General features: G+C 44.4%; 1 protein-coding gene and 1 long non-coding RNA gene across 2 annotated transcripts; one reads left to right on the top strand and one right to left on the bottom strand.

Moving 5' to 3' along the window:
* Positions 1-14,586: 14,586 nt before the first annotated feature.
* YPEL1 (yippee like 1) lies at positions 14,587-29,052 on the bottom strand. The gene is made up of 5 exons (XM_073675164.1): positions 28,828-29,052; positions 24,070-24,348; positions 22,531-22,574; positions 18,677-18,785; positions 14,587-17,590 (listed from the first exon to the last, which is right to left on the bottom strand). Exons 2-5 carry the CDS (start codon positions 24,184-24,186, stop codon positions 17,501-17,503), a joined length of 360 nt encoding a protein of 119 aa, XP_073531265.1. The 5' UTR covers positions 24,187-24,348; positions 28,828-29,052; the 3' UTR covers positions 14,587-17,500.
* A 306-nt stretch (positions 29,053-29,358) lies between these two features.
* LOC141167124 (uncharacterized) lies at positions 29,359-35,053 on the top strand. The gene is made up of 3 exons (XR_012251399.1): positions 29,359-29,462; positions 31,946-32,035; positions 34,638-35,053. It is a non-coding gene; the product is annotated as an uncharacterized lncRNA (long non-coding RNA).
* Positions 35,054-72,089: the final 37,036 nt, after the last annotated feature.

Genomic DNA, 72,089 nt, shown 5'->3' with positions numbered 1-72,089 from the left:
CCCGAAGCCATATCTGCTGCCAAAATGAAGGCGTCTGGCCAGGCCTGTATTATATTTGAAACTCGGCCGGTGGTGGCAGAGAATAATAATAATTGGGCTATCGTGAAGCTGACAGTGACCGTACAGAGGGCGTTAAACACGGATTCCAGGCTGTGGAACCCAGGGTGTTGCGCCATACGCTCACTGGTCGCTTACCGATACCTACGTAGAGAGTAGTCTGGATAGCGTGCTCGCGACTCCGGACAAAATACGGACAGCGTGACGGCACGGTGAGATATTGCGTGATCTCACCGGTGTCGTCCCTCTGTGTATGTTGGAATTCCTGACATGGTTATTAAACTTTTACTGATTATTAATATTATGCTTAAAGGGAACCTGACAGGTGATACAAGCTGCCCAATCCACGCTGCGGCGTTTCAGCGGAAAACAGTTTTACTGCCAGAGGGCCGCATCGCACTTGAGACTAGTCAGACAAGCGGGTCCTCGGTGGCTTCTCCCCGCCCACTGCCCTTGAGTGAGAAGTTTCTCCATATACACGTGCGCAGGGAGAAACCTATCACTCAAGGGCATGGGGCGGGGAGAAACCAATGGGGACCTGCCTGTCCGACTAGTCTCCAGTGCAGCTCAGTCCAAGGCAGCTATTAAACTATGTTTTTCTCTGAAACGCTGTGGCGCTTCAGAGTTAGGCATATATGGATCGGGCTGCATGTATCATGTTCCCTTTAAATAGGACCTATCACCAGGTCAGCAGTGGCTAGCTTTTTGCTCTTATTTTATTCCCGCTGCTCCCCTGATTAAACAGTGTTTTGTTTTTTTTTGTATTTTAAATACGCCATACGGTTCCAGATATATGGGTCTTTTAATTTACTAATAATGTTGATGGTCTTTACAAGGGGGCGTGTATTCAGGCTGCTCTGCATAATTGCCCTGTTTGTATGGTGGATTAAAAAAAAAAAAAACAGACAAACCCCTATATAATCAGGGGAGCAGCGGGAATAAAATTAAAGTAAAAAACATGTTTAACCTGTTAAAGGATCTGTGAAAAAATGGCAGCAGAGAAACCCCGCAGAATCCCACTGCTGCCACCAATGTGAAGAAATGGCAGCAGAGGGACCCCGCAGAATCCGGCTGTCGCCGTTTCTTCGGGTGGATCCACACCCGGCCTGACGTCACACTATGCCAGACGGAGCATGTGATAAGGATCTACCCTTTGCACCGTGACATTCCGCACCCCATCAAGGACGCATAAGGTCAGATCGGCACAGTTCTACACTGTCACCTCCTGTCCACATGGGTACAGAAAGGCACCAGGGGGTGGGATAAGGTGGTCCACTCAGGCGCTGATGTTGCCCCACACTCTCCCACACTCATGACAGGATGAGAGGCTCTTTCACTACTCCAGTGAAGCAGAGCCTTGTCGGCCTGGATAGAGCTGCCACCAGTTTCTATTTGATATAACAGACTTACATTGGGCTAGAAACCAGCTCGGTAGCGCATCGTTGATCGAACAACAGACGTGAGGTTCGTGGTTCGAGATAAAAGACCAGCCCAAGATTAAATTATATATTTAATTGCCATAAGGGCTCACTAAACAATCTACTATATACACAAGCTTATACTTATACAGTGGTCAGAGTTACAAATACAAAAGCATGGTACATCAAACATAACTGATCTTAAAGTCAATTACTGGTTAGATGGAAAGCATGGCTCGGGGGTTGGGCAATCACATGAGGAAGAATGTGTGCCCTGCTTGGTAGCTGGACTTGTCCCTCACGTTTGTATGTCACGAGCTTCCCTAGATGAAAGAGAATAGGCTTTTTCTACACAGACCTTTCAACTCTCTGGAAACTCCCACTACTTGCCCCCTGCTCAGTCCAAGTCTCCACCCCCTGTTCCTTCCTGACTAAGAGACTCCCAGAACTAATGTTGCCCATACCTCCTTACTGGATGGTCCCAGGGAACCGGTTCTGGTGTCAACGGACTCGGCCGGGCCCCTGCTACGTGTGGGTACCAAACACAGCAGTTGTAGGAGGTTCCAAAAGGCTGGGGCGTGTATATCTTCGTCCCTACATGCTAGAGTGGGCTAGGATGCCGTCTGGGGTTCGCTATCTTCCCCTGAGCTAGAAAATCCATTTTGTGAAGAGCTGGACATATAGTTCTTCCACAGCTCGGTATAGAAATATAGTACCTTACACAACAGAGCACATGTTGAGAACAAAGAGAGGATATCAGCAGGGGGCTTGCCTGTCAGCTCAGCTCACACTGCAGAGGGACACTCACACTAAAGCCCACTCCCTTCTCTCTTACAGCTGGGAGTTGGGTTGCGCTGTGCTTGGAGACCTGACAACCAGGGAACGTGATTATTCTAGAATATCCTTCACAGGGTCCTATTTAAACTGTGAGATAAGGCCAGTTTGACTTGATCCGAGCCCTACCACAGGTCTGATCACCGAAAGTGACAGTATCCTGCAGTTAGTTCGGACAACTTACTGGTACAACTGACTGCAACTGTAATGATTCTAAGAGATAATATTTCATTATTATTGCGCGCCACTTTTTTTTGCAATGATCCATATGGAACCTCCATCATAAGGAGGTGCAGTATGTGATGTGGCACAGTAGATTTAGATGCACTGTAATGGATATGTAATGTTAGGGTATTTTGTTGATGTTTTTATTCTAGATAAGTTAAAGTGTTGGAGGGGGAGAGAATTTCACAAACAGCAGTGTGGAGAACATCCTTATCCTATTCAGATAAAACATAATAACCCATTACAACATCCCAGTGCTTTTTTCCTGCCATGGAGTGACAGTTATTGATGATTGCAGTGCTTGCATGCAGTACTGTGTTTACAAGAACATACGCTCATGTCCTTTTGGGACGTGGGTGGTTCTGGTGCTTACACTTGCATGTGGACAATACAGATATAGATTTTCCCCTATCATGGAAGTAGATTATGTTCCCGCTAGTACCATAACAAGAAAAACAAATAAACTGCTGAACAATCAGATTGTAATTCAATGTCAAATTCCCGTGACGACATCTGCTCCTGGGCAAGGAAAGGGCCGTAAAGAACAGTACAGTTTGTGCATCATTGTCATTGATAAACTATTGACTGTGATTTTTCTGCATCAAGCTAAGCAAGTAGATATTAGATGAATATCAGCTGAACACTCCTTCAGGCTTCATTCACACCTGTGCATCTGCGTTTCCACTAAAGCCCCCATACACTGTAGATAGCTATAGGCCTTATGATGGTTTGTCCAATTGTTTGGCCAGCAGCTATCTCACCCGACTCTGCCACATTCATGAGCATTCGCTGAGTCGAGCACTTGTGTGCCCTCTATGAGGGAGCCACTGACAGACATCCTTGGAAGCGGCTTATCTCAGGGAGAATAAAAGGATGGGCAGTCGAAAATTGGAAGAACAAAAGGATGGGCAGTCCAAAATCGGAAGAGCAAAAGGATGGGCAGCCCAAAATCGGAAGAACAATAGGATGGACAGCCCAAAATCGGAAGAACAAAACGATGGGCAGCCCAAAATTGGAAGAACAAAAGTATGAACAGTACAAAATTGGACTTCTCTCCCCTGAGAATCATCTGTCGGGACTCCCCATACTTTTTAGATAGTTGGACATCGGCGGGTTCGGCTGATGTTATTATAATCTGAATGGACTTAAGAAACTGCATCACAAGTTCCATCATTTTCACCAGAAGAAAAATCGCAGCATACTCTGCTTTTTTTTCAGTAATATTACTGACACCATAACGGAAATCCAACGGACCCGATTATAGTTAACGAGGTTCATCTAGTACAGCTTGTGTCCGTCATGTGATGATTTCATTTCCTGTATGAATTCTGTTATCGTGTTCCTATAAAAAGAACAGAAAAACAATTCCTATTGCTGGTGTGAGCCTAGCCTAATGTATATGTAAGTGCATCCACACCTATAGCAGATGTTTGGAGAAAGAAGGGTCAGGCTTTTGGATGACATGACCTCATCATTTTATTCTCATTGAGAACACATTGCACAGCGCTGTAGAGGTGGCTCGCTGAATAATATAAATGTTTCCCAAGTATATAGACAAAGGGCCTAAAAGATTTCACTGCAGTAATTAAAATTCTAACTAGGAATAATATTTATATAGTATAACCCACATTGTGTTTTTACAGAACTGAAATTTCATGTATTTTCAGGAACCAATACATGATCATTAGCCACAATAAACAGAATTTGACCCTATACCGTATCTTTTGCATTGAAGCATGCAATGAACATTGTGAAGGGAGGGGTAGCAGGGTCACATGGGACATCAGCTATGGTGATTGGTGGATCCTGTGTTATCAGCTGCCTATAGAGGTGGTGTTACCTGTCATGGTACAGTAATCCTGCCTCTGATGATAAGCCTTGCTGAAAACTATTCCTGGAAGTATGAGTCTATGAAAGCCCCAGTGGCCACTGTGAAAACTGCAAGATTCCTAATTTTGTTTCATAATAAAGACCATGATATGGAGAAAAAAAAATACACGTAGTCCAAAAAAAACCCCACATTGAAACAATAGGTTGTTATCTGATGACAGTGTCCCTTTAATACTGAAAAACCCAGCAAGGACTAGGTATTTCACAAGCCGGACAGCAATTTGCAACTTCAGCTATTTGTAGGCAGTCAACCCACCTACAGTACAGACCAAAAGTTTAGACACAACTTCTAATTTAAAGATTTTTCTGTATTTTCATGACTTTGAAAATTGTCCAGTCACACTGCAGGCATCAAAACTATGAATTACCACATGTGGAATTATATACTTAACAAAAAAAGTGTGAAACAACTGAAAATATGTCTTATATTCTAGGTTCTTCAAAGTAGCCACCTTTTGCTTTGATGACTGCTTTGAACACTCTTGGCATTCTCTTGATGAGCTTCAAGAGGTAGTCACCGGAAATGGTTTTATCTATAGATCTATGAGTTTATCCGAGTCACCAGCCTCAGAAATCGCAGGTTAACAGCAGCTCAGATTAGAGACCAGGTCAATACCACACAGAGTTCTAGCAGCAGACACATCTCTACAACAACTGTTAAGAGGAGACTTTGTGCAGCAGGCCTTCATGGTAAAATAGCTGCTAGGAAACCACTGCTAAGGACAGGCAACAAGCAGAAGAGACTTGTTTGGGCTAAAGAACACAAGGAATGGACATTAGACCAGTGGAAATCTGTGCTTTGGTCTGATGAGTCCAAATTTGAGATCTTTGCTTCCAACCACCGTGTATTTGTGCGACGCAGAAAAGGTGAACGGATGGACTCTACATGCCTGGTTCCCACCGTGAAGCATGGAGGAGGAGGTGTGATGGTGTGGGGGTGCTTTGCTGGTGACACTGTTGGGGATTTATTCAAAATTGAAGGCATACTGAACCAGCATGGCTACCACAGCATCTTGCAGCGGCATGCTATTCCATCCGGTTTGCGTTTAGTTGGACCATCATTTATTTTTCAACAGGACAATGACCCCAAACACACCTCCAGGCTGTGTAAGGGCTATTTAACCAAGAAGGAGAGTGATGGGGTGCTACACCAGATGACCTGGCCTCCACAGTCACCAGACCTGAACCCAATCGAGATGGTTTGGGGTGAGCTGGACCGCAGAGTGAAGGCAAAGGGCCAACAAGTGCTAAGCATCTCTGGGAACTCCTTCAAGATTGTTGGAAGACCATTTCCGGTGACTACCTCTAGAAGCTCATCAAGAGAATGCCAAGAGTGTGCAAAGCAGTCATCAAAGCAAAAGGTGGCTACTTTGAAGAACCTAGAATATAAGACATATTTTCAGTTGTTTCACACTTTTTTGTTAAGTATATAATTCCACATGTGTTAATTCATAGTTTTGATGCCTTCAGTGTGAATGTACAATTTTCAAAGTCATAAAAATACAGAAAAATCTTTAAATGAGAAGGTGTGTCTAAACTTTTGGGCTGTACTGTAGTTCACCACCATGGTAGCTCTGCCTTTTTATGAAACAGAATAAATGTATCCTCATAAAACGCTCTCTTTCATAGCAAATAAGTTTAAAGGGATTGATCCCCTTCATAAAACTTTTTACCATCTGCTGAGTTTATGATAAAAAAAAATAATAAATCAAACTGTGCTTTACTTACCCTCCTCAGGTGCAGAGTCTGCCACTGCTTCAGTCTCTGTTTGTCTGCAGCGATGACAACACACAGCCAATCACCGAACTCAGCAGCTTGAGGTTTGTACATCGGTAGAGCCGCTGAGGTCAGTGATTGGCTGCAGTGGTGCTGACATGACATCACTGTTGCAGCCAAACAGAAACTGGGACAGAGGTAGAGACTGAGCTCTGGACCCGGGGAGGGCAAGTAAAGCTCAGTTTGTTAGCATTTTTATGAAGAACAGAGTTTTCTAAATGGAAACAACACCTCAAGTTCTGCGAAACACCTGTGTTCTCTATGGGAAGGACTCAATTAAAGCCTTAGGCTATGTTCACACAACAGGTTTTGCTGCAGAAAACGGATGCCAAAAAAACATGATCTTCAAGGACATTTTAGTCGGGATTTTTCTTGCAGTTTTGGTGCTTTTTCTGATGCGTTTTTTTTTTTCACTGTCCTTTTGTCTCTTTTTATGCATGTACATAAAGTTATGAGAAAAAAGAACCCCATCAAAAATTTTGGCATCAAAAACTCTGAAAAAAACACTGATACAAATTTAGAGGCTTTTTTTCAGTGTTTTTTTTTCACCACCCATTACTTCCTATGGGTGAAAAACACTGAAAGAAGTGACATACTCTATTCTCCAAAAAAACATGCAAGGCACAAAATCCTGAACAAAAAAAAACATGATGTGTGACCAGAGAATTCTGGTTTCTCATAGACTTTGCTGGTACTGCAAAAAGCAGCTGAAAATTAGTATAAAAAACTGCATCAAAAAACGATGAAAATACCATGATGTGTGAACATAGCCTTAGAGTGGCAGATATTTTTGCAGAGAATAAGAGGATTGGAATTTCGACAAAAAAAATTAAATATACACTGCTCAAAAAAATAAACGGAACACTCAAATAACACATCCTAGATCTGAATGAATGAAATATTCTCATTGAATACTTTGTTCTGTACAAAGTTGAATGTGATGACAACAAAATCACACAAAAATCATCAATGGAAATCAAATTTATTAACCAATGGAGGGCTGGATTTGGAGTCACCCCCCAAATTAAAGTGGAAAAACACACTACAGGCTGATCCAACTTTGATGTAATGTCCTTAAAACAAGTCAAAATGAGGCTCAGTATTGTGTGTGGCCTCCACGTGCCTGTATGACCTCCCTACAACGCCTGGGCATGCTCCTGATGAGGTTGCGGATGGTCTCCTGTGGGATCTCCTCCCAGACCTGGACTAAAGCATCCGCCAACTCCTGGACAGTCTGTGGTGCAACGTGACGTTGGTGGATGGAGCGAGACATGATGTCCCAGATGGGCTCAATCGGATTCAGGTCTGGGGAACGGGCGGGCCAGTCCATAGCTTCAATGCCTTCATCTTGCAGGAACTGCTGACACACTCCAGCCACACGAGGTCTGGCATTGTCCTGCATTAGGAGGAACCCAGAGCCAACCGCACCAGCATATGGTCTCACAAGGGGTCTGAGGATCTCATCTCGGTACCTAATGGCAGTCAGGCTACCTCTGGCGAGCACATGGAGGGCTGTGCGGCCCTCCAAAGAAATGCCACCCCACACCATTACTGACCCACCGCCAAACCGGTCAAGCTGAAGGATGGTGCAGGCAGCAGATCGCTCTCCACGGCATCTCCGTCTGTCACGTGCTCAGTGTGAACCTGCTTTCATCTGTGAAGAGCACAGGGCGCCAGTGGCGACTTTGCCAATCCTGGTGTTCTGTGTAAAATGCCAAGCGTCCTGCACGATGTTGGGCTGTGAGCACAACCCCCATCTGTGGACGTCGGGGCCTCAGACCACCCTCATGGAGTCAGTTTGTAACAGTTTGTGCAGACACATGCACATTTGTGGCCTGCTGGAGGTCATTTTGCAGGGCTTTGGCAGTGCTCCTCCTGTTCCTCCTTGCACAAAGGAGGAGGTAGCGGTCCTGCTGCTGTGTTGTTGCCCTCCTATGGCTCCCTCCACATCTCCTGGTATCTGCTCCATGCTCTGGACACTGTCCTGACAGACACAGTTACCCTTCTTGCCACAGTTTGCACTGATGTGCCATCCTGGATGAACTGCACTACCTGAGCAACTTCTGTGGGCTGTACTGGCAGTGCTCCTCCTGTTCCTCCTTGCACAAAGGCGGAGGTAGCAGTCCTGCTGCTGGGTTGTTGCCCTCCTACGGCACCCTCCGCGTCTCCTGGTAGCGCCTCCAGCCTCTGGACACTATGCTGACAGACACAGCACACCTTCTTGCCACAGCTCGCATTGATGTGCCATCCTGGAAGAGCTGCACTACCTGAGCAACTTCTGTGGGTTGTAGAGTCCATCTCATGCTACTACGAGTGTGAAAGCACAACCAACATTCAAAAGGTGACCAAAACATCAGCCAGAGAGCATTGGTACCGAGTTGTGGTCTGTGGTCCCCACCTGCAGAACCACTCCTTTATTGAGTGTGTCTTGATAATTGCCAATAATTTCCATCTATTGTCTATTCCATTTGCACAACAGCATGTGAAATTGATTGTCAGTCAGTGTTGCTTCCTAAGTGGACAGTTTGATTTCAAAGAAGTTTGATTTACTTGGGAGTTATATTCTGTTGTTTAAGTGTTCCCTTTATTTTTTGAGCAGTGTATATAACACCGCTATGTACGTGAATATTGTAAATCAATACTACGCATAGCGCACCAGTGTGAGGATGGTCTGTCAGCAATAAAACAGGATTTGTTTTTTTTTAGCACACCCTGTATAATGTTAGGACCCCAACTAAATATTGTTTTTGATCAATATATTCCTGCATCCATTTTTTTGTGTTGCCATTATGTGGATCTAAATCACTATTCACATCAATGTAATGAGATGTATTTAACTTAAAGGGGTTTTCCGGTTAGAGCTTTCTGTACAAGGTGGGCCTAAAATAATCAGAAAAGCTGTTACCCCCATCAGTCTTTGCTTACTGAAGTCATAACAACAGTGCATATCAGTCAGTCACCGACCTCATCTTCTGATGATTGGCTGCAGCAGTTTTGTTCATTGTAGTCATGATCTTACTACTGCCTTCAGTAAGCAAAGACCAGATAGGCAGCACCAGACCTGGGGAGTGTAATCACACATTTGATTATTTTAATCCAGAGTAGGCTCATGGAGTACAGAAAGTTATAATAAAAAAAAAAAACTTTTATTCCGGTTCTAACTTTTTGTACTCTATGAGTCTACTCTAGGTTAAAATGAGCAAAAGACCCGTTACCCTCCCCGGGTCCACTGCTGCCTCTCTAGTCTTTTCCTAGTGGCAGTAGAGGTAACTCATTTAAATCATGGCCAAAGCTTAGGAAAGAAGTTTTTGTCATCGAACTTTGTCGATATAGGCTATTGTAAAACCATTTTTTCTTTAATTATTCCTATGCCAATTGTCCTTATACAAAAATACAGGTGGTTCTGCCTTTAAATTAGACAAATAGCAAAACTGAAAAAACCTTCACCCATCTGATTGGTGGGCACTGCGTCAGTCCCCTTGCCAATAGGGTAATGTTCCTTCGCAAATCGATGTTGGCGCTGTGCTAATAGACAAAGTTGTCACTTTATTCATGCTTTTTCAGGAAGAGCAACTGAGGATCAGTACAGAGCTAAATAGAGGATCCAAGATTGTTTTTTTTTTAAATATAAGAGCTGACGGGCAATAAAGAATGTACAGTGGTGCGAAAAAAGTGTTTGCCCCCTTCCTGATTTCTTATTCTTTTGCATGTTTGTCACATTTAAATGTTTCAGATCACAAAACAAATGTAAATATTAGACAAAGGTAACACAAGTAAACACAAAATGCAATTTCTAAATGAAGGCCTTTATTATTAAGGGAAAAATAAATCCAAACCTACAGGGCCTTGTATGAAAAAATTATTGCCCACCTCCCCTTTAAAACATAAACCACAGTTAATTTATCACATCTTTGGGAAGCAGAGTTCAATTTCCCTAGCCACACACAGGCCTGATTACTGCCACATCTATTCTCAATCAAGAAATCACTTGAATAGGACCTGCCTGACAAAGTGAAGTAGACCAAAAGATCCTCAAAAGCTGGACATCAGACTGCAGTCCAAAGAAATTCAGGAACAAATGAGAAACAAAGTAATTGAGATCTATCAGTCTGGAAAATGTTATAAAGCTTTGGGATTCCAGCGAACCACAGTGAGGGCCATAATCCACAAATGGCGAAAACATGGAACAGTGGTGAACCTTCCCAGGAGTGGCCGGCCAACCAAACTTACCCCAAGAGCGCAGCGACGACTCATCCAAGAGGTCATAAAAAGACCCCACAACAACATCCAATGAACTACAGGCCTCACTTGCAACAGTTAAGGTCAGTATGACTCCGCCATAACAAAGACTGGGCAAAAATGGCCTGCATGGCAGCGTTCGGAGACGAAAAACACTGCTGAGCAAAAAGGCTCTTCTTCGTTTTGCCAGAAAACATCTTGATGCTTGCAAAGACTTTTGGGAGAATACTCTGTGGACTGACGAGACAAAAGTTGAACTTTTTGGATGCTGCATGTCCCATTGCATCTGGCGTAGAAGTAACACAGCATTTCAGAAAAGGAACATCATACCAACAGTAAAATATGGTGGTGGTAGTGTGATGGTCTGGGGCTGTTTCGCTGCTTCAGGACCTGGAAGACTTGCTGTGGTAAATGGAACCATGAGTTCTGCTGTCTACCAAAAAAATCCTGAAGGAGAATGTCCAGCCGTCTGAAGCACACTTGGGTTGTGCAGCAGGACAATGATCCAAAACACACCAGCAAGTCCTCCTATGAATGGCTTAAGAGCTGAGGCATGACCTTATAAAAGGTGGTTCATGCTCGTAAACCCTCCAAAGTGGCAGCATTACAACAATTTTGCAAAGATGAGTGGGTCAAAATTCCTCCAAAGCGTTGTAAAAGACTCATTGCCAGTTATTGAAAACACTTGATTGCAGTTGTTGCTGCTAAGGGTGGCCCAACCAGTTATTAGGTTTAGGGGTCCGTCACTTTTTCACACAGGGCCTTGTAGGTTTGGATTTCTTTTTCCCTTAATAAAGACCTTCATTTAAAAACTGCATATTGTGTTTACTTGTGTTATCTTTGTTTAATATTTACATTTGTTTTGTGATCCGAAACATTTGTGTGTGACAGACATGGAAAAGAATAAGAAATCAGGAAGGGGGAAACACTTTTTCACACCACTGTGTATGGCAATTATGTATATGAAAACAAACAGACTCTGATGCCGATTAAAGCCTTTTATTGTGATACCTCAAATTGTATACAACAACGTGAAACAAATCACACAAGTGTTGTACAATATAGCTAGGACAAAAACAGCAAAGCAATGACATCTCAAAAAAAAAAAAATCTGTGTAAATGGTGTAAAAAAATAGTGAGTGAGGTGTCGGCACTAGGCATCACATTGTGTGGCAGCAGCATGTCCCATTCATAACAGTGGCTCTGTCTGTAAATCCTATCAGACTAGAAGGTCTTCAGGGATGAACATCTAGAAGCTCTGCTCAGCAGACTTCCAACACTGAAGTGGTCCAGGCTAATAATATACACAGTGAATAAAGCTTAGGTCTGTTAAAACCATTATCATACACTGGGGTGACTCACTTGTCACTGGGATGAGAACTTCACAGTTTGACAATTAATTTCTAAATCCTTGCCATAAGACAGCTAGATTGTAAAAGGTAATAAATAAAAAATAATAATTGAAGGACTGTGAGAAGCATAGACCAAGAAAATTTGTCAGTAAGTTCAACTACTATCAACTGCATAGCGTGGCATGCAGGTCTTTGAACTGTAAATCAATTGACACCTTTACATCTTCTATCTGTTGCTGCAGTCCTGAAAAATCGGCGATTCAATCCATATAATATATTTTTGCTCATTACTAGCCTCTTTAGATTGATTCCTCACTGTGGGTGTGAAGTCAGTTGCAAGCAAAGAAATCAGACCGAGTCATCAATCAAACTAAAGAGGCTGGGGCCTGGCAGGGAAAGAACCTAGGGAAGGCCTGGGAAGTGCACTTAACACCTCCTTTGCATATGAATTAAAATGCTAATATCTCAAAAATGTAGTAACAGATAGAAGATATAAAGGTGTAAATGGATTTACATTTCAGTCCATTACTGCATTCTTGAGAAATTAGCGTTTTAGTCCATATGCAAATTAGGTGTTAAGTGTTAGAGGTATAAGAAAAGCTCTGTTACACCTACATCTCCAGAGGTTGTTTTCTACCCAGCACCAGCCTCTTTAATGATGGCTCACTGTCTGACTTTCTTGCTTTGTGTGTGACTTTACAAACACAATGAGGAATCAATCAATTTAAAGCAGCTGGTGCTGGGCTGAGAAACAATGGCTAAAGTGCTCTGTCATACACAGAGCACTTAGCTATTTAATTCTCATGCAAATGAGGCGATGATTTCTCAGGAAGGCAGCAATAGAATATATAAAAGGTGTCAATTGATTTAAGACCTGCATGCAGTTTGGAGGGGATTGATCTCATTGATAGATTTTCCTTTTAAGTCACAGCTGCCATAAGCATTACTTTTTATCCCAAGTGAAAGAGTTAAATGCAGAAATATAACTCTCTAGGCTAGGGGCACATGACATACTTGCAAAACTGTCAAATATGAAATAAATGTGAAAGATTCAGCAAAAACTTTCCAAGCATTCCTTCCTCTACTACTTACCTCCATAAACAGAAGTCAAATAAGTGCACTTTACAATGAACTATGCACCTAGTGGTGAAAACGTCAAGTGGTCATTCTATTACTCGACAGGTAACTTCTAGAAACAAGAGGTAGACCATCTCTTCATATGGACAGGCAAGACTTTACATACCCCACACGGATCGTAGATGGCGGCTAGCTGTTTGCCCCTAGTATCTGGCATGAGAATGCTGTAAGGATGACGGGTGAAAACATTCTAGGAGTTTTATCTGGAAACGCTCAAAGGGACCTAAAGAAGTCATAATGAGGTCAACTATTCAGACTCTTAGATACCAATCCGCTCGGAAATTAAGCACAACAATACAAGCGTCCAGGGCCGTAACTACAACCGGGGCACTGCCCCGGGGCCCCAACCACCCAAGGGGCCCCAAACTGATGGTAAAAAATTGTATTTTAATATCTCATAAAATACCCAGCTCCTATATTCCTGTCAGACAATGTCACCCGGAGGACAGGAGAGACTATCATTTCAATAATTTCCAGGAGCTCTGCCAGCCGTCAATGAATGGAAACCTGCACTGGCCTGGAGAGTCTCATAGCACAAGATTTGTAACAATATGTTAGTCTGGAGATCACAGAGAGTTGGCGATGCAGGCACAGTGCACACTGACTGTAACAAACTCTCAGCATCATTGAGAGGAGACAGTCTCAGCAGACACAAATATCTCTGTGACAAACTGTGAGAAGCCCTGCTATTTAATAAACATATACAGTTATTTGAAAATTGTGCAATATTTGGAATTATTCACCTTATTAATTTTCCAAACATATTCACTGAATATTTAACTTCTAAAACTTGCATCATAAACAAAATCTATTAAAGGTCTTGCGGAACGTGGTGAAGCCTGTGAGTTGTATACAACAATGCGTAGCCGGCTTCACCATGTTCCGCACAACCTCTAGTGATTGAAATGTTGAGGGGTCCCACTATGAAGTTTTGCCCCGGGGCCCCGAAGTTTAGAGTTACGGCACTGCAAGCGTCTCTAGTTTCTATCAATATTAGATCCTAAAAGTCACATCAGGCAGGAGTAGAGAGTCTCATCATTGTTGGACACCAAGTGAAACAGCACTGGATCAAGAAAAAGTTCCATCAAGTACTATTAAACGTCTTCACTTTTAAATCGGGACTTGTAGAACAGAGCAGCCGATCAAGTACAAACCCCCTATAGTCACCTTGAACCCAGGGCAGACGTGGCAAAGTCGCTGGCCTACCATCAGAGTTTAAGGACAGTTTTAGTACTGGAACACAGAAATGTCATGAATCCTAATAACTTTCCAAACAGTTTAAAAAGAAAAAAAAAAAAAAAAAATACCATATAAAAACACACATATGCACACACACAAATGTTTTAAGTAGCTATCGGAATCATAAAAAAAGTATTTTTGGAGAAAGGAAACCTTACCATAAACACAAAACTCTTAAATATTATCCATAATATTATATACAAAAAATTGGTTAGATGGAAAAGGTTTTTTTTTTTTTTTTTGTTTTATACATATATTTTTTCAAGTTTTATGCAAACCGCTGTAAAACAAAGACAAATCAGGACCAGTAACCAGACTGTCCTATACATTTATATATAACCATAGCCACAACCTGGGAGCCATTAATAATTGGTGGGTGCTTTGTTCACGAGGCAAGAACAAGCTACTCATGATGGCTGTTAAATTTCTTTTTTTTTTTTTCTTAAAATTACGCTTTAATATAAATTTGGAGGCCAATAAATCATCTCTGAACTGTGCATTACTTCTTATCTGAGCACACGCTCAATGGATACATAGCAAAGTGCATTGCAAAATATATAGGGATTTAATAATTTCTCAAAGTTCAATGGAACTTGGGATTTAGACAATATAGGTTAGGCTGCATCGCTCTATGATCTGGGTACAGACAGCGATTTCCAGAGCAGCTGCAGGTCTCCGGATCCTATTAACAGCTTCCGATATGCCTAGAAGGCTGTTGAGTTTAGGTCAGGAGATTTGCGAATGGTCCAGAAAATCGGGGCTTGTACAAAGACCGTGAAACAAAAACACAGCCATAGAGTATATTCAGATGCAGAGGTAACAGTGTGGTAGATTTCATAAGTAATAATTACTCCTTTTGGCTTTCTGCTGCACCCTTACCTCTAACATATGAATATCCCATAAGCAACTTCTATAAATTAATCCTTTAGCTGGATACATATATAACATGTTCTTTTTAACTTTAGAAGGGGTTGTCCATGCTGGGCAACCCAAGTTTAATCACTTGAGGGCCTCATTTAAAATGAAAGCTGTATACATATATTCACCTCCCGAAATGGCGCCATTCCAGCAATATCGGCGCCACTATTCCTGTGTGTCATGTTACCGCTGCAGTCTATACCATTTCGTCAGAGCAGACGTCTCTCTGATGGAATATTGAGGAGATGAGCTGCTGCAGCCAACGTCTCGTGACCCAACGTCTCGTGTTCCACTGGGAATAGCGGCGTCCATGTCACTGGAATGGCGCCATTGCGGGAGGGGAGTTTAACAGTTTTTATTTTAAAAGAAGGGCTGAAGTGATAAAGCAGAGATTACCCAGTTGTGGAGAACCCCTTTAATGCAGGCACCTGTTTTGAAAACCCCTTTCAGTACCAGAAGATGTCTGAGATTACCAAAATGGTAGATTTCCAACCATATGAAGATCTGATACACACAGAGGTAAGAGTGACTATCTGTATGTAAAGAATACACTGATAAGAAGGTTTTCTAGCTATAGATTGTAGCAGTAATCTAGCTTTTAGAAATCTCATGAAAGCACTAGCTGATATGGACGTGAAGCATAAAGTGCAGGTCAGCCTAGCTCTACATAATGCATTAAGCAGCAGCATTGCGTCAGTTACTACACAGAATTAGCATTACATAGAATATGTCTTCGCAGGCCAGGGGGTCATAGCATTGCTATTGCATGGATTTCCATAGTATCATTCTATTCAAAGTGCCAACAGTAGTGGTATTGTTTTATAGAAAAATAAAATGGTCCTGCAAAACTAAAAACGGTTTTCATTGCTGTAACCCCCTAGCTTGTAGAAGGCTCATGGATACATTACTACCTTTCCAATAGGTTATGTGCAGAAGATAGAATATTAAATTGCATGTATTTAAAAAGGGGAAAAAAACCAAAAACAAATAAGCAATGGTAATGCAAAGCCCACATTAACCACAAAAGCGCAGAGCAAATACATTAAGAGCAGATGTCTATGTCTCATCTCATTGAGGCCTGTAAAAAGGCAGGAAAAAAAAATAATAAAATGTGCGGGTACTTTACAATTGTTATCATAAGAAAAGCAGCCCCTTGGGACCCATACCACACACAGGGCAATGGCGGAAGGTTAGGCTCAGTCTGTTCATAATTTCCTTCTTCCCTCCACAGCAGCTGCACTGTGCAATGTAACATGTAAGGTAACATTTACTTATGTTGCTCAGGTTCATCATTTGATAAAAATGCAAAATATTTTGGGAGAGATTTAACCAGCAAACCACCCACACCCCAAGGCTTAAATACCTTACCTACACAAAATGGGGAATATACTATACAAACAAGAGGGGCCTTTACACCAGAAAGATTCCCTACATTGTGAATGTGCAAAAAAAGCGGGAGCATGCCTAACATCAAATGCCCTCTTTATCCAGTGCATTAAATGAATGGTTTATGGAACCAGCCATAACACGGGTCTGATGTCTGCAGCACCAGCTACAATGACTGACTGCAGACCACCTTGCTCCCACATGAGGTCAACAGCCGATCTTCAATCACTCTTCCGTCATTTTTTTTTCTGCACAGGGTTTCTGAAACGTTAGTCTGGAGCAAATAATCTTTAGGGCAGGAAATATTTTCCTAATATTCGTTGATTTTCTCATTCACCACAAGAACCTTTCCCCATCCCTGGGATTTTCTAAATATGTGTAAACCAAAAAGGAACATCATTGAAGCTGGCACTTCTCTGCACTTTGGAAAAACAGCCCTAACAGCAGCACAAAGTGAAGTCTTGAACATGCGCTGAAGGCTTTGAAAACACCATCTTGTAATTCATGGTGTCTTCAGTCCCAGGACGTAAGTCTTGTAAGGTTGTGGGTTGCTTTTCCTTGTGTATTCTTGTCCGATGCACACTCGTTTCTTCAGCTTTGGAACTGGGATGCCGAGATGTGTGGTGGGGGATAAAACAGAGAATTTAGGCATGCACAAAGACATAACTGCAAGCCAACACGGGTGAGTGAAGTCTCAAGGACATGAATGCTTACAAGTTGGAGGATGGGGAGGATCTATTCCAGTGTGTTGCAGCAGCAACAGATAACAGCTGATCACACAGAAGAATACGTTTACACAGGGGGAGGAGGAGAGTAAAAGGGAGAAGGAACCTTCATGTGGATACTCAAGTCCAGCCACAACGTGTCCATATGCTACTACTCTACCAATCCATGAGGTTACTTATTTTTCATCGAAAAGTTCTATATTTTATCTGTTGCTCTTGATCAAAATCCACAGTTCAGTTCTTACATTGCCTGTAATAAAGGTTTCAGAGTGATGCAACCTGATCAGAGAGCAGTGAACAGGACTCACTCCCAACCATTGTCTTTTATCATGTGAGCCAGTTCAATGATAAACTTTCCTTCCTTGTATTTCTGACTGCTTTCAAAGGCATGTTCCTGTGGGAAACAAGGAAATGTAATTACTATACAAGAAGCCATGATGCACTGTTAACCCAAATTGTATTACCCTTCCTAGCCTCTACATTCCTGAAGTCTTAGTTTTTGGTGAGGGGTACATGGGCAGGAAATTTTAAAGGAAATCTATCTGCATGTCTGAGCTATTTTAATCTGAGAGCAGTATGATGTAGAAGCAGAGATCCCGAATCCAGCGATGCATCACTAACTCATCTGCTTGATGCAGTTTCAATAAAATCAGTGGTTTAAATCAGCAAGAGAATATCACTAAAGGACTAGGTGTCTCGTGCCATGTAGTCCTCATCCTTTGTGTATCCCCGCCCCCCATCACTGATCAGCAGCTTTCTGCCAATTTATGTGTACAAAGAAAACTGCCAATCAGTGGTGTGGGTGGGGTTTTAAAGGGCTCAGCATTCAGAGCACTGCTAAATCTGCAGCAGAGAAAACAAGGATTTTATCACAACTACAACAATCAGCTCAGTAAGTGACACATCGCTGGAATCAGGGTCCCTGTCCCTACATTTTGATGCTTTTAGATTACATAGCAAAAACCTGGTAACAGATTCCCTTTAACAGAAGTGATTAGGAGTGGCACAGGTCTTTCTATGGTTGCACCAGTCTCTCATTTAGCAACATGACTGACTCCTTTTGTGCTTATTTTACTAGAGGTAGGAATTAAAGTGGATAGGAGACTAGATTTCACAATACATTATTAAATAGATCTTAGACCTGTTGAAGCTGGTGTGCTCACTAAAAATGTATACAGGAATAGCTGTATAACCCTGTTAGATTTCCTGCCCGATAGGAAAGTGGGCAATTTACAAGTTCAGCTGGACTTTCGTGACAGGCCCTAGAAAACGATTTCCAGCTAGAAAAACATAGTACTTCAAAAGCTGTGTCAGCAAAAAAGGAATTCTTCCTTGTAATGTCCTTGAGATTTGTTTATTTCTACAACTTACTTTACACTTATACAAGTCGCTATGAAAGATGTTCTTTATGAAAATATTTCCCCTAAACCTGAACAATCAGAAACTGTTGTATGCGCAGAGCTCTGTTTTAATAACTTACATATTTCCAGCCCAGTGTGGTTTTACAGTTCTCACAGTATATATCAGCCACTGCATGCAACCCGGTTAAAAGGACCCGCTCTTCTGCTGGGCCACAGCCAACATTTACCCTGGAAGACAAAAGCAGGTGATTGTCAGTGACAAGATTAAACATCAAAAACCACAAACATTAAATAATTAAGTAATAATCAGCGCCTCCGACCAACATAAGTAGCATGCCACATTTCTCCATGGCACATACTTTCGACAGTGCAGCGGGAAATGTGGCCAGAAATTTAAAAGCGAACTCTACCCGAAATCTGTTAGGACTAACACCAGGCTGCTACTTCCATCATGACAAGTACTCAATATAAGAACATCATTAGGCCATTTTTTTTTATGGTAGACACGTCCAGACACCAAATGGGTATATTCTTTTTAACATGTAATTTTTAGTTATGGTAAATCCGTTGTTTTTCACTGTTTTTCCTCATTTTCTGTATGTAAAAAAATGGTATTCCCAATTGCAGTTACGGAAACGTTTGTCTGAACTCAACTTTAAAAGGAAATAAAAAAACTAAATCCAAAACCCTTGAAGGCATAGAAATAAGAGTCTGATTTATTGCTACTTGAAGTCTTATTTTTCTGGGTTATCTTGATTTCCGATGATGGGTGACAAGCACTAATAGCAGCAGTACTCATAGGGGAGAGTTTTGGATGCTGTGATGAGTAAGCAATGCATTTCCATGGCTGCCTCCAGGAAGAATTGCTTGATCATTCATGTGTTGTATAGAGATACAAGCACAGAGTATGTATGCAAACCGGACCATAGTGGACGAGGGATGGTTAAATTGAAACATAAAGGGGTTAATACTTTCAAGCCACTTCTGTCTACAGAAGGACACAGGGGTAGAGCTTAGTCAGATTCCAAAGCAGCAAATCTTGGCAAGCAGAAGTGAATACTACAAGCATTTCAGATGCTTTCCTAATCTGACTGTGTAAGACACACCGAGCAAGCGGGTGACAAATCCTCTAGAATTTCCTGCTTGTGGAGCCTACAAACACTCAGCAGATGCGGTCCACGCCAGGTGCTCCATGGCAGGACAGACAAGACTCCGATGTCGACCTTTCTTTCTCACGCCCTCTATTTATAGCCGGCAGTTTGGACAGATACTGCAAGATTATAAATAAGGAAATGACCTGACGGAGAACAGCTTTGCACTCCCGACCAAAATAACCCTGGCTAGGTGTGATCCTAATTCAGTTTGTGATGCATGGTGGGAGGCCGTTATATTTACCAAGTGCATATTGGTTAATATGATGATACTGATGTAGGGAGGACACGGATAAATCATTAAACACGTCTCATTCTATGAAAAGAAGAACGTTTTTAAAATTATGTTCTAAAAAGGTGTTTAAAACTCATTATATACAGTAAAGTGTAAAAGTTTTAGGCAGTTGTGGGGAAAAAAGTGTTACGAAGTAAGAATTCTTCCAAATATAGAAGTGTTTAAAATAAAAATAGACCATCATTTAGCAAAATGTAACAATGAGCAAAAGAGAAATCTAAATCACATCAATACTTGGCGAGACCACCCTTTGCCCTCGGGGCATCAAAACATCAGTTTTTTTTAGTTGCACATGCACATAGTTTTTGCAGGAACTCGGCAGGAAGGTTGTTCCAAGCATCTTGGAGAATCACAGATCTTCTGGTTGGTGTAGGTTTGTGCAATTTCTTCCATTTGGCTGTAACAGGGGAGTTTGTTCACCATAGGTCTGGAGAGTGTCTGGAACAGTGAAGCATGGTGGAGGCTCCTTTAAAGTTTGAGGTTTTATTTCAGCAAATTGAGTAGGGGGACTTGGTCCTCAATGGAAATACAATCATACAAAACAATCACGGACGTGTCTGAATGTACTGGTCGAGAAAAAATTTGGAGCCAATGACTTCAAACATACAGGCAATGTTATTAAGAACTATCTGTATTGTAAAGCAGAACAAGGAGGCCCTGAAGTGATGATATGGCCTTCATACAGCCCTGATCTCAATATCATTTGAGTCTGTATGGTATTGCACGAAGAGAAGAAGGATTTGCACATCCTAAATCCACAGAAGATTAAATTTTACAAGATGTTTGGAACAACCTCCCTGCCAAGTTCCTTCAAAAACAGTGTGCAAATGTAGCTAGAAGAATTAGTGCTTTAATGCTATTTGAAAGAAAAAGGGTGGTCACACCAGATATGGATTTGATTTAGGGGACTAAAATATAAAAGAGGAGGGTAAAAAACCCACAACCACCCAAACCACCGCCCCCTTTTTACCAAGTAAAAATAAAGAAATATATATAAAAAAAAAATACCTATTTAGTAATACAGCATTTGTAAGAGTCAGAACATAAAAGTCAAAATAAAAGTATTAAATGAATTACCCCGACTGGTAAGCGCTTTTAAAAGGGGAAAGAAAAAAAATCAAAATACCAGAACAGCAGTTTTTCGGTCACAGCTAGAGCACAAAAGAAAGCAGTAAGAATCGATCAAAAAGTTGTCTCGATCCCAAAATAATATGAATAAAAATACTAGCTCACCACACAAAAAAAAAAAAAAACACAACAACAAAACCTTACATAGCACAATTGATGGCAAAAATAATAAAAGGTACGGGTCTCGGAAATTGCGACACAAACATTTTTTATTTTTTTACAAAGTTCAGAATTTTTTTAAAAATTGTAATAGATGACCTTAAGTTTGGCAGCATAGTAATCATGCTGACCTAGAGAATTGTGTTAATAGGCCACCTTTACTGCACAATTAACGGCATAAAATATAACAAACCAAAATTCCAGTTTTTTCACCATTTTACTGCACTAGGACTTTTTTTTTTTTTTTTTGCAATTTTCCCTTGCTGTATATGGTAAAATGAATGGTGTTAATCAAAACTGCAAATCGTCCCACAATAATCAAGCCCTCACATCTATGTTGGTTAAAAAAAACAGATACGGCTATTAGAAAAAGGAGTGGAAAAACTGAAAATGCAAAAACAAAAATTGCCTGTGTCCTTAAAGGGAACCAGTCACCAGGTTTTCCCCATATAAGGTACGACCAGCATCTAATTAGTATATATATATCCCCAATCTGCTATGCAATGCACAAAAAAAAAGAGCTTTTGTGATACCCACAGATGGTACGGTCCGGTTCGTTGGACGTCTCTGGTCTTTATCCGGCGCCTCCTCTCTGCTTACTATCGCCGTCCTCCTTCGTGTGGATGATGCGTCCTACATTATCCACAGTGTCCCCCATCGCGCTCCTACAGTGCTTTGCTCTGCCTTCGGCAGGGCAGAGAGAAGTGCGCCTGTGCAGGACGGCGATTGGGGTACATTGTGTGGATGAAGCAGGGAAGACAGATGGCGATCGTAAGAGGAGGCGCCGGATCAAGACCAGAGATGCTCATTGGACCGGACCGCGCTGTCTGTGAAAATAATAAAAGGTCTTTTTTGTGCCTTGCATAGGGGATTGTGGGCATACAGACAGCATTGACAGGTTTCTTTTAAGGGGTTAAAATATGGGGTTGTTCAGTAGTGGACAACCCCATTAATAATTGATGCAGATAGAGTTTATTCTTGTGAACGTGATATAGGAATGTTGCTCACAAAAAATTACAGATAAATAGAATAAAAAGGCACGTTTGTCATCAGATTTTTTCTCTCTCTCCCTGAAAATATAAACCATAAGCACAACAAGAGAGAAATCCACAGGCTTCAAGTTAAATACCTGAAATACAGGCACGACTAAACTTGTTCTTCCTGCAATCTATCTATCTGACCAGTAAAGAGTAGGGTGAAAGTTTTTAGAAAGCAAAAACTAAAGCAAGGAAATACTCACACAGAGTTGAAGAGGTAGGCTCGCCCTTGACTTCCCTGAAATGACTGCAGGAAAAAAAATATATACACAAGAGGGTGATTACTCCAGAACAGACACAAATACATCTAGTAATGTGCATTTCTACCAATGATTTGTGCAAAACAAACCTTTACTCAAAATTACACTGCTTTGGAGGGCGGACATTTCCTTATTCTCATTTATGACCATATCCTCGGCTATATGGTAATGCAACGTAGAAGCCGGTTCTAATGGAGCAAAAGATGTCCACCAAGAACAACAAGGGACTCAGCTAGAAAAGTGACAACAAACTTTGTGACCAAGAACCTTAGCAGGAATAGAAAGGGCTTTAACTAACGCTCGGACACTGAATGGAGCAGCAAAGTGCACACAACCACCTTTACCCTCCAACTCCTCCACACTGCTGTCATACAATAAGGAAGAAAAAAGGGCCCTGATCCCCATTTTAGCAGTCAGTCCTCCACCACCCAAGGATCAGACATTTATCACTTACCTATAGAGAGAAAAACCCATTAATGGAGAGAGATGACTTTTCCTTAAAGGGCTTGTTCCCTTTAGCTAATTTTAACCCACAGGCTCAGCAACATATAAAATAACAAAGTGAGCTTTAAGTACCCCAAGTAGGTCAGTGATAGGCTGCAGCACTGTGATATCACCACTGCAACCAGTCAGCAAAGACCAAAAGGGCGGCAAATAAGGGTTGTCCAGGACATTAAAAAAAATAAAACATACATATCTACAAAACGCAAACGATGGAAGAAAAGATGTGTCCAGCACTCCTGACGAGGTTCAATAAAAAATTGCCGTTTATTAGATGTATTAAAAGTTAACGATAGAAAAATAAAAAAAATAAAAAATACACGCGTGTAAGACTGTTATTGGTTTCAAACCCTAGTCCATGGGTTTTTATTCATAATGTTATGATTTTTTATGAATCTAATAAATAGCAATTTTTGATTGAACCTTGGGAGGAGTGCTGGACACATCTTTTCTACATCCTTTGGGGCCGGCTGTCAGCTTCATCCATGCACCACCTGCCTCATTAGACTGTGAATTTTGCCTTAGAACGTGAGCTGAAATTGCATTTTTTTTTTGCTATGAGGCCAGTGATTCCATGCAGCGGTCATGTGCATAATGGACTCATCATTGCAGGACCAATGTGGCAGTGGTGTTGGACCAGCAGGGGACTGAATAGGTAAGTAATGCCCATATTAAACACGTTTTAAATCCCAGAAGAAATATTAACCTGGACTACATGGCCAGGTAGCGGTGATCATTCGCATTGTGTGTTTCTACAGTCAGAGACCAATGAAGAAGGCTAGGACATGCGGCAGCGGACAGTAAGCTGCTTGTCTGTGGCATCCTGCCAGCAGATGACGCATGACAAGAGGTAAGTAAGCACATCACTCATCACTGCCATGTGTCGTTGCGGCCTCCTAACCCTAATTAACATTTGTTCAGATTTGCTTTGCAGCATATGCAGCAATACAGTAAGGTGATAAGAACACAATGATCGCTTACCTTGGATATCAACTCATCATGATTGGCTAAATGTGCTCTACAGTGAATACAACTGTAGGTTCTGTGACAGTTTGGCAGATAAGCCTGGAAAGTTTTGGACTTCGTCATTTTCACCATGTCTGTCTGGGGTTCCTCACTCAGCTCGGGGCTGGCACTGGAAGAATTACAACTTTGCTGCACTTTCTGACAAAAGAAACACTGGAAAATGCAAGCAAAAGCCGTTGTTGGTTTGGGGAGTGTGTGGCACTTCCCACACCGATGCCAAAGGAGAAAGTCAACCTGTGGGGAAAAGAAAAACCATGCCATGTAAGAAGACGGCACCAATATCGCTGAGAACAGATTGTGTCTTTTTTTCAACCTATGGCTACTTGATCTCCCCATATAAACAAGTAATACATAGAATCCAGCAGATGTTAACCCTAGAACGCATGACCATAAAAATCTACACTTTCACATACCTGGGGCCTTTTAGGCCCGTGTGCAAATAATAAATAAATGACCAACTGGAAATGACAAACAACTATATACCTGAGGAATACCTAGAGTTTCAAAATTCTAACTAAAGAAATCTTGCAGAAAATAGAAAACAATTAACAGGGCGGGCCTGCGAGGCCCCAGGTATGCGTTCTAGGGTTAAGGGGACATTCTCAAGTTTGGAAGTTATGTTATCCCCTTCCAGATCGCTGTGACCCCCAATAATCCCATGCAGCAGTGGTCAATCATGTGCACTGTCACACCATTCATTCTTATGGGAGTGTTGAAGACCAGCCATATGATCTGCCACCTCTGGTGATCTCATTAAGAATGAACGGAGTCCGCATAACAGACCACCGCTTCATTCACACGGGTTCAAAGCCCCAGTTCTTGGGAACAGTGGGGGTCCCAACAGTCAGACCCCCAGAGATGAGGAAGTTATCTCCCATCTCATAGATATAGGGCAGCATGGTGGTTCAGTAGTTAGCACTGTTGCTTTGCAGAACTGGACTCCTTTCAAATCCCACCAAGGAAAACATCTGCAAGGAGTCTATCTTCTCCAAGTGTTTACGTGGGTTTCCTCCGGGTTCTCCGGTTTCCTCCCACACTCCAAAGACATCCTGATAGGGAATGTAGATTGTGAGCCCCAATGGTGACAGTGATGATGAAGTCTGTAAAGTGCTGTGGAATTAATGGCACTATATAAGTAAGCAAAAAAATAAAGGACAACTTCCAAATTTGAGAATACCCCCTTTAATTGAGAGCCCACAATGGTCAATGCCATTCTGTGCAGCAGACATACTGCATGTAAATAGGCTTTACTTCTGTCTTCCATAACGTAGTCAGCAAGCAGAAACCTAAACAAACAACTTGCAAACGCAGTAAAGCAAATCCATGTGTGGTGTCTAAGAATAGAAAGGCAAATATAGCCTCCACATTACTGGAGATGCAGAGAGCAGGCTACAGGCCGGCTCCTTCACAGGAGGGCGGCTGGGTACACTGTGCTCCACAAGACACTTTTACCAGCGCTCATGTAAAACACTTTTCTCAATATTATGTAATAAACTCAAAAAAGTACATTGTAATAAGCCTGGGTAATCTACGATTGGCAAAAAAAAAAAAAAAGTCATGAATTTTCTCCTACTCCCGATCTGAATGCTCACATTATACTTTCCTGACAGGGTACGATTGGTGTATAATTCTGTAAAGCTTGTAGTAATCGCATTAAAAGTGGAAATACAAAGCAGCACATGGGACTTAAATGTGCAGCGAAACCGATTCTTAGGGGACAGTATTCTGAAGAAAATTCCCACCGCACTACATAAAGCCCCTCAATACTATTATCTATAAAGGTGCCAACATATTCCACCTGACTGTATAGGATTTACCAGCAGCCAGATCATAATCTGATGAAAGCAACAAGAATGTATACCAAGAAGCAGAAGCACAGATTTCCTGCTGAAACAGTTAATCCCAGCAGCCCCATATGCTTTGTGGCATATGCAGCGATACAGTAAGGTGATAAGAACACAATGATCGCTTGCCTTGGATATCAACTCATCATGATTGGCTAAATGAGCTCTACAGTGAATACAACTGTAGGTTCTGTGACAGTTTGGCAGATAAGCTTGGAAAGTTTTGGACTTAATCATTTTCACCATGTCTAGCTATGGGAGGGGGACCTATAATGTGAATAATACAGTAGTCTAGCTTATGCCTTCCCATGGCCATTCCCCGCAGACTTATTTGCCAATTTTACAGTGAAAATGTGGGGAGGGGGCCCTATGCAGGCTCACACACGCCATAGGGAATGGAGATAAGCTTTGACTGATAAGCCCCTTCCCTTCACAGGGGCCCCAAGGCAGCTGTAATGGCTATGCAAAAATCAGCATTTACAAAAGAAAGCTGCTGCGGCTCCTATAAGTGTCTTTTGTGCACTCACATTTTGCATTACAATATGCCCAGTAAACTATTGGGCTGTAGACTGATACCCCATTGATCACAGGTACCATAGACATTCATAAAATGACAATGCAAATAAACCTCTCAATGCTTCAGCCCGAACACCTGCCTATATAAACAAAGCATGTGCAGAAGGAGATGGGTTATCAGAAACACCCCAAATGTGAAGTGCGCACATTCAAGTCCCCGCCTTACAAGTGACACTCAGTTTACTGGAGCTGCGAATCCACAAGTAGCTACATTATAATTGCTGACAACACATTATATTGTAATAATAGTCTCACAATAAAATATCCCCAAATTTAAGCTAATATCTATGTGAAAGCCCCATCAATCACTGCCAGTGTAGGTCCAGTCCCCCCCCCCACCACCACCACCATCTTCTGTCCTTATTTACAGATGACACCACAGTGTATATACATAAACTATATATACAGATCAGCAACCAGCAAAGCCAGTCTGGTAATGTATCCGACCGGGGAGTCATTGGATGACGTGAACATAATTTGGTTATAGCCTTCCCCTCAAACAAAGAAGAAAGGCACATGGCTGAGTACTGGGCAAGAACCAGAAATTGTAGGAAACCACATGAACAAAGGATTCTTGGTCTCTCAGAAATGTGGATCCTTTACTTGTGTGAATAAATGTAATTTGTTTTGCCATTTTTATTGACAAATATTGAAATTTCCAACATAAAGACTGGTGTAGCAGAAACCATTGTGACCATGGAGATTGTACAATGTCCATTGGATGTGACAGAGGCTTAAATGGATCTGGTCTATTTCGATGATTCACATAGGCACAAAGCGCTGCAGGATTACGCCTGCTGTGGACACGGAGGACACATAAATGCAAGGTGCCCCAACACAAAGAAGCTTCCTGAAAACAGTCACACAGGAAAATCATTTGCATGGATTTCTGGAACGAAGTCCATTGAGATCTTTGTTTTCCTGAGCGCAATAACCCAGGCATGAGGTCTACAAGCGAGACTGGATTCAGAAACTCTCTGATGGCTTCTGTCTATAAATAGAAAGCGTTCAGCCAGTCTTTATGACAGCTCGGGGGCAATTACTTGATAAGTCACGTACGGTTGTCATTCATACAGCCCCAACATAGCAAACACACAATAGAAGAACTTATGACAGCAGGGACAGGGCGCAGAGGATGGCAGACACACGGAGTGCCTACTACACCAGGCAGCAGCCTTTGTTATAGATACACTATTTTGAGTCTAGCCGAGCGCCAGTTGGCACGGTTTATGGGTTAACACAACCTCTTTGCCCATTTTCACACACACACTGGGCAGGCGAATGTTGCTTTGTGCACAGAAACACAATGCAGTTTACTTGTTTGCCCAAATCCAACAGAAAAACAAACTAAACAACAACAAACAAAAGAAAAACCACAACATTCTAAAGAAAAAGTATAAACACACAAAATAAAGCACAACAAACACTAAGTATTACTCCGATCCCTTCAGATCTAGGGACAATGTGACAGGAGTTTCATATATTGTTAACACGTATGTAAATAATATATAATTAGAGACACTTCGGTATCACTAGGGGTGATAATTATCCCCAGCCGCGTGCAACAAACTACAGGACGCTTTTATTATCAGCTGCCTGTTGTCTCGCTCCAAGTTACCACAACACAAAGGAGAAACAACTAATATTTATTATTTGGACACAATGAAGACTAAATATTATGGCTACATGGACAGATGAGCATGTAAACAGGCCCAGGTCATATTATGTGACCACATTGCACAGGCGATCACCCACAGGCGTGTTACATGTGTCCACACGACTGAAGAGATCACCCACAGGCGTGTTACATGTGACCACACGACTGAAGAGATCACCCACAGGCGTGTTACATGTGACCACATTACAGAAGTGATCACCTAAACACGTGTTATGTGACCACATTGTGAAGGAGATCATCTACACACGAGTTATATGTCCACATTGCACAGGAGATCACCTACAGGCGACCACATTAGAGGCGATCACCTACAGTCAGATGTGAAGTGAATGACTGCTGTGCTTACCCCAGGCATGCAGATCTTGGCCCTGTCTAGAGGGGGCGCTGTCACCACTGGATGGCACAAGTTTTCAGCGTGTGGTGCCCCTGAGCACAGACCATGCTGTGTGATCCCTGCTCCTGCCTGACACATCCCAATGACATGGCTGCAGCAGCCCCACTCCTGACCCCTTCACCCCCATGGTGCCCCTGCCAGAGGAGGTCATGTCGCTCCCCAGCAGCCTGTGCCACACTCAGACACTGTGGTCCCTCGTCCCCCACATTTCCCCTCCTTACTCGTTGCTTCTTGCTCCCTCTTCTCTTACACCTTCTCCGGTTCGTACGTCGCTCATTCTCCGGGCGGCCTTCTCACTCCGCCGCCGCCACCTCCTCCCGCCGCTTTTGTTTGGTTACTGACTGGAAACCGATCAACGGCGGTTTAGAGAGAAGGGGGGGAGCCTACGTAAAAACACAGTCGTTAAGAGCCAATCAGAAGATGGATACTTTTTACCGTCACCAATTCAAGCACCAACTATTCAGAAGGCCAGAGCTGTGAAACAGAACTATCCAATAGTCACCGAAATCCTTGTGCGTCACAGCCAATAACATCGCGGGTCTTGTGAGTATTGACCAATGGGGAGCGGAGGCTGCTTCGAGACAAAGGATGTTTTGGTTGCGGTTGGGGAGGAGACTAGCTTAGGAGGCGTGGCCTGCAGTGACAGCAGCTGCTTCTTAGAGGGAAGTCTAGGATTGGTTATAAATTATGACAACTTAGACTTTTATCCAATCACGCGCTGGGGGCGGGAGTCTGGGACTGTTGTTTGGGTTCTTAACAACAGGCGCGGGCCCGGACAGCACGCGGCGACGGGGGAGGAGCTTCGGGGACGCGCCAAGGGGGATAACAGAAGAGTGACGGAAGCACGGCCGCTGCGGTAACGTTAACCCATGGCTGGCCGGGCTGCAGCCACTGTGCATGGGAAGGCAAAGTCGCATGCGAACTGCATGAAAATCATGGTCGCAATGCGACTATTGTTTCCCTGTGTCGGGAGAAGGCACATGGCGTGGACGGGAGTGACTGTGCAGGCGCCGTGTGGGTGGTTAGCCTCTTCCTGCTGCCGCTAGTTTACCTGTTGGAGCTTCTGGTTTTTCCGCTCTTCTTTGTTTTCCTGTTCTATTTTTGGATGTCTCCATTCATGTTACAATATAATGTACTGGAAAATGGGGAAAAACCCAAATGTGGAGAAATGGTGAAGAAGCCGCGAGTCCTTTATTGTTTTTATATAGTAATGAGTTCAGTATTGTGTGAGCGCGTCCATATGGTGGTCTTCTTGTGTTTATAGGGCAGAGTAAAGGCTGGTTCTGTGCCTGCCAGCTGGAGTTTGTATTGGTACCATTTGTGGGTTAAATACGATACTTTCATCTGTAGCCCCCTGCTGCCATGGCAACCTCTTGAGTGGTGGGCTTTGTTGGACAACCCAACCATTGCCATATATAAGTTAGAGTAACCGTCATTGTAATTTTTATTCCAGAAATGAATAGTATATATAAGATAGAAGACACCACTTTGTCCTAATATCTTATGGCCATGTTCAGTATTTGGTCAGTATTTTACATCAGTATTTGTAAGCCAAAACCAGGCGTGGGTGATAGAAACACGTCACCACTTCTGTATTTATCACCCACGCCTGGTTTTGGCTTACAAATACTGATGTAAAATACTGAACGTGTGAACGTGGCCTATCAGAGTATGAGAAAGAAGCAGATTTCTCTGATTTCAACTTTTTTTTTTACCTATCTTAGTGAATGGAAAAAAAAAATCAAAACGTGAATATTTTATGCAGTATTTTTTCCTGCCAACACATCAAATTTTTGTCCTGCACATCCTGAATGTGTGCACATACCCTTACAGTTCTCCATAGAACTTTATGATCACCAACTGCCATCTCCTTTCTCAGTAATAGGAAAGTCTGTGTTCACTGTTTTATCTGGGAATTGAAAATGAATGAACAGTCCAGGAGGAGAAAGGAGCAGATTTGTCTGATAAGATATATTACTACGTTTCTTATTTTCATATGTACTATTGATTTATGAATAAAACAACGGTTACTCTTTAAACAGCTGAGATAGGAGCTACTGTTACAGGTAGATTCTGGTTGTATACACAGCAGGAACCATTTCTGTACGGAGCAGACACCATGAGATTCCTAGCCTGCGCCTGTACTACAAATCTTGGCGCAGATGTATAGTTATGTCCATGTGTGCCAAAGAGTTAAAAAAAAAAATGTTTAAAAAGGAAAAGTGGAAGGAGTTGCTCATACTTGCCAATTAGGTTGCTGCTGTCATTTTTAGGGCTCGTGCAGACAGCCATATTATCGGTCCACGTACGATCCGACAAAGAATCGGATCACACCCGGGCCAATGTTATTCTATGGGGCCGTGCACATGTCTGATTTTTTTTCCTTGGGCAGAACTGGTCCAGGAAAAAAAAAATCGCAGCATGAACGGTTTGTGTCAGATATTCGGATCGTTCTTGGCAATTCAAATCAGTGAATCCGCGGAAACCATATAATGGTTTATTTTTTTCTATTGAATGGGGGACATATACCAGGATGGGGCCCAAGCAGGATAAGGGGCGTAAATACCAGGATAGGGAATATATACATCAGGATGGGGCCCAAGCAGGATAAGGGACATATACCAGGATGGGGGATATATATACCAGGATAAGAGACATATATACTAGAAGAGGGACATACATACCAGGATCAGGGCCGCCATCAGGGCATTACGGCCCTTACTGGCATATGGGACCCAGTGAGTAGAGGGGGGCCCTGCTTGATCCCCTTCTGCTCACCAGGCCCAGCAACAGGATCCTCCAAGTTCATTACTGAACATGTGTGCTCGGTTCAGTTAAAATCTATTGCCGTGCAAGAAGTCACTGTCATGTGCTGAAGCATCCGTGCCTCAGATGGGGCAGGATGGAGACAGATTGGGCAGGATCATGGGGCAGGATGGAGACAGATGGGGCAGGGTCTTGGGGCAGGATGGAGACAGATGGGGCAGGATCATGGAGCAGGATGGAGACAGATGGGGCATGATCATGGAGACAGAGGGGGCATGATCATGGAGACAGATGGGCCAGGATGGGAGAACATATGGATGGGGTCAGGAATGAGACACAAGGTGGTCAGGATGGGGGATATTATTACTGTAATGGCTAATTATGGGTATTATCACTGCTGAGAAGTATTTTATTTTTGAGGATACTGTTTTTCAATGAGGGAGGGGTTCTGTTACTGTGCAGGGCAGCTCTATATCGCATTTTTTTTCCTTTATCCCCTGTAGTGTAGAAGTCGGTGAAAATTGGGGAATGTGCTCTGGAAGCAGTGCTCTAGATAACTGTTATTTTTTGCAGAGACGAGTCCTGGCTGGAAGAAGTGATGGCGGTCTGCACTGGATGAAGAAGAAAAGCGAAGATGAAGGACCTCAACTAGAGACTTCGCTGGTGAGTCAGTGTGCTACCTATACAGTACATACAGAGCTCTTGTGTGTGTATAAAGTCACTAGTGATCACTGTATTACCTGTACACTTACACTTTACACTGTATACTATGTACAGAGCTCCTGTGTATAATGTCACTTATGATAATCATGGCTGTGGAGTCAGTAAGCCAAACCTCCGACTCCTCAATTTCCATGACTCCGACTCCCTCATACATGGCTCATGTTTAAGTGTTAAATTTACTGTAGCACAGATTAATCTCCGCTAAAAGTCTAGACCCTTTAGGTACCGTCACACTTAAAGACGCTACAGCGATCCCAACAACGATATGACCTGGCAGGGATCGTCGCTGCACCGCTGTGTGGTCGCTGGTGAGATGTCAAACAGTCAGATCTTCCCAACGACGCAGCAACGATACGGCGACCTGTATAACGATGCACGCCTATGTGTCTCAGTTCTGAGTCGCCAACGAGGTCGTTGGTAAGGTGTCAAACACACCGATGCATGCTACCCAGCGGGACCTCAACGAACAAAAAAAGGTCCAGGCCATTCCGACACGACCAGCGATCTCACAGCAGGGGCCTGGTCGCTGCTACGGTCGCTGTTGCGTCACAAAACTTGTGACTCAGCAGCGATCTCGCTAGCGATCTCGCTTAGTGTGACAGGGGCTTTAGATCAGGAATAGGAAAGACATTTATAGGACATTTCATAACTTTCCCAAATTCTTATGAAAAAATATTCCTCACAAACTGCATTAAACTACTGTACCCAATTTTAGGAGTCTGAATCGGTCCATTTTATACCGACTCCACCAAAATGGGCTCCGGCTCCATGACTCCGAATCCACAGACCTGATGGTAATATTAGTTTTGTGTTTTTTTTTTTTTTTTTTTTTTTTTTTTATTAACAATCAGTAGTGTAGTATTCGGTCATTGTTATCTGGTCATGGTGTGGCAGTATTTGTTCCTTGTATATGGTATTATTCAGTCACTCTGTGGTGGTAATATGTAGTCCGGCTATGGTAGGTGGTATTTGTTTTTTGTATGTGGTATTATTCGATCACTATGTGGTGGTAATATTTGGTCTGGTCACAGAGTGGCGGTATTTCTCCCTTGTACATAGTATTATTCAGTCACTATGTGGTGGTAATTTTTGGTGTGGCGGTATTTACCCCTGTATTATTCAGTCACTATCTGTGGGTAATATGTGGTCCGGTCATGATGTAACTGTATTTTTCCCCTGTATGTGGTATTATTCGGTCACTATGTGGTTTGGCCATGATGTGGCAGTATTTGTCCCTTGTATATGGTATTATTCGGTCACTATGTGGTGGTAATATATGATCTGGTCATGGTGTGACGGTATTTGTCCCTTGTATGTGATATTATTGATCATTTTAAAAAATGTAAAAATATACCTAAAAAGAGTACTGGATATTTTTAAGAAATGTTTAATAGGATAGAGTAGAGTAGGGCCTGGCCAAAAGAGTCTATCATGTCGTGGTGGCGGCTAAAAAAAATCTTGTGGCGAAAACAAAAGCTGATGGCTATGTATGTGATCTTTTGTTCGATGGAAACAGTTTAATGTATGATTGGTGAGAACGTGGTGCAGAAGTGGAGTTTTTTTCAAGAGTGGGCAGTGGGACTGTGAAAGGTTTGAGGGGTGGAGGCGGTGCTGGGGTGGAGCCTGGGCAGAGACTCAAGGCGGCCCAAAAATGTTGCCAGTATGGGCCCCAGAAATTATATAAAATATCAGGATGGGGGGGGGGGCCTGGTCCAAATCTTGCACCGGAGTCCATCAGACTCTAGTTAGGCCACTAGTGACAGGTTACCTTTAAGCCTGGATACGTTCACTCTCACATTTTGCAGCTCAATATATTTCTGTGGGGGCTTTCTTAATTGCCCAGTAGACAGTGCTGTGTACTACAAGGGGTGTAATAAGGTAGACAACACAGCTGTGCAGCCATCAATAAAGTGTCACTATCAGTTCATAAACTGGAAGTTTGCGTTGACTGACTGAGCGCTGTGCCCTTATGCAGCTTTTTTCCCTTTTTCAGGGATAGGTAGGGTTAGTGGTTTACCATAAATTTTCTAGAAGTTTGTGCTCTCTGCTGGTGTTTATATCACACTGTGATCTGTGTTTATTGTGTACACCAAGAAATCTTCTGATGTACATACTAAGTATCAAGTGACCATTGGGGAATATTATCCTGACAGAGGTCATATAGGAGCCTCCTCCTGCAATGTTTGGAATGTTATAGTGAACTAAGCTAAGTATCTATTAAGAAAGGTATACAGTAAGTGTTTTTCTCTTTATATTGATTGGTTGGATTCATCCTTTTATATAAAACCATTGTCAAGATGTTAACAAAGCCTATGATCACTTCTGACCCTTCTTTCTAGTGATCAGTGGGGGGTGTCATCGCCTGGACCCACACCAGTCTAAATATGGAGTGGATTTACAAAATAAAAAGTCAAAATAGCATGTGTGATAGAACCATCAGTGGCTTCAAGGGCCCTTATTACTCCAATATCAGTAGCCTTGTAAAAAATGTTTGTGTGAAATTTATGTAAACCTTGACGGAACCTGATGTTTCTTTCCATAGATCAATGGGATGGATCTGGTGCCTCTGATGTCCTTTGTGTGATGGATTGAGCAGAGTTGGAGCTTTCCCTTGTAGAAGCCATGCTACTAAATGGCACTGTAAAGACATAAATATAAGTCCAGCTCACCGTAGAAGATATCCTTTGGTGCTTCAGAGCGTAGGGCAATCATATAAACAGGAGAAATTCCAGCTCAACGGACTTGTGAACAAACTTTTCTTTATTCACCAAAAGTGCTCAGTAGAGGATAAAACAGAATTAGCGATTCAAGGTACAGGTGCATCTCACTAAATTAGAATATCATCAAGAAGTTAATTTACTTCAGTTCAAACAGCGTGATCTATTTCAAGTGTTTATTTCTTTTTCAATAATTTTTATTGAAACATTTTTAATCAGAATAAGGGGGAAGGAAGGAGAGTAAGGGGATAGGGAAATGAAAGTGGGATGAGGTGGGACAATAGGGGGGGGGATCAGGGGGAAGAACTTGAAACAAGCAAAAATATAACAATATAATATAACAAACAAAAAATTCATCCGCATGTTGCAGATATTAGCTTTTATAGAGTACAAAATGCGGTTATACTAAGCTCACACCTCTAATATGGAAATTTAACAGTCCATTTGTCCCATTTTTTTGAAAATTTATCAAAGCAATTATTAATAGTAGCGAATCTTTTTTTGTATGACCTATGTAGATTTATTCTTTCTATAATATCTGTTGATAAAGGTATAGCCGGATTTTTCCAGTGAAATGCTATTGCGTTTTAAACTACTAAAAAAATATGGATTAAGATGAGTCTTTCTGATGAGCTAAAAGCTTCCTTACCAATTGAAAGTAGGGCCATTTGAGGAGAAATAACTATAGACCTGTTCAGAAAGCTGTTAATTAGATTGAATGTTTCTGCCCATAATTTTTGAATCTTGGGACAGCTCCAAAATAAATGTAAAATGTTACCCCCTTTGGCCACAATTTCTCCAGCACAACGGGGAGTTATTGGGGTTAATGTGAAAAAACCTAGTTGGCGTATAGTACCACCTTGATAGCAGTTTAAGTGTTTATTTCTGTTAATGTTGATGATTATGGCTTACAGCCAATGAAAACACAACAGTCATTATCTCAGCAAATTAAAATAATTAACAAAAAACACCTGCCAAGGCTTCCTGAGCGTTTAAAAAGGTCCCTTAGTCTGTTTCAGTAGGCTCCACAATCATGGGGAAGACTGCTCACTTGACAGATGTCCAGAAGGCAGTCATTGACACACTCCACAAGGTCCCAGAGTTCCAATTTTCATTTGGAAATCAAGGTCCCAGAGTCTTGAGGAATAGTGGAGAGGCACACAATCCAAGCTGCTTGAGGTCTAGTGTGAAGTTTCCACAATCAGTGATGGTTTGGGGAGCCATGTCATCTGCTAGTGTAGGTCCACTGTGTTTTATCAAGACCAAAGTCAGCGCAGCCGTCTACTAGAAAATTTTAGAGCACTTCATGCTTCCCTCAGCAACAAGCTTTATTCGTACTCCCATGACAGCATCACGAGAGAGAGAGAGAGGATCCGCCCATCAAGGACAGGAAACCTACAGGTTAAAAAGGGCAGCACCTCTCCCGCCTCAGTTTAGGTTTCCTGTCCTTGATGGGAGACCTCTCAGGCTTTCCTGCAGGATGAAGATGGTCTCTTGCACCAGACGGAATCGACAGGGTTTCTGGAGCGGTGAAGTTTCCTGCCCTAGTCGGTCCTGGACCTCTGGAGACGCCACGGCAGGGCTCATTGGGGCACCTCCGTGTGCGTTGTGGCCGGTGCGTCAGATGCTCCACCGGAAGTGGGCGGAGCTCGCGTGTGGCCAGGAAGTAGGGGTCCGCATGCGAGCATGGTGAGCACGCCGGAGCAGGAGTTTGTTCACCGGATGGGAGGAAAGTCCAGGGGCGTTCCGCCAGTGCTGCTAACAGCCAGTGATCAGCCCACCTGGGGGGGAGGGGGAAATTCCTTCTGAAGACCCACCACACAGGTACCAGGTATGGCCAACATACAAAGGTGCTTCCCAGCCCATTGTTTTTTCCTTGGTAAACATGGGAGCTACACAGGAGCAGCTATCACCTCAGCAAGAACAACTGCTGCATGAGCAGCCCTCTGGGGAGCCCTCACAACAGGCGGTGCAACGACGTTCCCGGTCTGGGTCCAATCGTTCAACTAGAAAGTTCACTGCAAAAAGCCGGAAGGAAGGTCCGATTGTTCGGCGTGATCCTCCGCCGGTTAAGATGGATTCTTCTGCTTCTACGGTACCGCATATTCCAAGGGGTAAGTGGAATCTTTGTGAAAGTTCTACTAATTCTTCTTCCTCCTTCTCTGTCTATAACTTTCAGAACAAGAAATGTTCATTTAAAACTAAACATAAGGAATGTGCCCTATGCAGCAATCCGCTCCCTGATGCATATAGTAAGAAATTGTGCCAGCCTTGTATTGACAAGGTAATGACGGAAGAAACCCCGGGGTTTTCCTTAGGTCTAAAGACTTTAATTAAAGAAGAAATAGGCAAGGCCTTGCGAGGGAATTCTGAGTCCAGGCATTCTCCTCGGGACCCTCAGCCAGGCTCAGACTCTGATATCTCAGACATTGCTTCCTCTTCCCTCTCTTCCTCTAATAGCGAGTCGGATAGACAGTGTTTTCCTCTGCAGGTGGTTGATGCCTTGGTGAAAGCTGTCCGAACTACCATGGGCATTGTGGACACGAGACCAGAAAAATCTGTAGAGGATGTAATGTTTGGGGGATTAGGTCAGAAAAAGAAGAGATGTTTCCCCATGAATACAAAAGTTAAAGATCTTATTGATAGAGAGTGGCAAAAGCCAGACAGGAAGGGCAGCATTCCTCCCTTCTTCAAAAGGAGGTATCCATTTGATGATGCCGCATGTTCCTCTTGGTCAAAAGCACCAAGGCTAGATGTTGCCATTGCTAAGGCATCAAAAAAGTCTTCTCTCCCCTTTGACGACATGGGAGCATTAAGAGACATCCTGGACAGACGAGCCGATACCTTCCTGAAAGGTGCATGGGAGACAGCTGCAGGAGCCCTGAAACCAGCAGTGGCAGCCACCTGCACATCCAGAGCCCTGATGGTCTGGCTGGAACAGCTAGACTACCAACTAAAGGAGGGTGTCTCCAGGAAGGAGATTATTTCTTCCCTCCCCCTAGTCCAGGGTGCAGCGGCCTTTCTTGCTGATGCGTCTGCGGACTCGGTTAGATTGGCAGCAAAATCATCAGCTCTATCAAATGCTGCTCAGCGAGCGCTATGGCTTAAATGCTGGCCTGGAGATGTACAAACGAAGTCTAGACTTCGTACAATTCCTTGTGAGGGGGAATATCTTTTTCGGCCAGACCATGGATGAACTGTTGGAAAAAGCCGGAGATCCTAAGAAGGGATTTCCGTCTGTACCTCTACCCTCTTAAGAAATCGTTTCGGAAAAAATTTGTCTGAAGAAGATTTTTCAGAGAACAAGAGAAATTAGAAGAAAGAGGTCGCAAAGGTAGAGGCCTACTCTTTGGTTCTTCTTCCAAAGATGAGCAGAAGCCAGGGGAATCACAATCGGCCCAGGTGGGAGGGAGCGTGTCATTATTTTTCCCGGCTTGGGAACGTATTTCACATAGTAATTGGATTTTGAGCCTGATTAGATTTGGTCTTAAATTTCAATTTCAAACTCTTCCTTACAGAAGATTCATGATTATTCCCTCTAGTTCCTCCCCAGAGCGGCAGACTGCCCTCGTATCGGAAATTCAAGACCTAATAAAGAAAAAACGTCCTGATTGAGGTTCCGGAAACAGAAGAGGGTCACTGATTCTACTCCCCGCTCTTCCTGGTCCCCAAACCGGATGGGTGTTTCAGGACAATCATAAATTTAAGATCCTTAAATAGATTTCTTAAAATAGACACCTTTAAAATGGAATCCTTAAAAACGATAATAAAATTACTTTTTCCCCACTGTTACATGGTAGTTCTGGATCTTAAAGACGCATATTACCATGTTCCCATTCATAAGGATTATCAAAAGTATTTGAGGGTGGCCATTGAAATAAGAGGGGTAGTTAAACACTTCCAGTATACCGCCCTTCCCTATGGGTTGGCTATAGCCCCGAGAGTTTTTACCAAACTAGTGGCAGAGGTCATGGCCCATATAAGAGAAAAAGACATCTTAATAATCTCTTACCTTGATTATTTCCTGATAGTGGGGAACTCCTTTGTTCAATGCGAGGCCCACCTTCAGGTAACAATTTCTGTCCTAGAAGGACTAGGTTGGTTTCTAAATCTGGAAAAATCTAGGTTGACTCCACTAAAAGCTCAACAGTTCCTGGGGGTCATTTTAGATTCTGAAAAATAGCATAACTGTCTATCAGAAGAAAAGATTGCAAAAATCCAGGGCTTAGTGAAACATTGGATAGACCCTCTATGTTACTCTGTAAAGCCATGTCATTATTAGGGTCCCTGACCTCAAGTTTTACTGCAGTGCTTTGGTCCCAATTTCACTCAAGGGCACTTCAATGGGATATATTGTATAACGACTCAATCCTAGATGGACATCTAGACCGGGAGTTTACCTTGGCTCCTCACTCCTTACAATCCCTTCGTTGGTGGTTGGTACACTCTAATCTTTCTAGGGGAGTACCTTGGGAATGTAAACCTACTGCAGTCTTGACTACAGATGCAATTGCTACAGGTTGGGGAGCTCATTTTGAAGGTAACTTAATTCAGGGGACCTGGTCAGAAAATGAGGTACAGTTTTCCTCAAATGTTAAGAAACTTTTGGCGGTTGATTATGCGTTCAATAAGTTCCTTGTATACTTACAGGGCCAGGATGTCCGTATACTCTCGGACAATCAAGTCTCAGCAGCATATATAAATCGTCAAGGGGGAACCCGTTCAAAAGACTTAATGAGAGTAGCAGACAGACTTCTTCAGAATTGCAGAGGATCATTGTCTCTCCCTTTCTGCTGTCCATCTAAGAGGAAAAGAAAACGTCACAGCAGATTTTCTCAGCTGTACTTCCATAAAAGGAGAATGGTCCTTGAACCCTCAGATATTTTCCAGGAATGTGGGGTCTTCCAACAGTGGACTTGTTTGCGACAAAATCCAATCGAAAGGTGGCAGCGTTTTGTTCCCTAAACCCCAGAGAAAGGCCCCTGGCAGTGGACGCCTTCATGGTTTCCTGGGAGTTTCCTTTGGCATATGCATTCCCTCCCATGGTCCTGCTTCCGTCAGTCATAAGGAAAATGGGGCAGACAAAGCTAGAATGATCCTCATATGCCCCTTTTGGCCGTGGTTCTCTTGCCTGCGGAGAATGTCCATATCAGACCCCTGGGTGATTCCGGACCTTCTCACTCAGGGTCCAGTTTCCCATCCTCCATCCTCAAATCTCCATTTAACGGCATGGAATTTGAAAGGGCGTTGTTAACCAGCAAAGGTTTTTCCACAAATGTAGTAAACTCTCCTATGTAGCAGAAAACCCGTTACTACCCGCATCTACACTAGGACTTGGAGGAAGTTTCTGTCCTTTTCAAAATTTAAACCAGAGGATGGGCCCCCTATTGGGAAAATACTAGAATTTCTACAGCGGGGTTTAGAACAGGGCCTTGCCACTAGTACATTGAAAGTACAAGTTTCGGCTTTAGGAGCTTTGTTTTCTTCCGATATAGCGGCTAATTATTAGGTAGCACTGTTTATAAAAGCCTCTTTTAGGTGTAGACCTATTATTAAAACTAAATCCTCTCCCTGGGATTTAAATCTAGTCCTAAATGCCTTGACTAACCCTCCCTTCGTGCCCCTAGATTCAGCCTCCCATAAAATTCTTCTTCTTAAAACCGCCCTGTTAGTTGCCCTGACTTTAGCCAGAAGAGTAAGTGACATACAGGCTCTTTCTATATCCCCACCATTTACTCAAATTCTGGATGATAGAATTGTATTAAAGCTTGACCCAGCCTTTCTTCCAAAGGTAGTCTCACGATTCCATAGGACTCAGGAGGTTAATCTTCCAACTTTTTGTTTTCTCCCAAAGAATCAGAAAGAGGAGAAACTACACACATTGGATGTTAGGAGGTGCGTACTTAAATACCTGGAGGTTTCACACAGTTTTAGGAAAGATAGTTCCCTATTTATATGCCATCAGGGGCCTAGGAAAGGTTGTAAAACTTCAAAATCTACGATTGCGAGGTGGATTAGAGAGGCCATCACCCTCGCCTACTCTTCGGGGGATAAGGAAGTACCGGAGGGGTTGAGGGCTCACTCCAGCAGAGCAGTAGCAACCTCCTGGGCAGAGAAGACTGGGGTTTCCATCAAAGACATATGTAAGGCTGCCACCTGGTCTTCTCCCTCCACCTTCTATAGGCATTATAGATTGGATTTAGGTGACTCTTCTGATCTCACCTTTGGGAGAAGGGTGCTTCAAGCTGTGGTCCCTCCTTAATCTCCTTTCGTCTCTGTAATTCTCTCGTGGTGCTGTCATTGGAGTACGAATAAAACCTTAGTTACTTACCGGTAACGGGATTTTTCGGAGTCCATTACAGCACCCTTATATTCCCTCCCTACACTGGTGTTTTTCGCACTCCCGTAGAGTTATTTTCCTTTTTTTGCACCCTCGGGGGAAGTTAGTTAAAGTAATTGGCTTAAAATGAATTTGTGGTGTTGTTATTAACCTTGGCGGTCCTCTCACGCTCTGTTAACTAAACTGAGGCGGGAGATAGGTGCCGCCCTTTTTAACCTGTAGGTTTCCTGTCCTTGATGGGCGGATCCTCTCTCTCTCGTGGTGCTGTCATGGGCTCCGAAAAATCCCGTTACCGGTAAGTAACTAAGGCTTTTTGCAGATGCAAATTTCATTCTCCAGCAGGACTTGGCACCTGTCCACACTGCCAAAAGTACCAATACCTGGTTTAAAAACCACAGTATCACTGTGCTTGATTGGCCAGCAAACTCACTTGACCTTAACCCCATAGAGAATCTATGGGGTATTGTCAAGAGGAAGATGAGACACCAGACCCAACAATGCAGACGAGCTGAAGACTTCTATCAAAGCAACCTGGGCTTCCATAACACCTCAGCAGTGCCACAGGCTGATCACCTCCATGCCACACCGCATTGATGCAGTAATTGATGCAAAAGGAGCCCTGACCAAGTATTGAGTGCATTTACTGAACATACATTTCAGTAGGCCAACATTTCGGATTTTAAAAAAACATTTTTCAAGCTGTTGTTATAAAGTATTCTAATTTACTGAGATAACGACTTATGTGTTTTCATTGGCTGTAAGCCATAATCATCAACATTAACAGAAATAAACACTTGAAATAGATCACTGTTTGTAATGACTCTATATGATATGAGTTTCACTTTTTGCATTGAAGGACTGAAATAAATAAACTTTTTGACATTCTAATTTGGTGAGATGCACCTGTACATGATATGCGACATTTGATTTTATCCTCTACTGAGCACATTTGGTGAATAAAGAAAAAAGTTTGTTCACAAGTCCATTGAGCTGAATTTTCTCCTGTGTATGTGACTGTAAAGATATACCTTTTTGTAAATACACTAAGCCTGATTTATCAGAACTGGCTGAAAAACTAGAATTGTTTCTCATAGCAATCTATCGCCACTCCACTTTAATTTTTCCATAGCATAAAAAGCAGAGCTCTGATTGGTTGCCATGGTCAACAGAGACCATTTTGATAAATGAAGCCCATTGTATCCTTTACCTTGCCCAGAGCTACTATCATGGTCAAAAGTGTTGGCACCCTTAAAATTGTTCCAGAAAATGAAGTATTTCTCCCAGAAAATTATTGCAATTACACATGTTTTGTTATACACATGTTCCAATACAAACAAAGGAAATGAACAAACACAAAAAACACAGAAAAAAGGCAAATTGGACATAATTTCACACACGACCCCTAAAATGGGTCAGACAAAATTGTTGGCACCCTCAACTTAATATTTGGTTGCACACCCTTTGGAATAAATAGCTGCAATCAATTGCTTCCTATAACTAATCAACAAGCTTGTTACGCTTCCCAACTGGAATTTTGGACCACTCTTCTTTTGCAAACTGCTCCAGATCTCTCACATTTGAAGGGTGCCTTTTCCCAACAGCAATTTTAAGAGATCTCTCCACAGGTGTTCAATGGAATTTAGATCCAGATTCATTGCTGACCACTTCAGAACTCTCCAGCGCTTTGTTTCCATCCATTTCTGGGTGCTTCTTGAAATTTGTTTAGGGTTATTGTCCTGCTTGAAGACCTATTACCCAGAAAGCAAACCCAGCTTTCTATCACTGGGCACTACATTGCGACCCAAAATCCTTTTAATAATCTTCAGATTTCATGATACCTTGCACACAGTCAAGGCACCCAGTGGCAGAGGCAGCAAAACAACCCCAATCTTTATCTTTGAACATCCACCATATTTGACTGTAGTTACTGTGTTCGTTTCTTTGTAGGCCTCATTCTGTTTTCGGTAAACAGAATAATTTTTTTTAGCAAAAAGCTTTATCTTGGTCTCCTCTGTCCACAAGACGCTTTCACAGAAGGATTTTGGCTTACCCGCTGTCACGATACTGTAGCTGGATTTCCTGTGGCAATTTGCTCCTTCCCTGTCCCTCAAGCTAAGAGGACCCTAGGCTATCCCTGTACCCCGGATTACCCCTGAAGGTGTAGATGCTGGGGTCTCATACCTTGCTATGCTCCTATATGCACACTGATCTGTTTCCTCACCCATCCAGTGAGGTATGGAACAGAAGTGTATAGGAGAAAACAAACTTGACAGGGGAAACAGGGATAAAAGAAACTACAATCATACAAATACACTCCCCAAACAACGGAGTGGGAATCACGGGACCAATAGGAGGGGTAAACCAAATGGGAGAGGATTAGGATAAACAGACAATACCAAATTCACGTAGATATCTCCTGTAAACTACACCAACCGACTGCTACTAATTCAGAACTCTCCTTCACCACTAAACCAGGTAGTTGTAACTATCACCAGAAATTCCCTAGTGCTAGAGGTGAGCATATATATACCTGAGAGGAGTGGCCAACACCGAACAGCTGAGAGAATTCAGGACAGAGAGCTCCAGGAGATAGACAGAACTGATTTAACCCTTGCAATAACAGCAAGGAAAACCTGCACTGCTAATGGGAAGGTGAAGTAGATCTAATACGTGCAGGGGTTTGTATAACCAGATGCCAGCCCCCCTATGTATAGTATGAGTCCACAAACAGCCCAACTATATACTTATTGCCCCACTATGTACAGATGTACAGTATTATTCCACACACAGCCCCCTATGTACAAGTATAATCCCACAAACCACCCCTATATACAGTATGAGACCACACAGCAGTCCCTATATATAGCATGAGCCCCTACATAGCCTCCCTATATACAGTATGATCCCACACACAAGTCTCCGCTCCCCGTTATGTGCAGTATAAGCCCACGTATAATCACGTTTAAAAAGAATAAATATGCCCTATGTTCCCAGTTCCCTGGCGCTCTGGCCTTTGCTGTGTACACTGACGCTCTGCACAGTGGACGCAATGTAGTGATGTAATCACGTCTTCTCTCATGGTCGCACACGCTGAATGGTGGAAGTATGAGCCAGCGGCTCCCTCCTCCACCTTTGTACTCACCGCTACCTGCATCCTGAGGATGCAGATGGCGCGGATATTAAAACGCCAGGCTGGGGAGGGCGGCCTGTGGTCCAGTATTTTCAGCCTGTTGGCTTGCTCGGGTCTGCTCTAGATAAAGAAATTAACCCCTTACCAACACTGTCAATTTAAAATTTTGCATTTTCGTTTTTTTGCTTCCTTTCTTCCAAGAGCCATAACTTTTTTATTTTTCTGTCTATATAGCCACATGAGCGGTTGTTTTTTCTGGGATAAGTTGTAATTTTGAATTACGATGTTAATTTTACCACAAAAACGTAATGGAAAATGGGAAAAGAATTTCAATCGCACTGAACTAGGAAAAGAAAAAAAATTCCACCATTTGTTTTTTGGGTTTTGTTTTCATGATGTTCAGTGTAGTAATGACCTGGCAATATGATTTTTCAGGTCAGCATGGTTATGATGATACCAGACTTGTATTTTTGTATATATATATATATATATATAATATATATATATAATTTTTTTTTTTTACACTTTAGTGGTGGAAAAGAACTGTGTGTCCCCATTTACTAAGACCTGCAACTTTTCGATCACTCCATTGATGAAGCTGATGTTTTTTATTGACACCATTTTCAGGAATATATAATTATTTTTTTTTTATTGTATTTTTGGTGAAAGTACAGTAACTAAAAATGGCATTTTTGATGTAACTTTTCTTTATGCAATGTAACATATGGGTTCATTAATTTTATATTTTGATAGATTGAAACTTGACAGATGCAGCAATACCCAATATATACCATATTTTTCGGACTATAAGACGCAACGGATCATAAGACGCACCTAGGTTTTAGAGGAGGAAAATAAAATAAAAAAATTTAAGCAAAAAATGTCATGATGCACTTTTAAGGGGGAGGGGGTCTTCTGCTGACACTGGTATAGGGGTAATGTCCCCCAATTCTGACAATATCCCCCATCCTGGTATATATGCCCCCCCTTCCTTTTATACGTGGTCCCCATCCCCATCCTGGTATGCATGGCACCCCTCATCCCTATCCTGGTATGCATGGCACTCCTCATCCCTATCCTGGTATGCATGGCACCCCCTCATCCCTGTCCTGGTATGCATGGCACCCCTCATCCCTGTCCTGTTATGCATGACACTCCTCATCCCTGCCCTGGTATGCATGGCACCCCCTCATCCCTGTCCTGGTATGCATGGCACCCCCTCATCCCTGTCCTGGTATGCATGGCACCCCCTCATCCCTGTCCTGGTATGCATGGCACCCCTCGTCCCTGTCCTGTTATGCATGGCACCCCTAATCCCTATCCTGGTATGCATGGCACAGCAATTCCCATCCTGGTATGCATGGCACCCCTCATCCCTATCCTGATATGCATGGCACCCCTCATCCCTGTCCTGGTATGCATGGCACCCCTAATCCCCATCCTAGTATGCATGGTCCCCCTAATCCCCATCAGGCTGCACATAAAAATAAATAAACACTCCTACTCAACTTTCTTCTCTCCTCCAGCGCTGCATCCTGTCTGCCTGCACTGATCTCTCCATGTGAGCCGCGCATGACGTTACTGCCATGCGCGGCTCACAAGGAGAGATCAGCTGCCGGAAGTCACTGCTCCCCACGCTGGGACTGTGTGCGCGAGGAGCAATGACTTCACTCTCCTTCATAGCCGGCACACAGTAAAGCCGCGCTGCGACTCCTGCTGCTGCCGGCTATCGCGTGTGCCCGCTTATTAAAGGGCATGAATATTCACCCCCTCTCCACCCCCATGGGCGTGGAGAGAAGTTGAATAGTCATGCTCTTTAACAGCGGGCACAGGCGATTCCGGCAGGAGCCGCAGCGCGGCTACACTGTGTGCCGCTATTAAGGAGCATGAATATTCAGTGCTCCCCACGCCCCATGGGCGTGGGGAGCAGTGAATATTCATTTTCTTTAGCAGCGGGGACAGTGTAGGCTGCAGCGGGCGGCTGCTGCCTCCTGTGCCCCGCTCCCCCCACACCCCACATACATATGACGCACCCCTGGGCCTGTGTCGCGCAGCGTTGCGCACACGGGAGCTTACCCGGAGCCGGATCTGTTGAGGGTTGTAGTCTCGTGGCGGTGACCTGGTCCGTGCCCAGGGAGTCAGACTAAGTGGCGCTGTAATAGCGGTAGATGTTGGACGACTACGCCACCCGTTGAATGCAGCGAAGGAGCTGCCGCTGCAGGGCAGACCGCTGAGACCGGTGGTAGGATTGTGCAGCGTGATAGTATCACCCCCAACGGGAGGGGTATGGCCTCAGGGCAGCCGACGTGGATGATGGGGGTAGCAGGAACCACTCGGAGACGGTACGGTGTAGTTCAGGGTCTTTACTGGTGACAAAGATAGACCCTCCCGGAGTACTGGCTAGCGATTGGGGCTAGACCCTCCCGGAGTACTGGCTAGCGATTGGGGCCTGGTCAGTCCTTGAGCAGATGGGATCTCCCCTGGCCAGGCGGAGTTGTAGGCCTCCCAAACTAACTGTACTCTTCTGGCTACCTTGCTAGAAGCGGGTATAAGTAGCCCACGTCCCTGAGTGTACCGTGTGGTGCTCACCCGTATGGCCGGTGACTCGGGGCCTTCTAGTAGCTACCGCTCCACGACGGCGGTGCTGGTCCCATGCGTGTGACCGTGCCTTCGGGTTTCTTGGCCAGAGGACCTGAAATCCCCTGCCTGACGGATTCTGCTGCTGGGTAGGAGTTAGTCCCCACAGCCTCGGACTCCGGGTCCGGTAAGAAATCTTCTCAGTCAGGGCGAGCTCTGCAGCTGCCAGCCCCTGACTCCTTGTAACACTGCTCCCACAGAGCTCCTGTTGTTTCTTCCCATAGCTGCTTCTCTTCTCTGCCTCTACTTCTGGCATGGCCCAGGAGCTGGGCCCAGCCGGAGCCACAGCTCCCTGTCAGCCCTCCTGGCTGAACTCTCCCTCTCAACTCTCTAACCCTGCCTCAGCCCCAGGTTTATATAGGGGAAGTTCTTCCCCTCCCAGGACTGGGCAGGAGGTGTGGCATGCACAGGATCCCTGACCAAGAGACCTCCCACCTGCTCTCAGACCTAACATTGCTTGTTACTGTGGAAACCAGACCCCTGGGGTGCCACATTCCCCCCTAGTGAAATTTAGTACTCCGGGACTAAACATATTTTTAGAAAAACATAACAAGGTATAAACAATAATAATACAATAAGAAAAACACATAAAGATGGTTACGGCGTGTCCGCAACCGGGTGCAGTTTTTGAAGAAAAGCAAAGGTGTCCATTTCACCAAAACAGGGAGACGTAACCAGGTAGGGGTCTGTCCTGCCCCGAGTCCTTAACAGTCTTTTAGTCCATCCTGGGTTACGCTCCACTAACTGTACAAAGGATTCCCGGTAAATCCACCAAGGACTCCTATAAATTACTAGAAACACATAATTATTTACAGGATATGGCCGCTCTCAGTCCTCGGCCAGTGGGGATAAGGATTGGCTACTCACAGTCCTCAGCCTGGTAAGGGATAGGGGATGGCTGCTCACAGTCCTCAGTCTGGTAAGGGATAGGGACACACGGGGAACAATTCACTAATCCCAACAGGGACCATATTTTAATTAGCAGCAGTCCTTGTACCCTTACGGGTAACTATTTACAGCTCTTTTTTCACGCTACTTCCCTTCAGTAGCTATGTCCTCTTTGTGCTCCCTCCTGAGGGTAGTCCTCAGACCCGTCCGGGTCCTCTTGGCTTTCCTCGTATTGGTAGTACTGCAGCTCCTCCTCGGTTAGCTGGGTTAGTATCTCTGCGACAGTCCTCCTCCCAGGTGGCCAGGACTTTACCTCCCTTTGGGCTGCCCCGGTTAATTGGGCCACCAGGATGCTCACTTTTTGCTCCTCTGTGAGGGGGTACACCGGGAAGAGGCTATCCAGCTTTTCTCTAAAGTCATGCAGGGTATGTGATTCCCCTGAGTACTGGGGTAGCCAGGCTGCCCCCGGGATATAGGGCATGGTGAAAGGCATGACCGCAACAGCGGTGGCGCTGGCGGGGGTTGAAGCGGTGAAGCTCTCCTCCGTATCCGGCATCCTTCTCCCCCCTAGTGGACCGTGGCCTACCTTGCGATGATCCTTTTCCGTAGGCCGCGGCTCCGCAGTGAATCGTCAGGGTTGAGGACCTTCCGTCGCGCTCCTGTGACGTCGGCGTCTGCTGGGCTCCTTCCAGGACCTTACGCAACGTCCGGACGTGAGGCGGGGCTTCAGTTCTCGCGCGCTTTTGGAGTCCACGCCCCTCTTCTTCCCGCGCGGCGTCTTCAAGATGGCGTCCAACGGCGGGAAAACTCCACGGAAGGCGGGAAGAAGGCTGAAAATGGCGCCGGATGGCAGGAATCTTCACCGATGGCGGGAAGAAGGCTGAAGATGGCGCCGGATGGCGGGAATCTTCACCACTGGTAAGTTTGAACAGTCTTTTTCAGGCACGCAGTACCCGGTGGTTGCGGGCACGAGATCCTGCCGACTACGCCAAAAGTTGACGCACCCCTGGGCCTGTGTCGCGCAGCGTTGCGCACGCGGGAGCTTACCCGGAGCCGGATCTGTTGAGGGTTGTAGTCTCGTGGCGGTGACCTGGTCCGTGCCCAGGGAGTCAGACTAAGTGGCGCTGTATTAGCGGTAGATGTTGGACGACTACGCCACCCGTTGAATGCAGCGAAGGAGCTGCCGCTGCAGGGCAGACCGCTGAGGCCGGTGGTAGGATTGTGCAGCGTGATAGTATCACCCCCAACGGGAGGGGTATGGCCTCAGGGCAGCCGACGTGGATGATGGGGGTAGCAGGAACCACTCGGAGACGGTACGGTGTAGTTCAGGGTCTTTACTGGTGACAAAGATAGACCCTCCCGGAGTACTGGCTAGCGATTGGGGCCTGGTCAGTCCTTGAGCAGATGGGATCTCCCCTGGCCAGGCGGAGTTGTAGGCCTCCCAAACTAACTGTACTCTTCTGGCTACCTTGCTAGAAGCGGGTATAAGTAGCCCACGTCCCTGAGTGTACCGTGTGGTGCTCACCCGTATGGCCGGTGACTCGGGGCCTTCTAGTAGCTACCGCTCCACGACGGCGGTGCTGGTCCCATGCGTGTGACCGTGCCTTCGGGTTTCTTGGCCAGAGGACCTGAAATCCCCTGCCTGACGGATTCTGCTGCTGGGTAGGAGTTAGTCCCCACAGCCTCGGACTCCGGGTCCGGTAAGAAATCTTCTCAGTCAGGGCGAGCTCTGCAGCTGCCAGCCCCTGACTCCTTGTAACACTGCTCCCACAGAGCTCCTGTTGTTTCTTCCCATAGCTGCTTCTCTTCTCTGCCTCTACTTCTGGCATGGCCCAGGAGCTGGGCCCAGCCGGAGCCACAGCTCCCTGTCAGCCCTCCTGGCTGAACTCTCCCTCTCAACTCTCTAACCCTGCCTCAGCCCCAGGTTTATATAGGGGAAGTTCTTCCCCTCCCAGGACTGGGCAGGAGGTGTGGCATGCACAGGATCCCTGACCAAGAGACCTCCCACCAGGTCTCTTGGTCAGGTTTTATGGGTTTTTTTTGGTCTCCTTAGGGGATTTGAACCTGTGATCATCTGATTGCTTGTTTTATATGCTGCAAAAAATGTGAGTATGATATTGGGAAAGGGTAATACATCTTGCCTGATAGGTGTCCAGCAAACTGTATCACACTGTAGCATGGGCATGGATTTCTGCAAATCCTGCCCAGGCAAATGGGACAGTCACAGACATTTCTGTGAAAAATCAGATACATGTAAACATGTGCTTAAAGGGGTTGTCCGGTAACAAACGACCTATCTGTATCATTGATCATCAATATAAAAATCAGTGGCGGTCTGGCACCCCGCACCCTCATTGATCAGCTGTTATTTGCTCTAGTGTCTGTCAGATGTAGACATGTTAATCAGAGCTGCCGGATAGGTCATCAGTACATTGTGACTGGACAATACCGCCCATGTTCACACATTCAGTATTTGATCAGTATTTTACATCAGTATGTGTAAGCCAAAACCAGGAGAGGAACAATCAGAGGAAAAGTATAATAGAAACATGTCATCACTTCTGTATTTATCACCCACTCCTGGTTTTGGCTTACAAATACTGATGTAGAATACTGAACCTGTGAATGTGGCCCAACTGCCCCATTAACATTGAATAAAAGTTGTCCAGACATCTAATGTGTATGGGCTCCTTATGACTCTTCCACAACAAATGTCAGGGTGAGAACATTACAAACAATCTTTTTCTTTGATGTGGAGATAAGCCGCTGCCAGAGGCGTTGGCCATGATATGATCCCACGTAGAGTAAATACTACATTTTTTTTTCCACTTTTTTTTTTTTTGTGTGGAAGAAATCTGTGTTCAACATTTCAAGCAATGTGGATGTGATTTCATGAAAACTCATACCCACTGTACTTTTACTGCTGTTGATCTTTGCTTATGTTGGTACGTTGTTGTTTTTTGTCCTTTTGAACTTCTATATTGAGCCTGAAAAAATGAGTTGCTTTTTTAAGTGCAGAATCCCAATGTTTCTGCACTACAAAAAAATGCATAAAAAAATTGAAAAGCAGAGACGATTGTATTGCATGGTTTGGTGCAGACACCTGCAGAAAAAAATGGAGTGGATTTCCACATGGAAACATGATCTTGGACTTAAACCACACATGTAGTGTTTTTTAATTTAGTTATTGGCTGGGTTCACACTAAAATTTGGGCCAGTTACATCCCCAAATTGCAGACTTGATTGACTGCATGTTCTTGTCTTTATAGTGGTAGGGTGCAGGCACTACCTGTTATTGACACAGATTAGCCTGGTACGTAAAAAATAAGTTTTTTTTTCCCATGGATCCGTCCATATGAAAAATTGCTCATGTGTAATGGCACACAGGTTATTAATGACTTATTGGGTACAAGGACTGCACAGTAAACAAATATTTGTTTGTCGGAACTAGCCCTTTGCGTTACACATTTCCATCTTTAGAATCCACTCCTGGCTGTTACAGAATCCACCTTAGGCTATGTGCACACAAAGTGTTTTTACTGCATTTCGGAAGCGGTTTTTCCGCCTCGGAAACTTTGCGAAAACGCTTGTTAATAGGTCTGTCAGCTATAGCAATGGTAATCCTGATGTGCTGTCCCATGGTGGTGAGCTCACCGGGGCTGATGAGCTGTTCTTCAGCTGATGAACCCCAGTGACCTCCTGCAGCAGCATGTATACTGACGAGTGATTTTACACCCCTGTCAGTATACATTGCTGTCTTCTACAGCAGTGCCATCAGTGATTGCTGATGTCACTGCTGTAGAAGTGACACGGATCACCCAGGGACAATGGGCATAATCGTGGACTGCACCGTGACGGTGGACAGGTGAGGGATATGGTTGTTTGTTTATTTTTACTTTTTTTTTTCAGAAGATCGAAGGCTTTGTACAATAAAAAAAAAATTTAAAACAGTGTTTTTTTTATTTCATTAAAATACTTTATTCTGGTCATGTCTTTTATTGAAAAGGCGGCGATAACTTTACTACACAGTTAGTAATGGGGGCGTCTTATAGACACCCTCCATTACTAACCTGGGCTTCATGTCAGCCGCCAATACAAGGCTGAAGTGAACCCCAACCCTTTTACCTCACTCGCCACCACTACAGGGATGCGCCATTTCTGGGACTTTTGAGGGGTGATATTACTAGCCGTGGAGGGCGCTAGTATCCATGGCCCCTTCCCTGGCTATTAATATCAGCCCGCAGCTGTCTGTTTAGCCTTTTCTGGTTAGATTTTATAGGGGGACCCCACGTCAATTCTTTCTGGGGTCCCCCTGTAATCTAGCCAGTAAAGGCTAAACAAACAGCTGTGGGCTGATATTAATAGCCAGGGAACGTTTTTGGCTAATGGCCCCTTCCCTGGCTACTAATGTCAGCCCCCAGCGGTTGGCTTTCCCTCTGCTGGTTATAAAAATGACGCGGAAGCCCAAACCATTTTTTTTTTTTCATTTTAGGCTCTGTGCCCACGATCCGGACATAGTGCTTTGGACTCTATTTTTTTGCTGCGTCCAAAACGTTGCATTCAGGTAAATCCACATGTGTTCACTGAACCATGCGTATTTACCGCATTCAATACATTCTAGTGGTCAAATTTCTATTGCAGAGACTAGCGACTCACAAAGAGAAATTGACACGCGGCGGTCCTGAAAGACACGCCGCATGTCAGTGTCCGCTGGTGATTCGCAGCCTCTGATGCACGCATAGTGGACATGGGATTTCTAGAGAGCCCTTACACAATGCTGTACCATCTGGACGCTGCGGGTTTGATGCTGTATAAACACGCAGCGTCAAACCTGCAGCGGCTCCTGATCGTGGCCACGTACCAAAACTCACCCGCAGCATGTTAATTTCTGTAGCGGATTCCACTGCAGATTTTGACTGATTAAAGTGTCATTATATGTGGTGGATTCACATGTACCAACAACAAAAGTGTGGCATTAGAACACCGCGTTTTGGACGCAACAAAAATACGCTGCGTACAAAGCACTGCTGAGTGCTGATCGGGGGGACACAGTGGCTAACGAAACAGCTGTGCGCTGTTAATAATGGCCAGGGACCATGTTTGTAAATGGCACCTTCCTAGGCTAAAAATAGCAGCTCACAGCTGCCGCATAAATGACATGAATGGAAATGCTGATGAGATTTGGCGAATGGGATTAGCTGACACCTAGCTCTTTTATTTGGTGATGACAAGGTGTCAATCAGACCCTTTTATCACCAAACCTAATTAAAGTAAAGAGTTAAATAAACACACAGACACAGAGAAAACACTTTAGTTGAAATACAACAGACACATTCTTTAATCATTTAAATTAACCAATATACTCACCCCAATTCTGACAGTAGCCCAAGGGTTTAAGCAATGTCCCACCAAATAACTTTATTTAGCTTCAAAAAGCATTGATTGATGTACAAAAATGCATAAAAAATGTGCGGTTTTGACACAGTGTTTTTCCTGCCAAGGAGATGCAGAAACGCTCAGGAAATTTCTGCGTCAAATCCTGATCGTGCGCACATAGCTTAGGCTATGTGCGCACGATCAGGATTTGAAGCATAAATTTCCTGAGCGTTTCTGTATCTCTTTGGCAGGAAAAACTGTGTTTTTTTTATGCGGTTTTTGAAGCGATTTTGTACATCAATGAATGCTTTTTGGAGCTAAATAAACTTATTTGGTGGGGCATTAAATCTTCTTAAAAGAAATCTTCGATTGCCCCGGTCAAAAGCCTCTCACCAAGCCCACTAGCCACCTACAACACATGTGACTTCAGCCTCAGTTATTCGTATTTCTTTTTTTCATGACACTCACGAATAAGGCTACATTCTACAAGATTAGTTTACGCCACTCAAAATATCTAGATTAAATTATATAAGTGAGTTGAAGCCAAGTTATTGGTCAGGATTTAAATTTCAGAGATAGAATTAACTGGATGTTACATTCGTTCTTTATAATGATGACTGTCTGGCTCTTTTTGATGATATTAAACCCTTAGTGGTGGAGCTAATTTTGACCTTTTTTTATTTAAAATCTGACTAGTGTCCCTTTACATGGTAATAACTCTTTAATGCTTCAACGGTTCCCAGTGATTCTGAGATTGTTTTTCGAAAATTTGAAAATTTTGCAATTTTCAAACTTTAAATTTTTATGCCCTTAAATCAGAGTTATACCACACAAAATAATAAATAACATTTCCCATATGTCTACTTTACATCTGCATAATTTTGAAACATAATTGTTTTTTGTTAGGAAGTTAGAAGGGTTCAAAGTTGATCAGCATTTTCTCATTTTTTACAACAAAATTTACAAAACCATTTTTTAGGGACCACATCACATTTGAAGTGACTTTGGGGGACCTACATGACAGAAGATACCCAAAAGTGACTAAATTACACCTCTGAAAGTCCTCAAAACCACACTCAATAAGTTTATTAACCCTCCACAAAAATGTTACTTTAGCCAATTTAGCAAATTTTTTACTTTGACAAAGGGTATCAGGAGAAATGAACCCCAACATTTGCTGTGCAATTTGTCTTGAGTACGCTGATACTCCATATGTAGGACAAAACTACTATTTGGGCACTTCGCAGGGCTCCGAAGTGAAGGAGCACAGTTTGACTTTTTCAACTCAAAAATTGCTGGAATTGAGAGCTGATGCCATATCGCGTTTGGAGAGCACCTAATGTGCCTAAACAGTAGAAACCCCCCACATGTGACCCCATTTTGGAAACTAGACCCCTCAAGGAATGTATCTAGATGTGTTGAACCCCCAGGTGCTTCACAGAAATTTATAATGTGAACTGTTAAAATGAAAAATAATTTTGGTTTTGCCTCAAATTTTTCATTTTCTCAAGGGTAACAGGAGCAAAATGGACCATACAATTTGTTGTGCAATTTCTCTTGAGTACACAGATACCCTATATGTGGTCGAAAAGTACTTTTGAGGCATAGTGCAAAGATCAAAAGGGAAGAAGCCCCATATTGGAGTTCAGATTTTGCTGAAATAGTTTGAGGGTGCCATGTCACATTGGCAGAGCCCCTGAGGTGTCAGAACAGCAGAAACCCCCCTATAAGTGATGTCATTTTACAAATTACATCTCTCAATGAATTTATCTGAGGGTGCAGTGACCATATTGACACATGTGCCTCCCAGAAATTCATTGGGCGGTGAAGAATGAATAATTACATTTTTACCTCTAAAATGTTGTTTTAGCCCCAATTTTGTTTTAGTTTTTTTTAAGGGCTAGTAAGAAAACATGGACCTCTCAGTTTGTTGTGCAATTTCTCCTGAGTACGCCAACACCCTACATGTAATCGGGAACTACTTTTGAGGCACAGTGCAAAACTTAGAAGGGAAGGAGCGCCATAATTTAGTGCAGATTTTACGGTTATGGTTTGCAGGGGCCATGACCCACTGGGAGCGTGGCCTTTGAGGGGCCTATATATTGGAAACTTCCCAAAAGTGATACCATTTTAAAAACTGCACCTCTCAAATCCTTTAAAACTGTTGTCAGGAAATTTTTAACTCTTCATTTGCTACACATGAATTAATGCAAAGTGCAATGAAAATTTTTTTTTTTACCTCTAAAGTCTTGCTTTAGCTCCAAATTTCTCACCTTTGCAAGAGGTAACACCAAAAAGTGGACCCCACAGTTTATTACCCACTAGAGCAGGGGTCTCAAACTCGGCTGGGTATATGGGCCGCACATGGAAAAAATTTGAATTTGGGGGGCCGCATTCTTTGTTCAATGTGACATTTTTAGTGATACCATTTTTTTTTGTATACACCTTTTGAACATTTTTTCCGTGTTTATTTTTTTATGGCTTGGGTCGTTATGGATGTGGCGATAATAAACGTGCACTTTTTTGTGTTTACTTTAGTTTACATATAAAACAGCATTTTTAGTGCCCAATATTTTTTCATGCTTTATTTTTATTTTTTTGATTTTTACAATTTTGTTTCCCCCAATTGGCCACATTCAGTAATATTGTCTTACAATTAGCATCATATAGTAATAATGGCAAACATCTTGTAGTAATGTTCCCCATCCAAGTCCCCATCTTGTACTAATGTGCCCCATCCAGGTCCCCATCTTGTGGCTATGTGCCCCATCCAGGTCTCCATCTTGTGGCTATGTGCCCCATCCAGATCCCCATCTTGTGGCTATGTGCCCCATCCAGGTCCCCATCTTGTGGCTATGTGCCCCATCCAGGTCCCCATCTTGTGGCTATGTGCCCCATCCAGGTCCCCATCTTGTGGCTATGTGCCCCATCCAGGTCCCCATCTTGTGGCTATGTGCCCCATCCAGGTCCCCATCTTGTGGCTATGTGCCCCATCCAGATCCCCATCTTGTGGCTATGTGCCCCATCCAGGTCCCCATCTTGTGGCTATGTGCCCCATCCAGGACCCCATCCTGTGGCTATGTTCCCCATCCAGGTCCCCATCTTGTGGCTATGTGCCCCATCCAGGTCCCCATCTTGTGGCTATGTGCCCCATCCAGGTCCCCATCTTGTGGCTATGTGCCCCATCCAGGTCCCTATCCTGTGGCTATGTGCCCCATCCAGGTCCCCTCTTGTGGCTATGTGCCCCCTGTGCTGTTCTTCAGACACATAAAAAAAAAAAAAAGATGATTCTCACCTGTCCTCCATTCCCTCGGCGGCCTTCCTGCTGATGTGGCCCGCAGGCACCACAGAGTCAGACCCCTTGACGATCCCGACCTGGTCCAGGAGGAGCCGCCGACAGCAGCGCTGCATTGCCGCACAGAGACTGTCTCCCAGCACAGCATTTTCAATGTCAGCCGCCGGCCAATCAGAGGCCAGCAGCTGACATCTGCATATGGCAATGACGTCATACTCGCTGCGCCGACACGCAGATATCAGCTGCTGGCCTCTGATTGGCCGGCGGCTGGCATTGGAAATGCAGTGCTGGGAAACAGTCTCTGTGCGGCAATGCAGCGCTGCTGTCGGCGGCTCCTCCTGGACCTGGTCGGGATCATCAAGGGGTCTGTGCCTGCGGGCCGCATAAAGCAGCCTCAGGGGCCGCATGCGGCCCGCGGGCCGTGTGTTTGAGACCCCTGCACTAGAGTGTGGCGATATCTCACATGTAGGCAAAAACGGCAAAGCTCGGAACGGAAGGAGCAATATTTGAATTTTGGAACACGAATTTGTCTGAAAGAGATGGCGGACACCGTGTCTCATTTGCAAGGGCTGCTAAGGTGCCTAAACAGCAGAAATCCCTCACAACTGACCCCATTTTGGAAACTACACCCCTCAAAGATTTTATCTAGGGGTATACTGAGGATTTTTAATCCAAATGTACTACACAGAATTTGATAACATTAGGTCGTCATGTTGAATATGTCATCGTTAGTGTTGAGTGTAAGAGTTTGCATCGGGTGCTCGGGTATGCGTTGAGTATTGTGGGTGCTCGAGTGACATGCATGAGTCTCCGCCCCGTATGTTTCGTGGCTGTTTGACACCCCAAAAAAAACATGCGGGGATTGCCCGTCTATGGCACGCATCCCTACATGTTTTTTTGGCTGTCTAACTGCCTTGAAACATGCGGGGCAGAGACTCAAACATGTCACCCAAGCACAGTGGCGTACCGCCAATGGCGGCAGACCACGCGACTGCTATGGGGCCCATGAGCTGGGGGGGCCCATAGCAGTCCAGGGGCGGACATACCGCTGCTGGTGCAGCTGCGCCGGGGGGCCCGCCGGTGCAGCGTCTCCCTGCTCGTGGCGGGCAGGGAGCGATCCCTGCAGCTCCGCTGCTGACAGGACAGAATGGCAGCGGAGCTGCAGAGATCCGTCCTCTGCTTCCTGCCTGCCGCTTCCTCCCTCACACAGGCACGCGCTGCTTGATGACATCGTCATGCAGCGCAGGCCTGTGTGAGGGAGGAAATTGCAGACAACAAGGATGCTGCGGCCTGCGGGGGAACGGGCAGAGAGGTAAGTGTTTCTATTTTTACTGAAACGCTGGGGTGGGCAATAATGGGGCTGGGGAGAGCAATCGTGGGGCTGAGGAGAGCAATGGTGGGGCTGGGGAGAGCAGTGATGCTGCAGCTTGCAGGGGAATGGGCAGAGAGGTAAGTGTTTTTATTTTTTATTTTTACTGAAACGCTGGAGAGCGCAATAGTGGGGCTGGGGAGAGAAATCGTGTGGCTGATGGGGCTGGGGAGAGCGCGCTGATGGGTCTGGGAAGAGCAGTGATGGGGCGGGGAGAGCAATGATGGGGATTAGTAGACCAAAGATGGGGATGGGGAGAGCAATGACTGGTTGCTGGGAGAGAGCAATGTTGGAGGTGCTGGGAGAGTAATGACGGGGGTTGCTGGGAGAGAATAATGATGGGGGTGCAGGGAGAGAGCAATGACGGCGGTGCAGGGAGAGAGCAATGATGGGGGTGCTGGGAGAGAGCAATGATAGTGGTACTGGGACAGAGCAATGATGGGGGTGCTCGGAGAGCGCATTGACGGGGGTGCTGGGAGACAACAATGACTGGGTGCAGGGAGAGAGCAATGATGGGGGTGCAGGGAGAGAGCAATGACGGGGGTGCTGGGAGAGCAATTGCGAGGGTGCTGGGAGAGCAATGACAGGGGTGCTGTGACAGAGCAATGTTGGGGGTGCTGGTAGAGAGCAATGACGGGAGGTGCTGGGACATAGCAATGACGGGGGTGTTGGGAGAGAGCAATGATGGAGGTACTGGGACAGAGCAATGATGGGGGTGCTTGTATATTTTCCATGTGCACATAGCCTTACAGTTAATTGAGGAGAGTCACAGAGACTGAATAATTTATATTATTGGCAGGTGGAGATTATAGTTAATGGGGGGGCACAGTGCTGCTTATCACTTTATATTTTGATTACTAAGTGGCTAATAGTATATTAATGGTGGGGTTACAGATCTGTATTCAGGGGCGCAGTGCGGGGGAGACACATGTATATATACAATATATGTGACCTTGTTATTATCTAGGCTGGAGATCATCATGACAAGACGAATCGTGGCTGGGAGATGTCGACATAAAGGTCTGACCAGATGGAGAAGAAGCAGCAGAAACCGACTCTGATCAGACGAGACGTCAGCAGTAAGTGCCTGGATGTAAATATTATTCTGTATCTGCGCTGTATGACTTGGAGTGATAATGTTATCTGTAAAATCCCTTAGGCTGCATTCTCACATGTGTGTGAAATGTCACATTTTTTTATCGGATGGTCCACGGACTTGTAGAGTTTTATAGATCCATTCACACATCCATGAAAATCACGGATCTGAGAATGAGATCTGTGAGGGTCAGAGAATGTCCTGTTCTGATCCGATTTTGAGGATTAGAATAGGACATGCTCAATGTGTCTGTAAAACAGGGCAGCACACTGACACTGCACACAGATGCAGGAATGTAGCCGTATTATGTATTGCACAGTCCCTTAGTACATAGTGTACTCACTTATTATGTATAGCATACGCCCTTAGTATATAGTGTACTCGCTTATTATGTATAGCGCCGTCCTTAGTTATATAGTTTCATCTTTTATTATGTATAACACCCTTATTACCTACCATCCTCTCTAGCTCTAGGGCTCACTATTGGGGGATCATACTGTGTTGGGGTGAACAAACTTTGCCCTGGGAGTTGAGGTGAAGTACAGTAGAGTCATTATACTGCGCATGTGGAGGAATTCACCATGGGGGTATCATACTGTGTTTGGGGGACACTTGATGGTATCATACTTTATGAGACAATGAAAGAGGGGCCTAGGATGTCAGCAGGAGGAAAATTACTATGTAAAGGCTGGAAGGTTGTGTGATCTGCTCTTCTGTGACCCTGACAATTATTTACATTTTTTTCTTTTGGGGGGGAGGGTTATTTTGAACTTCTGCTATGGGGCCCCATGCATCCTATGTACGCCCCTGCCCGAGCACCCGATGCAAACTCGAGTAGCAAACACTTGTGCTCTACACTAGTCGTTATATTGTCATTTTTTTATTTATTTTTTTTACTTTTGAAAAAACCCTAATCCGAACGGCAAAGAATAAAAGAAATAAAAATTATAAAATAAAAAAAATAATCTGAATAAAGGGGGGATAACATACTAATTATTGGCTTTTGATCACTGTGATAAAGTCTATCGCAGTGATCAAAAGGAACCAGTAGGAATAGTACCAGCTGTTACCGGGTGCCCGTCGGCCTGCCATTTTTTTTTTCAGGAAGAGGAGGCAGCGGACCGGGGGATGGCAGAGGTAACGGGGGAAGGGAGGGAGGAGAAAGCTTGGGGACATCATTTCTTTCCTTTACTCTGACATGTTATATCGTATCAAAAGAGAGAGAAATGATTTTAATAGTGGGCACACCTTTTTATTTACATGACTGGATGGAAAATCCGGCCCTGATCGTGCTCTCCAGGGTCTCAGCTACCTACAATAGATAAGACCCCTGAGATTTTCAGACTCTGGGGGGCGCTATACACTTCCAGTCTCTTTCTGGTGAACAGAGCCAAATGATTAACCCCTTAACGACCGCTGTTTTAATGCAGATCAGCATTAAGGGGTTAATCATTTGGCTCTGTTCACCAGAAAGAGATTGTTCTTTTCAATCCCACACGGAACAGTGTTAAACATATGTTCACCTGTATGTGAAGACAAATTTATGGTTAAGTCACCCCACTCCGATGCAATTGGCAGCCAAACACTGACATTTTACCCCCTATTCAGAAACTACAAGTGGCCCTTACTTGGGTGCGGTTTCCCATTGTTCACACACTGGAGTCAGCTCTTTGTCCTGGATCAGTCACAAATGACCCCAGCATTAGTTCTCTAATCCAATCAATTTAGTGATTATTCTGAATCATTTGAATACAAAGTGGCTCAGTGGTTAGCACTGCAGCCTTGCAGCGCTGGGGTCCTGGGTTCAAATCCCACCAAGGACAAAATCTGTAAGGAGTTTGTATGTTCTCCCCGTGTTTGTGTGGGTTTCCTCCGGATTCCTCCTACACTCCAACAACATACTGATAGGGAATGTAGATTGTGAGCCCCAATGGGGACAGTGATGATAATGTCTGTAAAGCACTATGAAATTAATGGCGCTATATAAGTGAGTGAAATAAGCAAATACCGTGTTGATACAATGTAAAAAAAAGTGGTATCACTTGACCGTTCAATGCAATATTATTGTGGCATAGTCTTTAGAATTTACAAAAATGTTTTAGGTCCTCATATTTTGGAAGCGTAATGTATTATTTAAAGAACTACATGTTTTGTTTGTCACTTATGATTCAACACACTGACAACGTGGAGACTGCGCCACCTCTGTTGTATTCACAGATTACTACCACCCTCTAGTGTTCAGTTGTGGCACTTCACTGTTTCCCTTCTACCACAGCATACGGAAGTGTCTTCTTGATGTGCGTGTTCTATACCATGGGCTGGTTGTTTACAGGATTACTAGTCTTGTAATAAAATAAGAGTATATCATCATATTTTTATATAATAAATTGATCAGTTAGTCATGTGTCACATATAGCTGTTTTTGTTATTTGTATGGCAAAATACACTTATTTTGTATGCATGAAATCAGGAATGTACACTAAACGGGTTGCACAACATCTAAAAAAAACCCAAAAACTAAGAAAAACCAAAACTGGCCAAGTGTAGGGATTCTTTAAATAAGCTGAGCCATGCATGCTCCCCCACTGTCACCCCTGTGGATCCAGCACAGGCTGCTCATACTGCTGAGGCAGCAGTCACAGGACTGGAAATGCTCATCACCAGATGTGTCTCCCACTTTTGGCCCTGTCTGTACTGGATACAAGAAGGTGACAGCAGATGACTATGGCCCATCCATTATTTTAAATGCATCACTGCAGTTGGCGAGGGTTTTTTTTTAACATGTTTTATCAAAACTACGGCAAGAAGGCCAGTAAGTGACCCAGCTATAATGTCAGGGTTTCTGCCCCTACTTTAGGCTGCTCTCAGACATGGGAGCAAGTTCCTGCTGACTGATTCCCCTTAAATAAACTCTGTTATATAAATTGTTATGATATGACCATTGTGTAGAAATTCCAGAGCTCACTTGCTCTTGGTTATTTTTATAGCATTCAATCACAAAAGGGATGTCACTAGCAGTGTCACTGAAAACATATGCCTGTGGAAGTTTTCGATCAAGTTCACACAGTTTAAAGGCATACTGCATTTTTAATCTATCGCAGGCCAACAAAGGACACTTTAATGTTGTATAATGTAACTTTAAGAGCTCATTCAGACAAGTGTATTATACGGATTTGTGCTGTACTTGTAAAAATTGACTCTTCAGATGACAGTTTATTCATATGGGCCGAGCATTTGTGTGGAAAAAAGAAAAAAAAATCGCAGCATGCACTATGCTCTTCTACATATCAAAGGAAACTCACCTACAGTGCATTGTGAAAGTATTTGGCCCCCTTGAACTTTTCTACCTTTTGCCACATTTCTGGCTTCAAACATTAAGATATAAAATTCTAAATTTTTGGGGAAGAATCAACAACAAGTGGGACACAATCGTGAAGTGGAACGAAATTTATTGGATATTTTAAACTTTAACAAATTAAAAACTGAAAAGTGGGGCGTACAATATTATTCGGCCCCTTTACTTTTAGTGCAGCAAACTCACTCCAAAAGTTCAGTGAGGATCTCTGAATGATCCAATGTTGTCCTAAATGACTGGTAATGATAAGTAGAATCCACCTGTGTGTAATCAAGTCTCCATATAAATGCACCTGCTCTGTGATAGTCTCAGGGTTCTGTTTCAAGTACAGAGAGCATCATGAAGACCAAGGAACACACCAGGCAGGTCCGAGATACTGTTGTGGCGAAGTGTAAAGACGGATTTAGATACAAAAAGATTTCCTAAGTTTTAAACATCTCAAGGAGCACTGTGCAAGCGATCATATTGAAATGGAAGGAGTATCAGACCACTGCAAATCTACCAAGACTCGGCCGTCCCTCTAAACTTTCATCTCGAACAAGGAGAAGACTGATCAGAGATGCAGCCAAAAGGCCCATGATCACTCTGGATGAACTGCAGAGATCTACAGCTGAGGTGGGAGAGTCTGTCCATAGGATAACAATCTGGCCTTTATGGAAGAGTGGCAAGAAGAAAGCCATTTCTCAAAGATATCCATAAAAAGTCTGGTTTGAAGTTTTCCACAAGCCACCTGGGAGACACACCAAACATGTGGAATAAGGTGCTCTGGTCAGATGAAACCAAAATCAAACTTTTTGGCCACAATGCAAAACGATATGTTTGGCGTAAAAGCAACACACCTCATCACCCTCAAAACACCATCCCCACTGTCAAACATGGTGGTGGCAGCATCATGATTTGGGCCTGCTTTTCTTCAGCAGGGACAGGGAAGATGGTTAAAATTGATGGGAAGATGGACAGAGCCAAATACAGGACCATTCTGGAAGAAAACCTGTTGGAGTCTGCAAAAGACCGGAGACTGGGACGGAGATTTATCTTCCAACAAGACAATGATCCCAAACATAAAGCAAAGTCTACAATGGAATGGTTCAAAAATAAACGTATCCAGGTGTTAGAATGGCCAAGTCAAAGTCCAGACCTGAATCCAATCGAGAATCTGTGGAAAGAGCTGAAAACTGCTGTTCACAAATAATCGCAGCAAAAGGTGGCGCTACAAAGTATTAACTCAAGGGGGCCGAATAATATTGCACGCCTCACTTTTCAGTTTTTAATTTGTTAAAAAAATTTAAAATATCCAATAAATTTCGTTCCACTTCACAATTGTGTCCCACTTGTTGTTGATTCGTCTCAAAAAAATTAGAATTTTGTATCTTAATGTTTGAAGCCAGAAATGTGGCAAAAGGTAGAAAAGTTCAAGGGGGCCAAATACATTCACAATGCACTGTATATAAGTCTATGGGTGCAGACAAAACCTAAGAGAAACAAAACAACTGGGTACACCTTGGTGCTGGTGGGATGGATTTACTCTTTTTGGGGTAAAAAAGTGTTTACTATGTACCCTATATTATTTATATTCACTATTGCTTTTACTCACAGCAGGGTATATATGTTAATTTTGTCTCTATCTTAGGTTTTGTCTATTTAATGGCCAGTGTGAACATGCTCCTACACATTGCATGCGTACCAACTTATACTCCAGTTCATTTCTTTCAGTTTTGCTTTAGGTTTTTGCACTTAGTGCAGGTAAGGATGTGGCCTCCCTCCCTTTGAGCTTCCCATTTGCTGGGTGTCCACAGTTGGGTCCAGGTCCTGCTCGGTCCTTATTCACATTGAGGTTATTTCTGACCCATGGTAATATTTTAATACTAGAGGTTAGGACCGTTCAGACAGGACCTTAGCGCTGGTGGGATGGCTTTTATGCTTTCTTTGATCAAAAACTGTATACCCTATGTTATTTATATGCTCTATTGCTTTTAAGTTACTTTATAGCAGGGTATATGTTCATTTTGTTTCTGTCTTAGGGTTTTGTCTGTTTAATGGCCAGTGTGGACATGGCCCTACACATTGCATGTATACCAACTTATACTTCAGTTCATTTCTTTTAGTTTTGCTTTAAGTCTATGGGTATGTATGACGCGCCCCCTGGGCCGTGGGGTACTCGGTAGCCGGGCTGGTCGGTGCAGGGGGATGTCACGGTGGCAGTGTCCCGGTCCGTGACCCAGGGCGGTCAATTAAAGGGAAAGTAAAAGGGGAATAAAGTTTTTAGAGATAATGTTCGTGACGCCACCTGTGGTATACGGCTATATGGGGCCGCCACTGCGGTGCAGATCCACTGGAGCTGATGGTGACTCAGCAGAGTTGGTTCAGCTCTCCACAGGTAGAGCTAAGCTCCAGGGCAGGATAAAGTGATTTTACGAGGTAGATGTTGTTGGTGCGGTGTAGTGCAGGGCTGGTGATGGCGCAGCAATTTTTCACGGACACAGTGGGGTGTGGTCTTCAGGTTTTACTCACAGTTGTTAAGTTCCTCAGGTTACACTTTCTGGATTATAACCGCCAACGTCATCCTGTGTCCTCCGGGGTAGTGATCCAGCAAACTCTCAGATATCTCAGGAGCACTTAAACGGGACCCCGTTCTATGTACCTTTCTCGGTCGTCTCACTGCGCTGGCTCTCGTCCTCCTGCCCTGCGCCTCACAATCAGGGTCCCAAGTCAGTGACCTCGGGCCTTGTCGGGCGATTTGCAATCCCCTGGACCCTCTGTGGCCACCTTTTCGGCAATATAATTGTGGTTGTTGGCTGCAGCACCTTGAAAATGCAGCAGCCTCCGGTTGTCTAGTTGAGCCTGGTTGTTCTCCACTAGTTTAGGGGCCGGTCCCCTCTCTGTGGCCTGATCCCTCCACGTCAGCGTAGATTCGGGCGCACGGGTGGCATCCGCACTCACCGTGCCCCTGGGATCCCCTCTGTCTTCCTGGAGCCCTCCTCACTGCTCCTCTCTTCTTTCCTCTCTCCCTCTCCTGGGCCTCTCTCACTAGGCCCGACTCCTCTCACTATACTGAACTCCTGCTCCAAGCACTGGAGCCAGGAGCATGGACCCTTCTGCACTGCTCTCCTGAGCAGGACTGGACTGATCCCACTGCTCGCCTGAGCAGAACTGGACCCTTCTAGATGGTTCTCTCTGTCTTTTATACTCTTTGTGTCTGTGCTCCCCTGATCTACTTCCTCCACCCATCTCCTCTACCTAGTTCCACCATCCAGCTAGGGACCAGGGACTGTGCTATCCCTTAGGAGCAATCTCGCCCTTCCCTACTGAAGTGGAGTGTATTGGATGTGGGTGTGTGGGTCCCAGGTAGTACTCCCTCCTTACCTGAGAGTGGGGTACTACACCTCTGGGTGAGATGCAGTACCTCTGTGGCAACTGGACCCGCAGGGGCGCCACATATGCAAAATTGGATCAAATATGGAACATTAGTATTCCATCCGATTTTTTACCGATAGATTGCCATTATTAACACTGTAAAACTGTATTTGATCATGTACATTTTAATATGTTGATGTATCAATATGGATGTCACATGGACGTAAAATGAACACACAGATGTCGCAATGTCATATAATATGGACTTGCATGACAATATGGATGAAAATGGACTAGTTTAATGGTCTGGATTAAAATAGTATTCATTTTTCAAACACGCATCTGAACCCAGCCTAAAGTCAGATGTCTCAGACACACAGGTAGTCTGAGCCATATATATGTATGTATATATAGATATAGAATATTTATGGCTCAGACTGCCTGTGTGTTTGAGCCCTCTACAGCGGGTACAGAAAGTATTCAGACCCCTTTACATTTTTCACTCTTTGTTTCATTGCAGCCATTTGGTAAATTCTAAAAAGTTCATTTTTTTCTAATTAAAGTCCACTCTGCACCCCAATTTGACTGAAAAAAAACAGAAATGTAGAAATTTTTGCAAATTTATTAAAAAAGAGAAACTGAAATATCACATGGTCATAAGTATTCAGACCCTTTGCTCAGTATTGAGTAGAAGCACCCTGTTGAGCTAATACAGCAATGAGTCTTCTTGGGAATGATGCAACAAATTTTTCACACCTGGATTTGGGGATCCTCTGCCATTCTTCCTTGCAGATCCTCTCCAGTTCCGTCAGCTTGGATGGTGAACGTTGGTGGACAGCCATTTTCAGGTCTCTCCAGAGATGTTGAATTGGGTTTAGGTCAGGGCTCTGGCTGGGCCAGTCAAGAATGATCACAAAGTTGTTCTGAAGCCACTCCTTTGTTATTTTAGCTGTGTGCTTAGGGTCATTGTCTTGTTGGAAGGTGAACCTTCGGCCAAGTCTGAGGTCCAGAGAACTCTGAAAGAGGTTTTCATCCAGGATATCTCTGTACTTGGCCGCATTCATCTTTCCTTCAATTGCAACCAGTTGTCCTGTCCCTGCAGCTGAAAAACAACCCCATAGCATGATGCTACCACCACCATGTTTCACTGTTGGGATTGTATTGGGCAGGTGATGAGCAGTGCCTGGTTTTCTCCACACATACCGCTTAGAATTATCAGCAAAAAGTTCTATCTTCATCTCATCAGACCAGAGAATCTTATTTCTCATAGTCTGGGAGTCCTTCATGTGTTTTTGAGCAAACTCTATGCGGGCTTTCATATGTCTTGCACTGAGGAGAGGCTTCCTTCGGACTACTCTGCCATAAAGGCCTGACTGGTGGAGGGCTGCAGTGATTGTTGACTTTGTGGAATTTTCTCCCATCTCCCTACTGCATCTCTGGAGCTCAGCCACAGTGATCGTGGGGTTCTTCTTTACCTCTCTCACCAAGGCTCTTCTCCCACGGTTACTCAGTTTGGCTGGACAGCCAGGTCTAGGGAGACTTCTGGTGGTCCCAAACTTCTTTCATTTAATGATTATGGAGGCCTCTGTGCTCTTAGGAACCTTGAGTAATGCAGAAATTCTTTTGTAACCTTGGCCAGGTCTGTGCCTTGCCACAATTCTGTCTCTGAGGTTTTTGGGCAGTTCCTTTAAGCTCATGATTCTCATTTGGTCTGACATGCACTGTGAGCTGTGAGGTCTTATATAGACCGGTGTGTGCCTTTCCAAATCAAGTCCTATCAGTTTAATTAAACACAGCTGGTCTCCAATGAAGGAGTAGAACCATCTCAAGGAGGATTACAAGGAAATGGACAGCATGTGACTTAAATATGAGTGTCTGAGCAAAGGGTCTAAATACTTATGAGCATGTGATATTTCAGTTTTTCTTTTTTTAATAAATTTGCAAAAATTTCTACATTTCTGTTTTTTTTCAGTCAAGAAGGGGTGCTGAGTGTAGTTCAATGAGAAAAAAAATGAACTTTTTAGAATTTACCAAATGGCTGCAATGAAACAAAGAGTGAAAAATTTAAAGGGGTCTGAATACTTTCCGTACCCACTGTATATGCAGAAAATCCAGTCCATAAACAAATGGTCTAAGAGCAATGCTTGTCGGAGAGAATAACTCCACACACAGTCCAGTAGAGGACAGATGCTATACAGCATCACACACCACCATACGCTCAGTGCACAGGGTTCTGCTTTGTTTATAAGGGCTAAGATTTTTTCATACATTAAAAAATGGAATAATTTTCACCTCTATAAAGTTCTTGTCATTTTTTGACATCTGTCTTTTTATAGCTCCAATTAAAATAAATCGAATTAAAGGCTCAATTCAATTTCCTATGTAATAGTAAATGCATCTATTTTTGCAATCAGATTGTTTAAAAAAAATTGCACTGTTTGGATCTACACCCTCTCTGTATCACTGTACAATCGCAGGCTGCGGAATGAGTGAGTTTGTCAGCAAGTTTCCTTTGACAGCAGGGTCTGTAACCCTTATCGCTCTTCTTCTGAATGCAGATTTCTGGCCAAATCAAAGTTTACTTTTCTACCTGTAATAAATCAGTTTAGAAAATCATTCAGAAGAAAATTGATAAGGGTTACAGATGCTGTCAGAATTAGATCACTGACTGATTCACTGTTAATTCATTCTGCAACCTGCTATGTACAGTCATACCCAGAGTTTGTAGAAGCAAATGGTTTAAAGAGGTTGTCCAGTACTTTATATTACCCGCCCCCCCAATGTATCCCCCCGGATTTACAAAGGATTTTTGTAAATACCTTACGTTGCTGTTTCTGCCTGTGAGCGGCGCTATCCTTGACCGCTCACAGGTATCACGTGACCCCACCCCCGCGTCACACACAGCATCCGCCACGCGCTTTCCCAATGAATGGGGAGAGGCAGAGCGCGCGGTGGATGCCAGGTGTGACGCACAGGGGTAACCCCGCCCACAGCCTGGCATCCACCGTGAAACGCAGAAGACAGAGACCCCCGGCTGCTGCCAGCACTTGTCGTGACATCAGCGGATGTCCGAGCCGGCTGCAGCCGGGGGTCACGTGATGCCTGTGAGCGGTCAGTGATAGCGCCGCTCACAGGCAGTATCTGCAATGTAAGGTAATTACAAAAATCCTTAGGGGCCCCGGGAGGATAATGTAAAGTACTGGACAACCCCTTTAATGAAACCCTATTACATGGATGCTTTGTAGCCCAAACTAAATGCATTTAAGAAAAAAAATGTCTGTATCCTATAATTAAAATGACATTGCTGAAAAACGTCACGCCTCGGAATGAAAACCATGGCCAAACATGTGAGCAGAAATATATGCTGAGAACGGGAAATTCTAAAATTAGCAAAGTACAGCACATGCTCAAAGAAGCTCTTGCCTTTTTTATGATTGTTCTATAGCCACTTTTTTGCCTTTGACGCGCCCCCTGGGCCAGTGCTGTTTGGGGATTACCCGGAGCCGGATCAGATGGGGGTTGTAGTCTCCGAGTGGCGGCGACCCGGTCCGTGCCAAGGGTGTCAAACTCAGTGTGTGGCAGTCTTTACAGATGTTGTTAAAGGTCCTTAGTGTCGACTACGCCACCCGTTGATTTGCGGTCAAAAGGCCGCCGCTGCAGAAGGGTCCGCTGAGGCTGGTGGTGTGTGTGCAGCTGTGATAGCATAACCCCCAACGGGAGGGGTATTAGCCTCAGGGGGTCAGATGTAGAGGATGGTGGTTGTGAAGGTGCAGGATGATTCAGCAAGAAGACTCAGAGTCGGGCTGTGCAGTTCAGGGTTTTTTTTACTTACGGGAGTTCTTATGGTCACTCTGGCCTGAAGCGACCACCCGAGTCGTGCTGCGTCCACCAGGTCCTGGACTCGGCCAACCCCCAAGTAATTCTGGAGCGTGGTCCTGAGCTCCCTTTCTGACTTTCCCTCTCTTCTGGCCGTTCTCACTAGGGATCCACTTATGTCCGGCTCCCTCGGGTCTCTTGGTGTGTACACCTCTTCTGGGTTCCCTGACCCTATACTTGGTATGCCTTCCTAGTGGATTTAGTGAGGGTCGTGGCAGATCCTGCCCACAACCTCCGGTCTCTGGCTGAGGATTAGTGGCCTCCACCAGCTTGGGATCCGGTACCCTGGGTGCCAACCCTTCACCCTGCTGTTTGTATTCTGGGGTCTTCGGGTTCCTTCTTCTTCTCTCTGGGTCCTTCTGACTCCTCTCTCTCTCTCTCAGACTTGGCCTTGGAGCTGGGCCCAGCCGGAACCACAACTCCCTGTCAGCCCTTCTGGCTGAGCTTCTCTGCTCTGCTCCTCTGACAGATTCACTCTACAAAAGACTGACCCTGATCTAAGATGGTGCCCACCTTTATATACTCCCTCTATGTGTGAGCTCAGGTGACCAGCACCCAATGAGCTCCTAGCCTTACCCAAACTGCTCCCCCTATCTGCCCCTACACTACTGGGATGCCAGGGACAGACGCTATCGTACCTGCACATATATTGGTGGGAGTACCGTCGATCTGTCCCCCGGAAATGGGATGTATGTAGTGCATGCAGCTATCTGAGCTCAGTTCCACACTCCATCCTTACCCGGGAGTGGAATACCACACCTCTGGCTTGAGGTGTAATACCCCTGTAGCAGCCGAGACCTCAGGGTGCTACATTCCCCCCTGGTAAATCACAGCACGTCCTCGGGCTGTAAGAGAATAAAAAAAACTCCACAAACATACATTTTTTTTTCATAAAACATAAACATATAAAACATCATATATTATCAGCATAAACTTTTCATATAAATAACACTCTTGTTCCTCCGGCCACGGTGCAACTTGTGACCGGGTAAAGTGCGACAGTCTCTTGTAGTAAAACAACAGTTTCCTATAAAACCGGTAGGGGGCGCCTTAGAAAGCGCAACTATATACAAGGGAAGGTATGGCCGCTCTCAGTCCTCGACCAGTGGGGAAAAGGGATGGCTGCTCACAGTCCTCAGCCTGTGGGGAGATGGGACACACTGGAACAGTTCACTGGTCCCAACGGGGACTATATTTTAACTTAGCAGCATGGCATATACCCTGACGGGTAACTATGTACAGTCTCTTTACCGTACTTTAATGACGGCGTACTCCTGCTCCTCCTTCAGACCCGTCCGGATCCTCTTGCTCCTCTTCACACCGTAGCTCCTCCTCCGTCAGCCGGTGTACATGGAGGGCGTAGGGTCCTTTGGCACACTTGTGCCGGGTGAACGTGACCTCGTCCCCTACATATAGGTCACGACCTCTGTGTCCCTCCGGCAGATGGGACTCCACGTCTCTGCGGGTGACAAAGACGTCGCCGGGGGTGTGATGATCTCTGATGAAGCCCCAACCGTGCTGCAGTTGGAATTTGATTACAGTCCCGGTGGCACGGGGACCGTGGGCTGCACGGGGGTTCCTCCTGGTCCAGCTCTTCTGCCCTGCGCTTTGTTCCTGCAGCCGCTGCTCACGGACCCGCCTCTCTCTTCGCTCCCGGTCGAAGACCTCTAACTGCTGCCGGAAGCACTCCGCACGCTCAGCTGCGGCTGCCCGAGTCTCTTGGGTGAATCCCATGAGGTCTCCTCCGGTGGGGTCCCACGCAAACTGCGCTTCCTCCAACGAGAGTGGGGTGATCTTAACGGGCTTCGGAACCGGAATCAGGGGCTCATCTAGGGGTCTTTCTTTCCGGAGTCGGGGATGGTGGAACTCCGGTGGCCACACAAAGGGCTGCCCATCCGGGCACGTGTGCTGGGCAAACAAGTCTTCACCCAGGTGCGGCACGGTGGACGTTGAGGGCGCGGTGGTGGTAGCGGCGCCCGGGTTCACTAGGCCTTGCGACCAGGCTTGGGGCACCCTGAACGTAAAGGGCACCGTGAAGACGGCGGCGCCCGGGGTTACTTGGCCCAGCGACCAGGCCGGTGGCTCAGTAGAGGTAGAGGGCGCTGTTGGTACTGCGGCGCCCGGGGGTACTAGACCTTGCGACCAGGCCGGTGGTGTTTCCTGCTTTGCCGCGCTCAGGGTTGAGGCGCGTGACGTCACAGGGGTCGCGGCCGCGGCTTCTGCTTGAGGCCTTGTCTGGAGCGGTGACGATGCAGCGACGGGCACGGCAGGGGGAATTTCGGGCTCTGCGACGGGGAGCTGGGGCAGGCACGCGGTTTCTCGGCTCGGGGTTGTGACGTCCCCTTTACCTGCCTCCATCTGTTCAGCTCCCTCTTCGTCGCCGTCTCCGGCCTTCACTCCTCCTGCACCATCCTCAGAGGCGGTCTGTCTCCTCGTCTCGGGTGGCGTGCTTCGCTGGCGGGTTCCAGCCTGCTGGGCCATCTCTCTGCTCCATGCGGCCAGGACGTCCCGCTGCACTCGGGCCATCCTCTGAGCCAAGCCCTCCAGTGCGGTCTGTGCAT

The sequence above is a fragment of the Phyllobates terribilis genome, unplaced genomic scaffold (assembly GCF_046119375.1).
Source record: "Phyllobates terribilis strain yellow unplaced genomic scaffold, ASM4611937v1 Scaffold_1__5_contigs__length_1240528914, whole genome shotgun sequence".
Taxonomy (NCBI): domain Eukaryota; kingdom Metazoa; phylum Chordata; class Amphibia; order Anura; family Dendrobatidae; genus Phyllobates; species Phyllobates terribilis.
The sequence above is the reverse complement of the archived record's forward strand: the minus strand, read 5'-3'. Positions and strand labels throughout refer to the sequence as shown.

Coding starts and splice junctions, on each gene's coding strand:
- YPEL1 (XM_073675164.1), bottom strand. CDS start 24,186: ATGGTGAAAATGACGAAGTCCAAAACTTTCCAGGCTTATCTGCCAAAC. Junction 22,575..24,069: donor ATGATGAGTTGATATCCAAG/GTAAGCGATCAT, acceptor TTTTTCCTGCAG/TCATTTCAGGGAAGTCAAGG. Junction 18,786..22,530: donor GCCTACCTCTTCAACTCTGT/GTGAGTATTTCC, acceptor TTTGTCTTCCAG/GGTAAATGTTGGCTGTGGCC.